General features: G+C 39.1%; 2 protein-coding genes and 1 pseudogene across 6 annotated transcripts; 2 read left to right on the forward strand and 1 right to left on the reverse strand.

Annotated features, from left to right (window-relative positions):
- Positions 1–1043: 1043 nt before the first annotated feature.
- On the forward strand, positions 1044–9989 carry LOC112200372. 5 transcript variants are annotated; one of them, XM_024341398.2, is made up of 8 exons: positions 1075–1106; positions 5961–6120; positions 6227–6289; positions 6391–6588; positions 6701–6913; positions 7115–7357; positions 7459–7671; positions 7863–9989. In XM_024341398.2, exons 3-8 carry the CDS (start codon positions 6247–6249, stop codon positions 9635–9637), a joined length of 2685 nt encoding a protein of 894 aa, XP_024197166.1. In that variant the 5' UTR covers positions 1075–1106; positions 5961–6120; positions 6227–6246; the 3' UTR covers positions 9638–9989. The 5 variants fall into 5 exon arrangements, with proteins under 5 accessions (XP_040375021.1, XP_024197166.1, XP_040375022.1 ...); XM_040519087.1 differs by lacking the exon at positions 5961–6120 and having other exon boundaries at positions 1044–1106; XM_040519088.1 differs by lacking the exons at positions 1075–1106; positions 5961–6120 and adding an exon at positions 1708–1766.
- A 1353-nt stretch (positions 9990–11342) lies between these two features.
- On the reverse strand, positions 11343–39752 carry LOC112200373 (annotated as a pseudogene).
- A 3697-nt stretch (positions 39753–43449) lies between these two features.
- Positions 43450–44940, forward strand: LOC121052761 (F-box protein At5g07610-like). Its single transcript, XM_040518614.1, has 2 exons — positions 43450–43618; positions 44105–44940. The coding sequence occupies exons 1-2, from the start codon at positions 43450–43452 to the stop codon at positions 44938–44940; spliced, it is 1005 nt and encodes a 334-aa protein (XP_040374548.1).
- The last annotated feature ends 18026 nt before the right edge of the window (positions 44941–62966 follow it).

Here is a 62966-nt window from a genome sequence, read left to right on the forward strand (position 1 = left end):
TTGGAATTATAGGAAAATCTTTGGGGTTGTCAAAGTAGTTGACTTGTGATTGTAAGAGAAAAATTTGACCAAGGATAAGTCGACAAGCTTCAAGGTTTTGGAAACATTGGATGAGATATTGTTTTGATTAGTCTTTTGGGAGACTATGAAAAGACGTTCATTCTGGTTGTGGGTTATATCGTTATTTCCACATCTTGGTTTTCTTGACGGGCGAGACGATTATTCCTTATGCAGTATTCAAGATTACAGTGACTGGTCATATTTCTGCTTGAGGACTGTTCCTTTTTATATGTTGATTCCCTTATTTTATTTGGCCACCTCTTGGACTAGATCTAAAGTTAGTTTCTGCATGAGTTGAGCAGACTTGCATATCGATCGTGTGATATCATCCCCACTTTGTTATGATCTGAGTACTAGTACTACCTTCGTTGAGGATGTTGCATTGCAGATTAGTACATGTGTGCTACCTCTACTTTAACAGTATGAAATTTCGAGGACGAAATTGTTATAAGGAGGGGAGATTGTAACGTCCCGAACCTAAATCCACGTGTTTACTAGTCATTTGGACGGTAAACGACCTTTACTTTCACTTTTACTTTCGGTTTAGTACTTTTAGTGGCCCTAAAAGTTGACTTTCTATTCGGGTCAAAATTTGAGAAAATGTTCTTCATGAAAGTTGTAGGGGACGTTAAACCGAGCGCGTGCATATGTGGTTCGTAAAAAGCGGATTTCGTATGCGAGAGTTATGGCCAAAATTGTAAAGTTACTGTTCATGGTAACTTTTGATAAAAAAGGAAATTTACCCAGGTAGGTTTCCATTTCCGGAAACCACCCCAACTCTTTCTCTCTCCTCTCCCCCGATCTCTCTTCCTCCGGTTCGGCCATTTTTCTTCTTCCATCAAATTCCGGCGATTCCGGCCACCAACCGGCGTGCCACCGGTCACCAGAGGAGCGCCTCCTCCCTCCGAGCACCCTAGCAACCGGGGTTTGGGACGATTTGGCCGGAAAACGCAGATCGAAGCAAAAACCTCCTCCGGCTGCAGTTTGATACTTTTGCCGATTCCCGGCGATTCCGGCCACCTCCGGTCCCCATCTTTCTGTCGAAGGTTTGGTTTTTACCACTGATTATTTCCCCTATGGTCTTGTAACACGATTTGAAGTGTAGAGGCCGGATCGAATTAGGGTTCTTGAATTTTCTGGGTTTGTGTTCTTGGATCGTTTTCGACTGTTTGTAGTTGTTATTTGTAAATGTTGTAGTTATGAAGTGGAATCAGTGTGTTGAGTAGGTGTTGCACCTGAAATTTGGTGGCCGGAGGTGGAGGTTGGCACCGGCACGTGAAACCCACGCACCGCCACTGTAGGTGGCGCGTGAGTTGGCGTTTTGGCCGGAAATTTCGACTTGTTGTTACTGTAATTAATCCTTTTTACGTCTAGTTGATTAATCGAAGCTTGGAAATGGATTTGGAGGTGAATTGGATATGAATATTGGTGTTTATTCAAAGAATGGAGAAATTATTAAACGAATTATGAGGAATCCATCCATCGGATTTCCTCGGTTTGGCCTTTGAGCCTATATATTAAGGAGATAATATTATTGAAGAAGATTGGGAGAAATTGGGCAATTAAAGTTGATATTAGGGTTGATTTTAATTAATCCAATTTAGTTTTCCATCCCGAAATTAAAGTTACGAACGTTATATTGTACAGGACGTGAGGAGGATTTCCTCGAGGAGGGTTTGGATCGACGGCAGGCTTAGCCGTACTTAGTGAGTGGACTTTTGTTTTCAACAAGTGATGCATGCGTTTATTTATTAAAGCTTGTTTTATTTTATTAACGTATTTACCGAGCATATAGAGATAATTGTGAATTATCTTATGGAATTACTTTTAAATATTGTTTCTCATGAAGTATTTATGATTTATAACGGTTGTGAGTTTTGGATATAAAGTTATTATGCTCGGATTCGAATTTATATTTGAGACTTTATTTTTTTTTAAATGGAGTTTGGTTGGAATAAATCTCCATGTTTATTTATTGATTACGATTTTGGCATTGGGAATGCCTCATTGATGATTTATTTATTTCTTTAGCGTGTGGGACACGCTGTTAATTTATACGGCTTTTTACGAAAATCATAGTACGGTTGGGAATCGTACCCGTATTTTCTTTATATGTGGGACATGGGGAAGCTTTAAGGATTTATCGTTTTTTTTAAACCGCCATACCCAGGGTCGTTATATATATATTATATTACTGGCTAGCCTATTAGTACTCCTCCCTACTTACTATGTGTTCGTAGGCGAGTAGAGGAGAGCATGGGATGCTCTAGAGTGTGGGACACTCCGACCCGAGCCAATAAGGCTCCCTTCTTTCGTATGGTGAAGGTCCTTCCCCATCTTTTATTATGATTTGACTAGCGGGGCTAGTCCGGTTTCTTTTATCCAGCGGGGCTGGAATGTTTTGCACGAGTTGTGAACTTAAAGAAATACGTTTTATAAACGTTGCATGCATCGAGACTTTATATTGTAAACTTGTGGGAAAGTATAAATTTATCTTTATTGATACTTATTTATTTTGTCCACTCACTCTAACGTTTTTATGTACTTTCCCCCTGGGCCCTTTGGTTTAAATTGCCCAGATCACAGTGCTGTGGACCGGCATAGGAGCGGAGGCTAGTACCACCTTTGTCATCCATTCTCAGTAGGTTATTGATTAACCTACTTATTGTATTATATTCCGAGTCTGTTCCTTAGATTGCTCTGAATACTTGTTGAGAGTGGATTTATACATTTGTATAATTATGTGTGTAAGAGAGTGGTTTATTTTGGGAGATTGTTGAACGATTGAGTTACGGGGTTGTATTTGTTTAAGATGTTTTGGTTGTGAAGTTCGATGTTTTTATTTGGAGAATTTTTGGATTGTTGCTAGGAAGCAGGGCGGCTTCAAGCGTAGAACTTAAATTATTTTGAGGAGTGTTTTCAGCAGGTTTAGGGTTGCCCATTTTTAGGGGAGGTTCTGTCGAATTTTCTCGAAAAGTGGGTCCTGCAGGTCCACCTAGGAGTTAGGAGGGTAATTCCGGGGTGGGTCCTGACAGTTAGCCTGAATTATGGTTCTCGCTACAATTTGAAGCAATGGAGCCGTAAGTATCTAACCAAGAAACGATCGATAGTCGAATGGAGACATGATTTGAGAACGATTCTATCTCCAACAATCCAACTGCACAAAACAGAGAATAAGAATCTGGATGTTATGTAGATGATCAAAAACACTTGGGTAAATAACAACGATATACTTCTACTCGAGGATAGATATATATTTAGGAAAAAACACAATTTTTGACCTTTAGGGGAAAATTTTGGTTGAGAGAAAAGTTGAAAAGAAGTGATAGGTACTTAGATTTGAGCATGATTCAGATCAAATCACCCTTATGGGGCTTATTGTTCACCACAAGATACTAACTCATGGAGAAAATTTAACAAAACGAAGAGAAAAAAGAGGAGAAGGAGAGAATGTTGCCCTCCTCTACTGATGGTGACTAGGTAGGGTTTTTCTTTTTCTTTGAGAGAAGATAAAGCTTTCGTTTGCATGACTTTTCATTCATCTGTTTTTTTTTTTTTTTTGGTGGTCATGAATAATAGTAGATAATAGTATTATGAGAGATTCTTACGTAGGGAAAATATACCACGTAGCTGGTAGGGCTGCCAAATCAGTGAACATGTAAGGGGTGTTTTTAGTATTTCCTCTTAATAAGTAGGATAGTTTCATAACACACTTAAAATTTTCTGAGTTTTAATTGGAATGTCCCACAGTCACGTAGTACGTTTGTCCTATGTTAGAATTTCTCATAATAGTATCATAAAAAGGTTTACCTCCAATGAATGAATATCTATAAACTTTAACTTTTATCTATAGGGGAAAAAAAGGAGAAAACGTGCTAGCTCACGCACCTAAGAGAAACACTGAATTCTTCCTCCTTGTCCGGCTACGAGCCCTTTTACCGACGTCATTAGACGGGACTTTGTTGGCCCTACGTGGGTCCGGAGAGAGCCAGACTCCTCGATCGACATTTGTTTCGGATCGTGGACATTTCGATAGTGGGGTGTGAGGTGTGGTGAGGGGAGATCGAAGCTACTATCGGGTTCTGGGGTGTCCCTCGATGGTCTGGTCGGCGATGTGACTTGGTGGCAAGGGTTTGGAGGCTGTGAGGTGGTGCCTTGGTAGTGGTGGTGTGGCTCGAATCGATCAGATTAGTCTGATCTGGGTTAGGTCTTCTCGATCTGATCTGGGGATGGGTTTTTTTGGCAGAGACGAAGGGTTCCATGGTGGACTGTTGCTGGGTGGGGCCGTGGTCATGGCGGCGAGGCTCGGGTCTGATCAGATCAGTCCAATAGAGGCCAATCTTTCTAGATCTGCTCTGGGGATGATCTGTTTGGCAGGGGCGGCGCGTTTCCATGGTGCGGTAGGGAGGAAAAAATGATGATGGCGACGGTCTGACAGTTCAAGCGGCATGGTGCAGGCAGTGGTTTGTTGGCGGTGGCAGTGGTGGGGTTGGGCCAGACTTAGCTAGCTGCTTGGGTCTCCCTTGGTTCCTGGGTTGAGGTTTGGGCTTAGGCCTCCTTTTGGGCTCTGCCTGGGGCTGGTTTCTTTATATCTGGTTTTATTTACTTTAGTTGGTTAGTGTTGTCTTGCCTTCGGCGTGTAATAAGTCCCTATATGTATTTTGTAGGGCTAATCAGGCTATATGACTGGGTGTGCATTCTAAGTGCCTTGTTTGTCCTAGCGAGGCGACAATCTATTATTAAACGGTCACATACTCCTAGTGGCAGAATGAAACTGAGTGCCGTCAGAATTGTTTTTCGGCAGCAACATAGTAGGAAAGCTGTGATTTTGGTAATTATGCTTCATTGTAATCGAGTTATCTTTCCGTTATGTCACCGCCATGTCAAAGCAAATGGAGTAGCCAATAGTGCACTATTTGCTAATTGGTGCTTGTTAGAATACATGTATTTTGTAGGGACACCTGATATCATTTCAGGATGTGCTATAGAGATTATTGTAATCATGGGTTTAGGCTCAATGTCTTCCCCCCCCCCCCCCTCGTATTTTGTAGAGACTATTTGCTAGGCGAGGCGACAATCTATTATTAAACGGTCACATACTCCTAGTGGCAGAATGAAACTGAGTGCCGTCAGAATTGTTTTTCGGCAGCAACATAGTAGGAAAGCTGTGATTTTGGTAATTATGCTTCATTGTAATCGAGTTATCTTTCCGTTATGTCACCGCCATGTCAAAGCAAATGGAGTAGCCAATAGTGCACTATTTGCTAATTGGTGCTTGTTAGAATACATGTATTTTGTAGGGACACCTGATATCATTTCAGGATGTGCTATAGAGATTATTGTAATCATGGGTTTAGGCTCAATGTCTTCCCCCCCCCCCCCCCCCCCTCGTATTTTGTAGAGACTCCTGATATCATTTTGAGACATTTCTATGAGGCAAAACTTCGCCCCATACTCAAATAAACGAATTTCCCAAGGTTTTCTTTAAGATCAACTTGATTATCATATAGTAACACTGTTGTGTCTCTAGAAAGAACAACACCAAGCCGCATGATGTACCCCATCCATCCTGGATTTCTGCAACCCACTTTCCATATATAATGCCATTCAAACGCCTCATATGTAGTTGTCTGCGCGGCGCATATTATAGAAATGGCTACCTGGTCGAAAAAGCTTGGTTAGAGTGACCTTGACCTAGATATTGCCTAGCCTTTGGAATAGGAATACTAGTAGTTTATACTTTGGCACACAATATAATCATAAGGGCAGGTCACTAAAAGGCAACATACAATTCATCTTGCACAGCAGGCCACGAGCTTTATCTCGTTATCAATGTCCCATGAACTTTTCAAGTATCAAATTGTTAATTCAAGGCACTCATATATCGATTTGGCTGACAGATGAGATGGCCCAAATGTGGCTTTTGCTTCAAGCAAAACCAGTGAGTATCCAACAATACCCTTATAATCAAGTACTGTTACACCCTGTCGTGCAATTAAGTTTCACAGGAAGAAAGCTGGTCTTAAATGTTTATAGCTGCCTCATCTAGTCATCTCCATGGTATTAGAGTTGGATTTTGGATTGAGTACCCTTTTCTTTTATACACTGCTATCAGAAAGACTCAAACTTGTCTTAATAGACTCTTTTATTTTGGTTTCTGCTGCAGGGTTTGGTAATTAATTGAACATGGGAAATGAGATGGGTAACAACAACACATCAGGTCTGAAAGGTATGGCGATTTGAAGTTATTGAACAGTTAAATTAGCTTTGTGTTTTATTTGATTACAAGTATCATAAGCAATTTACATTGTCATACGCAATCCGTTGTAGACGAAGAGAACACTACAGTTGAAGCTTGCAAGACATCTTTGGTAGATACTACTCATGTAAATGATACAAAAGAAGAACATCAATTAGTACCTGAAGTTGAAGGGAAGGATTTTCATGAAAAAGTTGCCAACTTGGCTTGTGGTGATCCAGTGAGAATAGGAGATCGTTGCGTCAAAAACCAGACATCAAGTTTAGAAGGTGAGCATTTTTTTTTTCTAGATTGAGCGAAGTCTATATGTGTTATTGAAATCTCAGATATATTTGTTGACACTGACGCCTTTTGATCTTAATCTTTTGGGCATTTCCATAGAGCACGAAAATACTGAAGTTCATCCTCTTGGTGAAACTCCAAAAGTTATAGTGGTATCAACTGAAGCAGGGGAAAGAGACAGTAAATTGCAATCAGATACTTCACTGAATAATGATCCCGGACACGGGAAGCCTATAGAGAAAAACATGGAGGAAACTGACCTACAAGGAACAATGCAATACCAGCTTGAGAAGCAGGATTCTTTGAAGAAAGGTATGTGTATGCTAACCTTGCTCCATAATTCCATTGTATAACTGTTTCTCAATATAATTATGACCATTATATATCTCACTACAAGTACTAGTCTTTGAACAAACTCTTAGTACGTACTTCATTAAATTCATTCTGTTCGAGTATATTAAAAATATAAAATAGAGAAGAACCCACCATATTTATATGCTATTAACTTCACAGAGGATGAGGAAGATGGGACAATATCCACATCAGATGATCTAGAACCTAAAGAAAATGTTACAGTTGAAGCTTGCCAAACATCTTTGCTAGATAATACTCAGGAAAATGATACAAATGAAGAAAATCAAATAGGAGCTGAAGTTGAAGAAAATGATTTTCATGAAAAAGTTGCATACTTGGCTACTAATGATCAAAAGATGACAGAGGATCCTTGCAATGAAAACCAGACATCAAGCACAAAAGGTTGGCCTTTCTTTAAAATGTGTAAATTAGCCAATATCTGAATTGATTAGTCTATATTTGTGGATCATGGACTACTATCTTAATTTTTGACTTGTCCATAGAGCAAGAAGATACTGAAGTTCATCCTCTTGGTGAACTTCCACAAGTTACAATGGAATCGAATGAAGTAAGGGAAGAAGACGGTGAAGTGCAACCGGTTACTTTATCGAGTGATTCAGGACATGAGGAGCCAATAGAGCAAAAAAAGAAGGGAACTGATATACAAGCAGGAACTATGCAATACCATCTTGATAAGCAGGACTGTTTGAAGAAAGGTATGCTATAAATGTCAATCTTATTCCATATTCCCATTGCACTTGCCAAACTTTTTTCTTGATTATTTTTCCTTTGAATTGTGCTTTATTACATCCTTCAATTTTATTCTGCTTCAGTAAGAGTAATGTGATTGTATATTCATATAAAGAAAACCACCATAATACATTTATATGCTATATATTCTGAACAGAGGATGAGGAAGATGGTTCAATATCTGCATCACATGCTCTAGAAGCTATAGAGTATAAGAGTTTTGAGTCAAATCAACAGGAGTTGGTTACAATTCATGCTGACCAATCTGTAGAAGTTGGAAGTGAATCATTACCAGGGAGTAAGGACTGTCTAGGACCAAGTTTTACTTCTGATTTGGAGGCGAATGGTGATGTCTTAGACACTGAGACGTTCAAAAATATGGAAGAAAGTGCTGATACTGGTACTGATCCAGCATTGGAAAGATGGGATGCCCTGTCACTGGAGCAAAAGGCCTGTGAAGGACTACTGAAGTCCTCAGAAGAGCAGTTTGAAACTAAGGATCTAGAAGAAGTTGAAAATGGATTCACCAACATAACACAAATAGCATCATATGATCTTCTTGGCTTAGAAAATAACTGCAATATGGAGCTTCCAACTGAGGTGAATTTAATTGATAGCTCAAAATCAGAACCAGAAGCCTTTCTAGTGAGTAACTCTCAACTTGAAGTTCCTCAACCTAAGGAGAAATGCATTATTCTTAAAGAAGAAATCAGACTAACAGGAAAAGAGTTGGAAAATGGAGAGAAAAAGCATTATACTAACCAAATCCAACCTAGTCTACAGTCAGGGATGGAATCAGAACCTGACTGTGACAAATCAAGTGAGCCTCAATTTGAATCTACAATGGTTGAGCCTACACATGAGAAGAGTGAAACGGTAAGTGTGATCAGTCCTTTAAGCAACAAGGTTGTTGAGGATGACAACCTAGTTCTCATGCGTCTCAATAACCAACATGAGGCTTCTGAGGACCAGTGCTACCAGGAATCAGAAAGGAAACTTGAGGTGGTTCTGGCGCTTGGAATCATTTCACCAGAGTTAACAATTCCACATTTCAGCCACAAGGAAGAGGAATTAGTAGGGAAGAGAACCGTTCAAGAAAGAGAGGATAACATGGAACCTTTACTTGCCAGTGAAATGGAAGAAACAGAAGGAACAGAACAGGATTGTTTGCCTCCAGAAAAAGATACTGTATTTGGAAATGAGACTGTTCAAAGCATCAATGACTCAATCCCAGAAGTGAAGCAAGAGAATTCAGGTGAGTTTTTGGCTACTGAAAATCCAACTATTGATTTTACAAGCTGGATAGCTGAAGCATTAGTCTCCATGAATAATTTGGAAGCTGAGATGCTTAGTCAGCAAGTTACACAACATAATGAACCACATCAAGCCGAAGCAGCAGCAGCAGCAGAATCTAAAACTTTGGTTGAAGTTGAAACATCATCTGTATCTGTAAGTTCTGGTTCTGAAACACTAGAAAATGTGGGAAGGTCCAGCACAGTGAGCACTGAATCTGATCCGGATAACTTGAATATTGTTCACGCCCAGATACAAAAATCCCCGAGCTTCAGCCTTGATCTCCAAAATGAAGCAAGGACTGAAGAATCAGATAGCACTCCATTGTTGTATCAAGATAAGGCTGAAATAGAAAGCTCAGCAAGTCAAGGTGAGAAAGTGATTACATTGGAAAGAAGTGAGTCAGAGGAGTCAAAGACACCATTTCTAGGATTCTTGAAGGAAGAGGAAGAAACTCATGTTGTTGTTGTTGCACAAAATAAACATGAGAACCACTCTCCTTCTAAGAATTCAAAAAGAAATCTGTGTGACTCAGTTACTGGAAAAGCTGCTCCAACTTCATCTAAAGGTAAAGAGAAGCGCAGAAACCGGGCTTCTCTCTTTTCCAACTGCTTGTGTTGTGCAACTGTGATCAATTGAAGTCCTCTTAATATCTTCGATATTTGTTTGCTCTTTCTTTGGTTTTGGAGTTTTCTGGGAAATGGAGTTTTGATCTATTTTTGCTTGGTTATGATGTTGAGCGAGTATATAAGCTTGTGCAAGTTATGACAATCCATTGTCTGTGTTCATTTCATTTATTCCCTCTCTTTCATTCTTTACTTGTTTGTCAACTTATCTTTTGTGATGTAATTCCATCTACTTATTTGAGTGAGACAATTTGCAAAAAATTTTGTCAGGGATTGTGCCTCTCATTGTAAAATTTGTTCATTTGTATTCATATATTCAACAATAAATTATGATAGTTTAAATCCTAAGCTTGTGATCCTAAATAGGGGATTGTCTCTTATTGTCAGCTAATGTCTTCAACATTTCAAAACTCTCATCATTCCTAATTATTATTCATCATGGTACTTGCTTTAAAATTAGATTATTGATTAGGAAGTATAGTTCTTCATCTGGATAAAACGATGCATTCATGATCGTATGTTGGAATCAGGACAGTTGCCAGAAAAGTCTGAGTTTTTTGGTTATTAACATCCATGAAATTATTGTTCATAGCTGATCTTCTATGATCCACATTTCCATAAAGTCTAGTGCCCTTGGGAAACTATTTAATTCTCACCAATATCGCAGTATATATGTTTCATAAACAACATCAACAACATTAAAAAAATCATATCGAAATAAGAAGTAAACTCACAAAGTCCTGTTATTACCATATATCAAACCCTCATCTAAGTAGCGTGAATCCATTATCCACAATATCTGAGTGACCCATGGAATGAACATAATATGATCATGAAATCTATCCATAGTCAAATCGAGATGATTGGCAATGAAGGGTTGGAATATAGATTCTACATTCCACGCGGTTTCAGGATAGTCTGAAAGGTTGAACTTCTAAGAAAGACATAAGAACTTGGAAAGGTCATTGCAAAGAAATTCAATGTGAAGGTAACAGCTCGCCCTTTTGCAAAATAAAGGTTTCCAACCATTAATCTTGGTCAAAGTCTGACTTCTGAACTAAAAGTTGGAGAAACTTCAAATCAAGATACCCCCATCTGAGTTGGAAGATAAAGTATAATAATTCCCAAGAAAAACTGAAGAAGAAAAAAAATGCAATAGTAGATGTTGGTTGATAAAGTAATCTGGGGTTCACATCCAAAATTAATTGGCAATTGATGGAGTGGCCCAAACCCTTATAAACTCATAGGCAATGTCCCATTTTTTCCATGTGGGATGTATATATATTCTCAACACGCCCCCGCACGTGTGACGAATTTTCAAGCCATACACTTGGACAACTTTGGTGACGTGGAGCCCGTGTAGCCGTTAGGCATGCACACGTGGGTAACCCGCTCTGATACCATGATAAATAGCGACAAGCGTGGCCTGTAGCCCACCATTGTACCGATATTATCCCAACTTAACCACCTGTTAGGTGTTGGGTCTCATCCAATTGTACCGAGGCCTTTTGTGATTAAAACCCAACACCTAACAAGTGGTTAAGTTGGGACAGTATCGGTACAATGGTGGGCTACGGGTCACGCTTGTCGCTATTTAACATTGGTAGCTAGCAGTTGACGTGTATTTTTATTTTATTTTTTTAATTACTACAAAAGAAATCTTTATTAGTAGTATATATGAACAATACAATCAAGAACCACAACCGGCATACTCATAATTTTCGGCACGCCATGAGGCTAAAAAATGGTCATTTAAAGTTTCCATTAAACAAAGACGGATATATATGACATTGGGAGCTTTTGGTTTTGAATCAAAAACACACACAGTGATATATTACTAGAAAGGTGAAGAATACAATGTGGAATTGAATGAATTGAACAGATCAAAAGGGTACTACTAGTCAAGTCCTGCTACACTTTTGGTCATCGACATCTTTTACATCTTTTTATTCCTTATGGAGCAAATGAGGATGGAATTGAATGAATTTGAATGAGAATTTTCTTCACCACGTTTGAGTACTATTGTATCATCATCCAATGGTCATCATCATCTTCACAAATTCGTCATAGTTAACTTGACCATCGCCATCCAAATCGGCCTCCTTGATCATCTGCTCGACCTCTTCGTCCGTCAGTTTTTCTCCTAGATTGATCATTACATGCCTCAGCTGCAGAGAGTAGGCAGCCAAAACAAACATAGGTTTGTAAGGTGTTAGATTCTGTTGGAACTAAAAGACCAATAGGGAAAACAAGATCAAACATTGTCAACTAAGAATGGTTGATGTGCATTGCACTGGAAAGGTTCAGGGAATCGAGATACGGATGGATACTCATGTATATAAAAACTTGCAGGGTTAAAAAGATGAGAGTGACCCTGATTAAATATTGAGAATTATTTCACGACTACCCATGTATAACAATTTTAAACTAAGCAAGCATTAGTATTACTTGAGCTTCATTTGATTCTCTTATTATTTTTCTGTGTGTTATCCTTTGATTCCATGCTGGCAAAAGCCCTGCAATCAATGCTATGATGCTACACATTTAATGTCAGTGCAATGAAACCATCACTAATTCTGAATTGGTGATCTTATCATCTATGTCCAGTGCTCACCAGCTCAAGATAGCTTGTACGTTCTAACTTCTTCATAATAATTTGATTCTTGTGGTCCAAAGAAAAAGAATGTATATATTTTATTTCCTAGCTACCACGATTTTATACAGCAATATGTCTATTTATCTCATTACGTGACTTGGAAATGTGAAACTTTATTAGACTAACATGATTCAAAGAGTTGGTTTATGATACAATATGTTCGGAAAATTACTCTTTATTACAGTTTCCATATAAAACCATGTTGAGGTGGTGAAATGCGATCTGGTGCAACACTATGAACAAGAATTCTATTATTTCAGACAAGAAAAAGAACATGTTCTCTGAACAAAATTGACACATAAATAGAAACACAGGCAAGTGGTGTGTAAACTATTGTTTGGAAACAGAGTGTTTTGGCAAGTGCATCCTAATTAACAAATGCAGCAATTAAATGATAAAAAGTATAATTTTTTTTTTTTCCTATTCTATGGAATTCATGAAGGAAATTGCTTTTCTACCTCATTAGCTGATATATATCCATTCTGATCCTTGTCGAATACCTTGAAGGCCTCTTTAAGCTCCTCCTCTGCATCCGTTTCCTGTTATATATACATAAACAAACATTATATGAACGTCTACATGCAATTAATTAAGCTTAAGTTTCTATTTAATCCCTAAATTACAAGTTGAAAAGCCATGCATACACAAATACCTTCATTTTGTTTGCCATCAAGTTCAAGAACTCTGCAAACTCTATGGTCCCATTTCCATCAGCATCAACTTCACTAATCATATCCTGAAGTTCCTCCTCTGTTGGATTTTGATCCAGAGACCGGATAACTGTCGCCAATTCTTCGACAGTTATGCAACCTGCACATTCAAACATTCAAATTCAATCCCCGTGTCATGAAAATGCATCTAACCAGAAACATATAAGAAACTACTCCTAAATACCATAGTTTCTCCTCTGTTTCTGGGTACACTCCTAAATCTGAGAACCTTAACTATACAAGAAAAACATATACAACAGCTAGAGAATAGTACTAACCAAGAATTGAGGACATATTAGTAGGAAACTCACCGTCTCCATCCTTGTCAAATAGACAAAATGCCTCTTTAAATTCAACAATCTGTTCTTCACTTAGTACCTCTGCCATGTTAAATGTTTAAATAAAAATCCCCTGAATAAAACCTTAAGAACACACAAAACCTTACAAAGTCTCGTGAGAGAGAGAGAGAGAGAGAGAGAGAGAGAGAGAATGTTGAGTTGAGTATAGCTCAATCTTAGCTGGGTTTATGTAGTAGTCCAATAAGGTAATTGGGCAAGTCTAGCATATTTTGTTAATCATCTATTAAACAAACACATTTTTGTTTTTCATCTAGTAAAATAAGAATCAGTCAAACTTCAAGGCTCGTATGCATGACTGGATTTTGTTGTTACAGTCATGGCTTTATTGAAAAGAAAAGAATCATATATTCAAACACGACCTTTCTCCTTTCTCTTTCTAGTTTCTACATGGACTTTAGTTAAAAGGGTTTTGCAGGAAAGAAACAATTCATTATTTTTTCCAAAACCTTCATCTCTATGCTTTACTGTAAATGCCTGAATACTATATAATTGATCGAAAACATTTAAAAAGACAGCTGTGAAGGTTTGATGTTTAGGAGACAAAGGGCATTCAAAGACAGAGTATAGACGTAAAAAGGGTATGGCCGTATGGGGAGGTGTGTAAATTGCTTCCCACATCACATTTTCAACCCCAAAAGCACGCTGCGTTGCTTGCACGAGGGGTGAGAGAGAGAGAGATGACCAAAGAGCAAGCAGAGCTGTCCTATATCTTCTTCTTCTTCAACTTTATTCAAATAATACTTGGTGTTTTCAACGCGCTTATATGGTAGCTGCAGAATATTTTGGCCTTCAGAAAAAAAAAAAAAAGGACCAACAGGACTTTGCAAACTGCAAAGGACAAAACTAACAAGGCATGCTTCAATAGAATAGATAGAATAAAGCATAGCATTTAACAAAGGTACTGGTAATCTGCTCTTACCAGATGTTTGGTTTCGCAAATTCGTTCGCGGATCCATGAATTTTTCTTCTAGGGAGCGAAATGTAGAATACTAACTTGCTTTATTCATTAAACATCTTCCAATCACTTTTAAAGTGTGAACATGTGTGATTGTCTTCTCCTGCACTCCCTTGAATCTGCAAGTGCACACATATGCAAATAAGAACAAATCTCCGAATCGATAATGCAAAACGAGAGTACAAAAAATTACATTTTGGGTTCCTATTTGGGCACCAGTTACTTGCTAATTTGCTATGTGCTTTTTATTTTACATTTTTCTTTTTTTGAGAGACTTAGGTACAATAATAATCAAATGTTATAAGAAGCCAACCACGATATGGAAATAAACCTCAAGTAGTAACAAAAACTCCATCTCCCTGAGTTCACATATACAAAACAATAAATGGGTATGCCTAAGTCAACCACAACCATACTAAAAAGACACGCCCCACTATTATCCCGCATACAAAAGCTAAAAAACTAAAAAGGAAAACCTACACCCAATGTGACAGGCCCGGTTGTCACTACCAAGCCCACCCAAAGAGGAAAATACATAAAATAAACAACTAAAAGTAAAACAACAAGTGGGATACTAAGCCCACATTCAGGCCTCAAAGCTTATCCTAGGGCCGGAATCAAAACGTAGCCCCCTAGAAGCAGACTGACTGGTGAAGAACAAATGCACAATAGATAATTCGTACACAATATCACATGGTATTTGCTAGGATACCTTTGTGGACCTCAGTCCAAATACTAACTCAGTGGGTATATTACTAACTCGCTAATGTAACTGAAGTTACTTGTCACCTACTTCTAATAAAAAAAAAATTATTTAAAAAAAGAAGAAGAAAGAGTTAAAACTAATAAACGGGTTCCTTTTGAACCGCATAATTTGATCACTCGGAGCAACAAAGTCTATAAAGCGAGGGTGAGTCCAAAGGCTAAACTTTTCCTATCCATCCGTAAAGACATAATTTTTGGTTGTGGTTTTTACTTTTTAGATGGGCAATAGCGCAGCAGTTTGACACCGAAATGAACAAGCCAAGGCAAACTCACAAACACACCTCATCGGAATAGGCTCACTCAAACCCAAAGAAGCATTTGGACATTTTGAAGCACACAGCATGAACTAAGACCCTATTTCTAGGCAATATGTTGTTATTGGATGATTCCATTGTGCCAAGAAAACTGAACCGTCCGCAAATCCTTCTTCTGTCAACTGTTGTTGTCAAGGCTGGAGGCAATCACATCATCTTGATTCATGACCGTGCGATCTCTACCTTCTTCTTGTTCATTAAACTTCTAGGAATCGAAAATTTGGCAGCTCCAGTATCATGGCCAATATTTTCTAGAAAATCTCCAACTACTCTAGCCACTTTTTGGATCCATCGGGTCATCTAGATATCAAAATTCATCATATTGTCAAGCTTTCAATGTTTGATTGGTTGGTAAAAGTGTAAAGATATCAAAACTCATTGCTAGAGTTGCTCTAGCTTGTACACCGGCCATCACCAGTACTGTTATAGACTATACATTTAAAATGTCATTGTTATAAAAAGGGTGAGACTCTTTGAACCCAGCATAACTCTTAGTATCCCATAGCAAACATATGCGTTCCATATTTTCCAACTTTTCCCTTGTTGTACCAAATTTGGTCAATAAAAGAAATAAAACAGAATTGCCCTTTTTCTAGTGAATTGAAACTAAACTCTTTGTTACACGCCTTCGATCACGAGCATGAAAAGCTAAAACTCGTTTTTAACTCAAAATTGTTGGCATAATAAATCAGTCATTCTGATTGTAGATTGCAATTCCAATTGTCTGATGCCAAATCCAAATGGTCTCCCGGCCATTGGTGGTTACCATCGAATGGCATGAAGAGAGTGATAGTGAATAAACTGATAAGAGCATATTTATACGATATTAATAGCGTTAATCTCCATACTTTCTTTGTTAGTTTAGTGTATTTTCTAGTTATTTACTTTGTTTATTTGTTTTATAGGTGTCTTGGAGTAAAGAAGAAGAAAAGAAGTAAAAGAGGGATTGAAAAGCAAAATCGGGAAATCTGCCTGTGCAGATCAGTTAACTTCGACAGAGCACTGAGACCATCTCAGAACGATCCAGAGAATGATCTTTATATTGATGGAAAGCCTCGGATGTCTAGTTTCCAAATATTTTTGCAGCTCATCAATATCATTTTTCTAAAGGAAGTTATGGCCGATTTAGTACAAGAAGGTCAGGCTGCGCGTGAATCTGAGGTTGGACGGGAATTTATGTTTCGAGGCCCAAATCACACCAAGAAGCCCGAGGACGAGTTTTGCTTCATATTCCGACTTATGATGGACAAATGGCATGATGTGAATGGTTGGAATGAGTCATCAAGCTCAAACGCCAATAGGAAAACTCCACCTAAGCACGTGAACCCTAAATTCTTTTAGGTTTTGGATTTCCTAACCTCTAAGCATATAAAAGGGATCAATCTGCAGCAGCTCGGGCTCTCTTCTTCTTCCTCCCCTTTTTTAGTTAGTTTTATTTCTTCTATGTTTAGATAGTTTTTATTAGTTAGGGGGCTGCTTGAAGCCCCTAGACATGAACTACAAGATGATTTGATTTTTGATGTTATTTTCTGTTAATCCAAGATGAGACTTTTGTTTACTACTTTTCCATTGATGAATTCTTGCTTGTATGCTTTGAGTGCACGCTTAGTATGCATGTTAGGGTTCTAATGCTTTGATTGTTTGATGCCTGTGTCAATAGTTGGACTCCTCAAACCTTCTAGAGAAGCAATTGTTAGTTTTCACTATCAAGTAAACTAAGTCTTAGGTTTAGCAAGGCGCTAAGTTTATTGCGATGCCTAGTGATGTCTCAAACTCTTTTAGACCTTAATGATCTCTGCATGTTTAATCTAATAAGCGTACCTTTAGGTTGCATTGTTAGGGAATAGTCTAGGTGTAGAGCACTTCCTGCCTAGCGTACGAAGTAAGAAAGGGTAATAGGTTGTGTTCAAGCGTACCGAGCCAACCTGAGCATCTTCATCTAGATTAATTGAATTAGGATTGAACAAATTATCTTGTGTGTGATTGTCGGGGGTGGATGCATCTTCCCTAGCTAGCTTTATTCTCTTGATATCAACCAATCTCAAATCTGTTTCAGTTTCGTTTTTCTTTCTGTTCTCTGTCTTTATGTATTTTATTTTTATAGTAAACGATATCCAAAAATCACCAAATTTTGTGTGCTGGACGCCCTGTGTGTCTAGTACATCCGTGTAAATTTTCGTAATTTTCTGAGTAGTTTAAATTAGGTTTTTAATTAGATTTTCGATTGCTGTTCGCTAGGAACAGTGGTCACTTTTGTGACATTGTTTTGAGTAGTTATAACCTTAGTCCTCTGCGGGAAAGACCCTTGTTTACCCTTGCTACAATTGACAATCTTAAGTGTGAATAAGAAAAATCAATAGCTTATAAATTTAGCTATCAATTTTTGGCGCCGTTGCCGGGGACTATTGTGTTGTAATTACTTGTGTTCTTGTTTTCTGTTTTTGATTGTTTTTGTATATTACTAACTTGGTTTTTTTTTTCTCTGTTTAAGATGTGGCATCGAGCTTATGAAGTATGTTCCATATGCTCCATGGTTGGGCATTCAGCGGAGACATGTCCAAACATGCAATATCGAGGTTACTTTGATCAAAGTAGCATGTTTGGAGGATATCAAGCAAACCAAGGGCATTGGAATGATCACTATGCGCCTGCATACAATCCGGCATGGGATTATCCTCCACACTCTGAGTGGAATGGCTACTCAAATGTCCAACAAGGATCCTTTAATGATGTTGAAGCTTCTTCGTTATCATACCATGATTATCAATCACCAACACCTCAAGGTGAATCTCTTGAAGAATTAGTTGCTTCTATGACTAAAAATGTTTCTTCCTTTTCGCAGATTGTGGATTCTTATATCCAAGACATGAAAACTTATGAGGAAAACATGGAAATTTATGACCAAAGTTTTAATGAATCTGCTAAGAACATTGGGCAACATGTGGAGACAATTTTGGTATGCTTGAATCAAGAGTCAAAGGAGCAAGAACCAAGTCAAGAAACTTCCACGAATGAGGATGATGATTGGCCGGCAGTTGATGAGATTTTAGAGACCATGGTACCGCAAGAGCACCCTCCTACACCTATGACAACTCTATGGGAGCCCCCTACAGCTACAACCTTACTTCAACCTCATGATGCACCACTTGAATTAATATTTGATGAGGATGAAGGCTTGGATTTGGATGAGCCCCATGAAGAGAAACTCAAGGTCGTGACTTGTGAGGATTATGCAGTACGATGCACAACCGAGCTTGAAGCTTGTGCATATAGTGATGATGAGGATTCTTTCAATGAGGAACTTCAAATTGAGTTTAATGACAATGCATTCCACATGCCGGAAGCAATCACAATACATCATGAGGTTCAAGAAAATTACAAGGATGTCATAGGTGATTGCTTAGAGAAGGAGACCATCAAAGCTCCTATGTTTGGGCCTCTACTTCCAGCACATGGAAGACCACCTAATTCTTCCTTCCCACATTCAAGTGCTCCACATGCTCCCTCCATCCAAGCACCATTTGATTTCTTTGAACATGTGGAGATGGTGATAAATGAATATCCAAACTCCGATAAGGCGATTCTTCTAACCATGCTTGGTGGATTTAAGAAGCATAGGAGACAATGGAAGAAGAGAAAGAAAAAGAAGAGCATCAAATCATATCTTTCCATTGATCCTAAGGTACCCAAGTTGCTGTCAAGAGACCATGAAACTTCACTGAAGAGAGTCAAGCATTTGATGGAACCAAGACCTAAACCTCCAGATTACTCTTGATGAAGAGTTGATTTGTCAAGCTGAAGACGTTAAACCAAGCGCTCGTTGGGAGGCAACCCAAACTTTTTGGTTTTTTAATCTTATTCTTTTTAGTTCATTATAATGTGTTTTGTGAGTGTGCAGGGGTACCCATTAAGAAAGGCGAGGAAAACTACTTTCCTGCTCAAAAACAGAGTGTCGGCCGTGCAGTCAGTCAAATTTGGCTGGCTGCCGTTTTTATCTCCGATGGAATCAGCAGACGTGCCATATATGCATAGAAAGATATATGAGTCTAGTTTTTGTATGTTTTTACAGAACTGGATTCGGAGTTCTTATGCGTTCCCAGTTCCACTTTGAGTACAGAAAGGTCAGACCAGCAAAACAGGAACTTGTGCAGTTGGGTCATATAAAAAGCAAAATAGGAAATACTTTCAGGGGTCCAATGAGGACAAACCTTATATGTACTTAAAGATTGAGATGTCTACTTCAAAATTTATCTAGAGCATCATCTCCATTGGAGCACCGTAACCCTTCAGAATTGAGGTTGGCATGGGTAAAGGTCATTTTCTCAGCTTTTCTGTGCAAAATTCTGTTTTTCTTCTAACTTCGCAGGGCTGCCATTTTCAATCTATTTGGAGTTAGGAGACATGCCACATATGCATGGACAGCTTGTAACACCAATTTTCAGCTCCCAGTAGCAGCTCATGCATCAGGCTATCCCTACAGAAGTTATAAGGGCTGGAAGTTGGCCTCATGAAGCAAAATTGCAAAGTTGGAAAGTGCAATTTTCCTTCGTTCTCTCCGTTTCACCCCATCATCACTTATTTTGGAGTCCATATAGCACGGAGCTTACATTTTGGAAGTCAAGGCCTTGTGCTTTGAAGATGGTGTCTAATTTCGGTCTTACCCAAAGGTCGTGAGCAATGGGAGGTCTACAAGGGGGAGCTTTTCTATAACCTTTCTTATCTTTTCACTTGCCCTCTTCTGTCTTTTCTTTCTCTATGCTTTCCTTGTACATTGTGCATTATATTGCCATACATTGAGGACAATGTCTAGTTTAAGTGTGGGGGAGGGAAATACAAGTTTGTCAATTTGTTTTTGAGTCATTCTTTGTTTAAAAAACAAAAAAACAAAACAAAGATTAAAAAAAAAAAAAAAAAAAAGAGTCTTAGTTTTTGGTTTTATTTTTCAATGAGTCTTAGGAGTTTTCCAACTCTATGATGAGCATGAACTTTCGGATTTATATTTTGGTCACAAAAAGATTGCAGGCATGTGTTAGATTCTTGATTTCAAATAATTGTTAATAGATTTTGATGATTATTGTGCTTGATTTATATACATTGATGGTTGGATTAATGTAACACTTGAGAATTGATGGATGCATGCTATGACAGGTTAAACTTGATTTAAACCTTTGTGAGCTTTTGAGCCTGTATATGTGCTATTTCTTTTCTGAGTGCTTAGTATAGAATCATCTTATTTTCTTGACGAGGATTTTGCATGATCTCATCTTTTATTCATCTTGGTTGAGACTCGGATTCGACTTGCATATTTTATAAGGACAAATGCTAGAACTTGCTCCAAAGCCTCTTGAAGCGTATGGTTGAATTGCATGATGGATGGGAAGGGATAAAGGCACTAGGATTACCACCATAGCCAAATTAACCTGTGTCCCTTTTATGTATACAAGATGTGCAATCCCCTAGTTAACCCCGTTGTGCCTACATTAAGCCTTTTTGTTTCATCACCACAAATTCCTTAACCCTAAGCTTAGTATAGATTTATCCTTACCCTATTCTAAGGAATTAGTGGAGCAAATATTTTTAGAGATATATGTATGTTCAAGGTACTTTTGTAAGCAAGTGTGGGGGTAAGACTTGTCCATAAAAAATATATATATATATGTTGCCGAAAAGAAAAAAAAAACATACGGCAAAAGGAAAAAAAAAAATTAGTGTGCATGGATTTTAGTCCCCCTTTGTGAATAAGGAGGTTGCTTTGAATTGAAGGCCTGTTCAAGAAAATTTGGTCTTTGTCCTATTTCACAAGTGTTAAAAGAAAGGTTAGAATGAAGCAAAGGCCCAAAAAGATGACATCTGGCCTTGGAAAAAAAAATTTATTTGCTTCATGTTCGAAGATTGATTACCTTGAAGAGTTTCAAGATTCTTTTATCTCTTATGTTCTTCTAGTGCTCCACTAGGTTCTTTAGGATCTTTGAATTTCCTATCCTTTCTTTCTTCTAACCTTAACCCTTGGCCCCATTACAACCCTGAATAAAGACCTTGTTGATCTTTGAAGTTGTGCATTCGATTTGTGGAGACTTGTGTGGAGGGGTGAGCATATGGTGTCACTGGCCTTTCGTCCGAGTTTTGGCATTCCAATCATGGGATCATATGTAAAAAAAAAATTTTCAGAAAAAAAAGCCTTTCTTTCTTGTTATCATATGTGAGCTATTTGTTTGTGTTATTATATCATTCCTCTCACATATAACTTGAGTGAAATCTATGCTTATACATCAAGTCAGAAAATCATGAGTGAAAAGAAATTGAGAGCATCTTTGTGAGAAATTGAGTTGACGCTTGTTTGACACATGAATAAGTTGGTTCTTCTTTGTTGCACTAGTTTGATTGTTCATGTATTATAACTTTAGCACTATGGTTATCAAAATAAATTAGCTTTTAAGTGAGGTTATGAATTCTGACATGTGGTTGTGTGAATTTTGTTGACCATACTTGTGGGCATTATAAGTTCTCTGAGATGTTTGGAAGATATTAGGTCCGTGTCTTTTGTTCTAATTAGTTCTTTGTTTGCTAGGGACTAGCAAAGTCTAAGTGTGGGGGTATTTGATAAGAGCATATTTATACGATATTAATAGCGTTAATCTCCATACTTTCTTTGTTAGTTTAGTGTATTTTCTAGTTATTTACTTTGTTTATTTGTTTTATAGGTGTCTTGGAGTAAAGAAGAAGAAAAGAAGTAAAAGAGGGATTGAAAAGCAAAATCGGGAAATCTGCCTGTGCAGATCAGTTAACTTCGACAGAGCACTGAGACCATCTCAGAACGATCCAGAGAATGATCTTTATATTGATGGAAAGCCTCGGATGTCTAGTTTCCAAATATTTTTGCAGCTCATCAATATCATTTTTCTAAAGGAAGTTATGGCCGATTTAGTACAAGAAGGTCAGGCTGCGCGTGAATCTGAGGTTGGACGAGAATTTATGTTTCGAGGCCCAAATCACACCAAGAAGCCCGAGGACGAGTTTTGCTTCATATTCCGACTTATGATGGACAAATGGCATGATGTGAATGGTTGGAATGAGTCATCAAGCTCAAACGCCAATAGGAAATCTCCACCTAAGCACGTGAACCCTAAATTCTTTTAGGTTTTGGATTTCCTAACCTCTAAGCATATAAAAGGGATCAATCTGCAGCAGCTCGGGCTCTCTTCTTCTTCCTCCCCTTTTTTAGTTAGTTTTATTTCTTCTATGTTTAGATAGTTTTTATTAGTTAGGGGGCTGCTTGAAGCCCCTAGACATGAACTACAAGATGATTTGATTTTTGATGTTATTTTCTGTTAATCCAAGATGAGACTTTTGTTTACTACTTTTCCATTGATGAATTCTTGCTTGTATGCTTTGAGTGCACGCTTAGTATGCATGTTAGGGTTCTAATGCTTTGATTGTTTGATGCCTGTGTCAATAGTTGGACTCCTCAAACCTTCTAGAGAAGCAATTGTTAGTTTTCACTATCAAGTAAACTAAGTCTTAGGTTTAGCAAGGCGCTAAGTTTATTGCGATGCCTAGTGATGTCTCAAACTCTTTTAGACCTTAATGATCTCTGCATGTTTAATCTAATAAGCGTACCTTTAGGTTGCATTGTTAGGGAATAGTCTAGGTGTAGAGCACTTCCTGCCTAGCGTACGAAGTAAGAAAGGGTAATAGGTTGTGTTCAAGCGTACCGAGCCAACCTGAGCATCTTCATCTAGATTAATTGAATTAGGATTGAACAAATTATCTTGTGTGTGATTGTCGGGGGTGGATGCATCTTCCCTAGCTAGCTTTATTCTCTTGATATCAACCAATCTCAAATCTGTTTCAGTTTCGTTTTTCTTTCTGTTCTCTGTCTTTATGTATTTTATTTTTATAGTAAACGATATCCAAAAATCACCAAATTTTGTGTGCTGGACGCCCTGTGTGTCTAGTACATCCGTGTAAATTTTCGTAATTTTCTGAGTAGTTTAAATTAGGTTTTTAATTAGATTTTCGATTGCTGTTCGCTAGGAACAGTGGTCACTTTTGTGACATTGTTTTGAGTAGTTATAACCTTAGTCCTCTGCGGGAAAGACCCTTGTTTACCCTTGCTACAATTGACAATCTTAAGTGTGAATAAGAAAAATCAATAGCTTATAAATTTAGCTATCATAAACCCATAGTTGAAAACTTCAAAAGCTCTCAGCTTGTGAGATTGTGATATGCGGATCCATTTGTGAGATTGATCGAGGTCTAGCTGTAGCATTGAATTGAGGGAGACGACTAAACAGGGAGGCTTAATTGTTCACCAACGTCATGCAGATTACATATCACCTCCCAATTCAAACTGTTCAACAGGAACTTCTGTCAATCAATCTAGTATTCTAGTGTAGCGGGTTAATTTTTTAAAGAGTTTTGATTACATTGGAAAGTTCTTAGGTTCATTGTTGTCTAGCAACTTGACAAGTCTTAACGATAGTCCCTACTCTTTCGGAGTTAGGGTTGGAGTGGTTCTAGGGTTTCTGCGTAGTAGAGCCGCATAGTGCCACCGTCCCTGTAAACCGCCGACTTCTCCTACGTGCATGTGGGGATTTCTTCGTTGTGTACAGAGGGCGTGGTGGGTGCTGGAAGGAAATCTGTCACGAATGGAGGAAGTAGTAGATGGATTCTCTAGGCGTCTCGCGATCCAGGATGATGACGACCTAGAGGTGATCACAGTGGATGATCCTAAATCACTAATAGCTGAGCGATTTTGGCTCGTGGGGAAGGTTTTGACGGGAAAAAAGATCAACGTGGAATCTTTCAGACGCATCATTAGGAAGATCTGGTTGACTAAGGAGGACTATTCAATTTTGGAATGGGAAGATTCGGAGAGGTTTGTTTTCTCGTTCAAGTCTGAAGGAGATCGTGCGAGGGTTCTCCAGGGAAGCCCTTGGTCTTATGATAATTCTCTGCTGGTACTAGTTCCTATAGATGGGTTGTTGGATCCCGGGATTGTTCCCTTAACCAGTCAGGAGTTTTGGATTAGGGTTAAGGGATTACCCCCAGCGCTGTTGACAGATAATATGGGAAGGAAGATAGGCGGTAGTGTAGGAAGGTTCATAATGACGGATCCGACAGTCTGTGGGGATGGCAGTGGAAGCTTCTTGAGGTTGAGCGTTGAGCTCCGACTTTCGGATCCACTGCGAAAGGGGTTACGACTGCAGCTGGATCCACGGGATGCACAACTGAGTAAATTGGTGTTTGAATACGAACATCTACCCCACTTCTGTCTCTTCTATGGGTTGTTGGACCATGTGGGAAATAGTTGTCCGGCAAGACTCGAAGGGAAGATCATAGAGGAGAAGTATGGCCGATGGCAGACGCTCTCGAAGGATGTCTATTCCATTGACTTACAGAGTCAATTGCATGGTACATCGTTTGGTTGAAATCCGCGCCCTAAATTGTGGTCATTGAAGGCCCCCGAGCTCAGTGTGACTGGATTAGTTCGCGAGCGCGATGAAGAACTTGATTTGGAGGTTAGAGATTTGGAAAGGGCGGCTGTAAGATCGGGGATGGTTGCGCATGTATCGTCTTCGAAACGTCGTAAGCTCACCTGGGAGAAGCCTATGAATGAAGTGTTAATGTCTGACTCAGAAGGTGTTCTGGGTCGGGAAGATGAGGGGGAGCATCAGAATATTGAGAAGAAGGTTGAAAAGCCGCGGCTATTTAATGTCCCTGTTGCAGAATATGGTTTGGGAAGGAACAGGTTAAACTTACTGGTGTCCAATGAGAAGAAAACGAAGGGGAGGGGACAAAGCCTGGTAGTGCAGGTTAATGAAAACTCTCCGAAGAAAAAAGGTCGTGGTAAGGGGAAGAAGGTTGAGGAGATTGGTGATGGCTTGAAAGATATAATCAAGAAGGGGAATTCATCCACAGGGAAGGGTCGTAAAAGCAAGGGCTTTGTGATGACGTGTTCCCCAAGTAAATGTTCTGTGTTTGGCTCTCCGAACAAAATTCTGAGGAAGAAATCTGGTGGTGTAGCTGCTTCGAGTCCTGTGCTGGGGACTAAAGTGGTGGGATCCAAAGTTCGGACCCACCACAACCAATGAGTCTGATAAGCTGGAATGTGCGCGGGCTTGGGAACCCGTCCACATTCAATGCCCTTAAGAAATTATTAAGGGCCCAAGATCCCGACAATACAGACAAAGAAGAAGAAGCAGGTGATGGAAAGGGTATGTAGTAAACTGGGTTATGCTAACTGTAGAGCTGTGGAACGAACTGGGAAGCAGGGTGGTGGTCTGGTTTTCTTTTGGAAGGATAATATGACTGTTTCTGTAATTGATGCTACTACAGGTTTCATTGATGTGATAGCTCTGATAAAAGGCAAGCATATGAGATTGACTGGGTTTTATGGAAGTCCAGAAACTGGAGAGAGGCGTCATTCATTGGAAGCGCTCCGACGTCTCTCACATTTATATCCTCATGTTGCATGGTTCGTGTTTGGAGATTTCAATGAGATCCTTAAAAGTGAGGAGAAATGTGGAGGTAGATTGCGACCAGCTGTTCAAATAGATAACTTCATTCGGGTGATCAACGATTGTTCCTTGCAGGAGATGGAATTCTCCGGTCCGGTGTTCACATGGAGTAATGGAACAGTACATGAACGACTTGATCGGGGATTTATGAATACTATGGCCGCTGATGAATTCCCTCGAGCTCATGAGTTCCATGTGGAGGTGGGAGCGAGTGATCACTTGCCTTTAGTTTTTGATTTGGAAGGGACTGGTCTACAGAGGAAAGTTGGGGGAAATAGACGTTTTATGTTTGAGAATTTTTGGGTCAAGGAGCAGAGATGTGGGGAAATTGTGAAGGAGGTGTGGGAGAATCAATCCATGATGGACAACAACCTGTTGGGTAAAGTCACTAAATGTGCCGAGGACTTATCTCTTTGGAATAAAACGATCATCGGGCATGTCCCTAGAAAAATTGCCGAACTTAAAGCCTCTCTACAGCAATTTCCAATTGATGTGCAAAGTGACCATGATAGAAAGCAACGTGCTGTGATTAAAACAGAACTGGAAAAGTATGTCGAGATGGAGGAAAGTATGTGGAAGCAAAAGTCCAGAATTGATTGGCTACAGGAGGGTGACAAAAACACCAAGTTCTTCCATGCTTACGCAAAAGGACGTGGTAGGCAAAACAAGGTGGTAGGGGTAACTGATGAGAATGGTGTGTGGTGTGAGGAGTTGCATGACGTCCAAAATGCTTTTCTCTCTTTCTTCACGAAGTTATATACCACGGAGGGCTGTAACAATATGGATTTGGTGCTTGACAAAATCCCTCAGCGCGTTTCTGCGGAGGTCAATGCCAGTTTGATGAGGAAATTTGAAAGATGGGAAGTTGAACTTTCTCTGAAGCATATGGCAGCTCAAAAATCACCGGGTTTCGATGGGATGTCGGCCTTATTTTTTAAAACCTATTGGCATGTTGTGGGCGATTCGGTGTGTGATTTTTGTCTAGGGGTGTTGAATGATGGTAAGGATTTTGGCGAGTTTAACCACACTTTAATTTCGCTTATTCCGAAATGCTCCAATCCCAAGTTGGTGACCGAGTTTAGACCTATTAGCTTGTGCTCCATTGTATACAAGCTTATATCGAAGACCATTTGTCACGCCCCTGATTTTTACAACAATAAAAATCGATATATATAATCCCATAATTATACATGCGTGAATATTCAGTCATCAATACAAATACCTGGAACATCTTTCCCTTAAAACAAGTACTTACTGATACACTGAAACATCCAAGATAACATACACTCGCTCCACAGAGTTATATATTATACAAATTTACGAATTTAATTGTCATCACAATAAAACGTAAATGCTCCTCAGAGCTTACTGCATAGCGGAAGTCATATATTGGCAAAGCCAACAAAAATTGCTTCCTACCCGTTCTGCTGCCAACAAGCTCCTTCAGCTTCAGCCACGATTTTCCTGACCTGCAGGATTAACCCCTACACCAAAAGAATGGTGCACCGGGGTTGCCAAACAACAAACCCGGTAAGCTTCTTCAAGCTCGTATGAGTAACTCATGAACATCAATCAACAACTCACATCAATCTACTTAAGGAAACATGCAGCCATGAATCCTTCTAACATTCAATATCCTTTCCACAGAAAGGACAACATGAGTCACCACTATAACCATGCCTTATTTGCTAACTTAACCATCAAGTAGCAATTCAAGTCTCATCTAGACAATTAAAGAAGAATGCCATCGAAACTCTCCTTTAAGCTGCATACCTATGAGTCTCAAGCAACCTCGACCATTACTCCCATAAGCTATCATGGCAGATAAACTAGAACCCTATTGAAATTGTAATCACTCGTCCAATCAAGACGTGATTACCTATTTCCTGCCTTGATCACCGTCTGTGATCTATCACCATCTGTGATCTGTCACCATCTGTGACATATGATTTCAGACTCCATCTAGTTAGGAAATCAACTTCAAGGTCGCCATCTGCAACCTGTCACCATCTGTGACCTATAATCTTTAGACCCCATCTGGTCTCAGCTCAACCATTTATCACCATCTGTGACTCATGATCTTCAGACCCCATCTGGTCATGAAGTCAAACATCAAGGTTACCGTCTGCAACCTGTTGCTATCTATGATCTATCACCATCTGTGAAGTAAGATCTTCCTATTGAGATCAAACATCAAGGTTACCGTCTGCAACCTGTTATTATCTATGATCTATCACCATCTGTGACATAAGATCATTAGACCCATCTGGTCTCAAGGTCAGCCATTGATCACCAATTGTCACCATCTGTGACTAATGATCTTCAGACCCCATCTGGTCATGAAATCAACATCAAGGTTACCGTCTGCAACCTGTCACTATCTATGATCTATCACCATCTGTGACATAAGATCTTCTTAGACCCTATCTGGTCTTAAGGTCAACGTTAAGTAAGTCGCCTCCGACTTAAAAACGTTACAACATCTAGTTTCGGTTTTCCTAATCCCTGCTCACCATCTGTGACCCTTGATTTTAAAACCAATACATCTAAAATGAGTCACGCTTGACTCAAAATGTAACATCAAGCTCAATACTTTCCAAACAATAGAAAACATCTTTTTCTATAATATCGTTTCTTGAAAAGTCGCATTTAACAATAATATGAACACCATCATGCATATTATTATTCATCATAATCATTCACAAGGATATATATATTTCATCTAAACATATATATGTAGTCATTCACTCAGGAATGCCTACTAATACCAACTATAGTTTGCAGTTAAATAATTAACGCCAAAACAATAATGGTACTTCTGTTCATAAAGATCCTTGTGAGATTTACTCACCTTGAACTCCTGCTGCGTCTTCAATACAGAACCGAACCAAAACTATCACTAACCACTCGTCCAAATACTTCGTCAAGTACCTAATCACATATGGTTCCAACTTAGTAATGATTTATATATGATTTAAGTCCGAAACCCCTGTTTTGAACCAAAATCCCCAAAGTGGCGCCAATCGAGGCAAAACCACATCCGAGACCTCCCCAAGTCTTCGGAATACGTCCACGATCGATGTGACCAAACCACAAATCGATCGGACGCTCGAATCCTCACGGATCAAATAAATTGATCGGTATGAAACTGCAAAAATCATAACAAATCCAATCGAACTCCAAAATTTGCATATTATATATCGAAACGCTCGTATCGACGAGTAGAAGACATATAATAGCAGAAACAGTTCCATACATGGCCAGAACACCGCCGGAACGCCGCCACAGACGGTGGCGCACCGCCGCCGGCCAACACTCAATATTTCACAAAACTCCCAACATCAAAAAGCTTCATCTAAGCATGCTTGTGAACTTTCATAACTGGATCGAAGTCAGAAAACAAGCTTAAGGGATCGAAAACTACCTCACAAGCCGTGAACAGTGATCCAATCCGAGTTGATCGAATTTTCACGTGAATCGATCCAAACAACCACCAAGGATCGATCGGCGAGGCAGCTCTGAGCTCAACCAAGAAAACTCGAAGCCGTGCCGACGTCGGAGCTGTGTTTTCCGGCCGGGTCCGAAAACACAAGGCTGCACCGCCTTGCAGCGCCGCCGTGGAGAAGAATCGGCGATAGAGACCACCAGAGGGACGACCAGACGGAAGAGGCGACCCTGCTGGCCAAGTTTCAAGGCCGGAGACCGCCGCAGTTGGCCGGAAAAGTCGGGTCGGATCGGCCGGGTTCGGGTCGGGTCAGTCGAAAATCTTCGATACTGAGGGAGCGGACGAGAGAGAAGAGAGAGAGAGGGTATGGTTTCCGGAAATGGAAAGGGAAATAATGAAATAAAATTCTAATTTTCCCTTTATATACTAAAATGGAAACTTCTTTCCATAGCCATAACTTCCTCATACGAACTCCGATTTACGCGTTCCACATGTCCACGAACTCGTATCGACGCGCTCTACAACTTTCGTGAAGGAAATTTTCCGAGAATCCCAACATATAAAAAGTCAAACTTCACACGACCCCCTAAACTGTGAAATTCAAATATTTATACGTACGAAAATCATTCCACTCCACATACAACCTACGAATAAAGCATAATAACAATTATTCGTACAACTGGTCCATTATTAAATACCAAATTTAAATAACAGAAAACCAGGTCATCACACCATTGCTAATAGACTCAAGACGCATCTACCGGATATTATTTCCTGCACTCAGAGTGCTTTTGTTCCGGGTCGAAATATTCAAGATAATGTGATAGCAGCTTTTGAAAAGGTCCATACCATCCGAACACAGCAAAATACGAGGTCACCCAAGATGGTTCTCAAATTGGACATAAGTAAAGCTTATGACCGAGTAGAGTGGAATTTTTTTAGAGCTGTCATGCTGAAGCTAGGGTTCGGGGAAGAGTGGGTAAATCTAATCATGAAGTGTGTTGTTTCTGTCTCCTTCTCAATACTTTGGAAAGGACAACCTGTTGGTTTCTTCAGACCATCTAGAGGAATATGGCAAGGAGACCCATTATCTCCTTATCTTTTCCTCTTTGTATCAGAAGGTTTGTCTGGCCTACTTCAACATGCTGATGATATGGCTTTTATTAATGGAGTTCGAGTGGCACCTACAGCACCGTCGATTTCTCACCTACTATTTGCAGACGATAGTGTTCTATTCATCAATGCATCGGTACAAGAATGTGTTGCACTAAAACAATGCCTTCTACTTTACGAAAGTGCTACAGGTCAACGTATTAATTTTCAAAAGTCCGCTCTCTCTTTTGGACCCAACGTTGCGGAAGATGTGAAGAATGCTGTGATAGCTATCCTTGATGTCCCGGTTGTTGATTTTCATGAGAAGTATTTGGGGCTACCGACTACAATTGGGAGAAATAAAACAGATGTTTTCAAGAAACTGAATGAGAGATTGGATGTTCATTTACAGGGTTGGCAAGGGAAGTTCCTCTCAAAAGCGGGTAAACTTGTGCTAATCAAAGCAGTGGCTCAAGCTATTCCCACTTATTCTATGAGTGTTTTCCAATTGCCTGTGGGGGTTTGCAAAAAATTCCAATCTAAAGTAAGCAGGTTCTGGTGGGGGAAAGGCGGTGACACAAGAGGAATCCATTGGTGTAGTTGGGATAAATTGTGTAGGAGGAAGGAAGAGGGTGGACTTGGTTTTCGGGACCTAAAAGCTTTCAATCAAGCTATGTTGGCCAAAACGGTTTGGCGGATTTTCTGGGGAAAGCACTCTTTGGTCAGTTCACTTCTCCAAGCTAAGTATTTTCCAAATACATGTTTTTTAAATGCCAGATTAGGACTCACTCCTTCAGCTATTTGGCGGGGTCTCCTTTGGGGAAGACAGGTGCTTGACAGGGGAACAAGGTGGAGAATTGGTGATGGGAAAAGGGTGAGTATTGTCTCGGATAGATGGTTGCCTTCGCCAATCCATTTCAAGGTGGTGAGTCCTATGCGTTTCTTCGGGGAGCAAAAGGTCGAATCGCTGTTTACAGATACAGGCGCTTGGAATGTCCCCTTGATCAGTAATAGGTTCCTACAGCATGAAGCCGAGATGATTCTTAGCATGCCACTGGGTCTCAGAAGCATCCCAGACAAATTAGTTTGGCATTACACCAAAAATGGGGTATATAGTGTGAAGACAGGATATTGGGTAACAAAGAATATGCAAGCTGATAACGATGGCTGGGATGTGTGCTCTAGTTCAAATGGAAGCAAGAATGTTTGGGGGAGAATATGGAGCCTTAATACACAGCATAAAATTAGGGTGTTTATGTGGAGAGCAATGCATGATTTCTTACCATGTGCAGCCAACTTGAAGCGTAGGAAGATTCTAGAAGATTCCTGCTGTTGGCAATGTGGGGATCCAGTGGAGTCAGTGTTGCATGCACTATGGGAGTGTCCGAAAGCAAAAAAGGTTTGGAAGAAAACATTCCTATGTGGAGTGTACAAAGTCTGGCAAGAACCTTCTTTTACTGACCTTGTACACTATGTTGTGGCCACTACAGCCGAAAACGAATTTGCATATTTCTGCTATGTTGCATGATGGCTGTGGAAAAATCGAAACTTATCTACACATGGAGAAAACACGCTGGAGCCTATTGACATCACTAGACTGGCTGGTGAGTGGCAGACTCAATTTATGAGTGTTGGAAGATCAATTAACAATGTCAAAACAAATGGGTGTCCAGATCATGTTGCGTGGGCCGTGCCAAGTTTGGGAAATCTGAAAATGAATTTTGAAGGGGCTTGTGATGTGAAAAAAGGAGTGTGTGGATTGGGAGTGGTGTTCAGGGACCACCTTGGGAGTTTGAAGGGTGCTCTTGCAGTTCCACAATTGGGTAATCTTCCTCCCAGGTCAGTAGAAGCCTTAGCTCTTTTACATGGACTCTGGTTTGCAGCGCATATGGGTTTCTCCAACCTTGAAGTTGAAGGTGATGCTCTCTCTGTCATCAATAATTTGCATGATATTTCGGATGATTTAAGTTTGGAAGGTCACATCATCGATGAAGTTAAGTCTTTAGTCAAGTCTTTTCCTTTTTGTAGTTGTCATTTTGTGAAACGGGACGGCAATAAAGTTGCCCACCGGTTAGCAAAAGAGGCGTTACACATTAGTCAGCCTTTGCTTTGTTTGGAGTCGGGGCCTTATTGGCTTCATCAGTCTGTCAGGATGGATTTCGAGTGCGAAGTCTAGTTGGGTCAATTATCCTGTCATGGTTGCCATGTCGGTGAACTGTTACAGATTATTGTTCCACAACCCGTTGTAATCTTTTCATTATTAATGAAGTTCCCTTTGATCAAAAAAAAAAAGTATTTTATTTTCGAAAATTCTTCTGCCCACCTGCTGACGTGGCAGACTAACAGCCACAAGTTTGAGTCAAGCCCCTTAGTCAAATTATGTGTTGTTGTCTGTTAACATTAAGTTTGACCAAGGGATTGGGGAAAAAAATGTAATTTTGAGAGAGAAATGAGGGGTAAAATCCTCAGTTCATTGAGGTAGAAAGGAGGTAGCAATCCATAGTTCGACCCGAATATTTCCACCCTACCTCATTAAATCCGCATCCTCCTCTTTTTCTCTCTGTTACCCATCTCGATTCTCCGGCCATAATTCTACATCGACCCAACCCTTCAATTTGAACCATAAGGATGAACTGAAATTAAAAAAACAGGGTTACAAAGCCTTATTCGATTAACCAAGGAGATCGAAGTTGAAACATAGATGAAATTGCTTTTTGAAGAGTGCATTTGATAAAAATAGAGTTATAAAGTTTTATTTAGTTTTTTTTTTTTTAAGGAAAGACGACAGACTATATTAAATGATAACAGAAGGTTACATAGAGCGATGCAAAAGCATTAAAATAAAACAATAAAGAAAAACGAGATGCACAGACGCATCTATAATTAAGAAAAAACAATAAAGGATAATAAGATGCACAGACGTATCTAGAGTGAAAGGCAGGGGCGGATCTACATAGTAACTGGGGCGGGCTTGAGCCCGTCCGAGAATTTTGGGCCTAAAAAAAATTAGATGTATACTTTTTTTTTTTTTTTTTGGTTGGGTATTGTCCACGGTCCACCTCAAGCCCGTCCAGGCCGTCCTAATTCCTAAACCCACTCCCGAGTCCGAGTCTCTAGTTCACTCCAATCACTCAACTTCGACTTCTCGATTCTCCAGTTCGTCTCTCACTCTCTCCGGCGTCTCCTCCTCTGCTCCTCCTCCTCTAAACTCCTGCAGGCTGCAGTTCTGCCATTCTCGGCTTCTCCACTTCTCTCAGAGAGGACTTCGACTTCTCGATTCTCCAGTTCGTCTCTCACTCTCTCAGGGGCGGATCTACTTCTCGAGCTCTAGTCCAGTTCGTCTCCAGTTCTCCAGTTCGTCTCTCACTTCTCTCAGGGGCGGATCTACTTCTCTTACTCAGTTACTCTCCCTCTTCAATTTGGGCAATGAATTCAATGTAAGATTTTGTTTAATTGAATCAATCCAATTTGGGGCAAGTTATAGGGTTAAGGAATAAGGATTGATGTGAAATTCATGTTCGTAGGTTGTATTGGATTGAAGATTTCGTGGATTGAACTCATTGAAGAATGAACTAATGAAGGTTGCGGTCAGTCGGTCAAATTCTCTATTTCTCTTGGTCTGGGCATTCTCTTCTTCTGCAATTTATTGTTTAATTGATGTGGGTTTGATTAATTGATTGTTTTCAAAACTTATCAAGGTCCATCAGATTGGATTTCTGCAATTCTGCAATTCTGTTGATTGATGTGTGGGTCTTCTTTGAGTTATTTATGCAATTCTGCTATGCAATTGTTGTGGCCTTGTGGGTTTAAATGTTTAATTGATTATTTGATTTCAATACTTATCAAGTGGGTTTAATTAAAGTACAAGGCAGCAATTGTTGTGCTAATGAGTAATCAAGTTTGGGTTGTTTAATCAAGTTGTATAACGATGCTCACTAAGCAAGTTTGGGTTTAATTAAAGTGTTGTGCTCTAGAATTAGAGTGTGCATATTGTGAGAAAGATATGCGTGTTGTGCTATGAACATCATTAAGAATAGACTTAGAAACAAGATGGAAGATGAGTTTCTTGGTGATTGTATGGTCCTTCACATTGAGAAGGAATATGCTGAATCTATTGACAATGAATCGGTAATCAAAGAGTTTGAAGCTTGTAGAACTCGTAGAGTTAGATTTAGTTAGTTTAGGTTCTTGTATTGCATTGCACGTTTATTTTGTTGTTGATTTTGTTTTCTAGTTTTGTATAGATATGCATTTGAGGGGTAAGGCTCACTACGTCCCCCTTGACTAGGTGTACCTTTTTTTTAAATTAATAAAATTCTATCGCACCGTCGAGATTCTCCATATATATATATATATATATATATATATATATATATATATTTTAATGTAACCAGGATGTGACTTGATGTCAAACGACATCGCTGCACCGCACATGTCACAAAAGCAGTGTAAATGTAACAGTAACCGTAACCGGTGATATGATCACCTAGAAGAGGTGATTCGTCAATCAGGAGTTCGAAAGTAACCGAGGGTGTCAGAAACTCGAAAATTAGCAAACGAACTCCTAAGAACCAAAACCAATACCATATCAATATGAGCAACTAAAGTCTTATTTAGTTAATCAAGGGGATCGAAACTAAAAAAAATTAACTCAATTTTTTTTCCCATTTTTATAAACTAAAAAATATTCTACAAATTTTAACTCTGTTTTGGTTTTCTAAATTACATGTCCAGCTACAATTAAAAGGGTAAACCTTTTTTTTCCCTACTTTTCAACCTTATTTGCACAAAAAATAACTATAAACATGAATACTTAATTCAGTCATCCACAAGACTCAAGTCCCCCAACACATTCTCCCAAAGATTTAAGGTTCAAATTTCAAAGCAGACCAAAATTAAAAAAGGAAAAAAGAACAAAAAAATATTACAGCCAACACAACATCCTAAGACATCAAAGGACACTATTCGACCACCTCCACAAGAATCTCTTACATTGTTCAAGGATTGATTTAAAAAAAAAAAAAAAAACTATAACTCCTCAATTTTTATAGCTAGGAATCCCATAATATTAGTTTAATTATATGGGTTTTTGTCCATTTACCCCATTTCTAGGGATTTTTTTCCCACTAACCCCATTAAGTTTTTTTAATTCTCTCTTACCCAATACACTCTAAGGGAGTCTTCCCTAATACCCCATTAAATTTTTTTAATACTATTTTACCCCTCACCCCTTTGTTACTTAGAGAGAGAGAGAGAGAGAGAAACCATAGGAGATTTCGCCGGAGCCCGTTACCGGCCGCCGGAATCTGGCCACCGATCGCCAGATTCCGATCACCAGTCGCCGGATTTAGGCCAACTTCGCAGGATTCGGGTCACCGGTCACCTGCCGCCACCCACCGGATTTTTCTGAAAACCTCTATTGCCTCCCAATAGAAGTTTATTACCCCTCAATAGGCGTCTATTGCCCCCCAATAGGCGTCTATTGCCCCAATAGTCTATTGCCCTCTAATAGACGTCTATTGCCCCCAATAGACGTCTATCAGCCATGTATTGCCCCCAATAGACGTCTATTGCCCCCAATAGAACTTTCGATTGCCGGAATGAGAACTAATATTCCTAAAATTAGACAAATAAAACTTTGATTAAAGAAAAAAATGAAGAGATTATATCAATTCAAAACGTCTATTGCCCCTCAATGGACATCTATTGTCCCTCAATAGACGTCTATTGCCCCTAATAGAGGAGCAATAAATCTCTATTAAAGGTCCATTAAGGGGCAATAGACAATGAATACTTGATCACTACTCATTGCATAAGCAAATGCATTTCTGATTATTAAACATAACATTTAAGATGGCATATCCCAGTAATTCATTGCCTCCCCACTTTTAACATTGGAGCTAATTTATGATGTCATCCATTTTAACTTTTCCGTCTGCATAAGCACAAGATCGATCAATTCTAGTGCCAGGGCTAAAGAGCATAAACCATGATAGCCATATAATGAATTCGGCATATAAAAAGTCAATAAAGCAACTACCAAATCTCATATTATTAGAGTTTTTGAAGAACTGAAATTGTAATCGTCTTTGAACAGAAGAAACAACCTCGTATTGCCTGATTAAAATCACTAGATATTAAATCCAGTCTATATATAAAATCACCTATTAAGTTGAAAACTTCCAAACAATATTATTCAAAAAATTAACCTCATATTGCATGATTAAGAAAAACTAACCAAACATCCAGGTTCCAAAAAGCTCAGATATGGAAGAACAACATACCAAAACAATGGATCTTCAGGTGTATTTCGACAATAGGAAATCTAAATCAAGACCCAAGAAATTCAAAGGTGCACCTCCAAATCCAATCCCAAAATTGCAGCCAATGTCGAATCCAAATCCAACTCAGCTCTATTTAAGTTGGTAATCACCATTTCGTCGTCTGGAACCTCTCGAAGGACCCAGGGGGATCAGAAACCTTCGTCACCTGTGAGGTCGTTCTGGACCGCCGAGGAGGTCTATCTCGACCATCACTCACATCCTCGCCTTCTTCGTCGCCTCTGGGGTCGGGTAGTAGGCGCAGTCGGCGTCGGGGCTTTGTAGGGTGGGGGAAGAGAGGGAGGGATTTTCATATCGGGAGGAGGGAGAGAGAGAGAGAGAGAGAGAGAGAGAGAGAGAGAGAGAGAGAGAGAGAGAGAGAGAGAGAGAGAGAGAGAGAGGGAGTTTCAGATCGGGAGGAGGGAGATTGATATTGATGGTAGTGATTGTAATTCTTTAATTGATTTGAGGGCAAAATGATCGTTTACTGTTAAATTGTGTATGTGGGAACAAAAATCTGTTGCTGGGATAAGTGGGATAATTTTTGCTCATTTTGGAGCTTTAGGTCAAGGACCCTAATTATATTCCCCTATATTTCTTCCTCTTTTTTTTTTTTGAAGTAAAAACAAAATTATATTACTTGATACGATTGAAATCATACATAAGGGCATTCAGGATAAATTCCGGAGCATTAACAAACCATTCAAGATGGACATTGGAATCAAAACTAAAGTTAGCCAACCTATGTGCTATTGTATTGGCTTAATGAGGAACATAGAGAAGCTTTAAGTCCTCACTTCCAGCTAGAAGGCCTTGAATATCTGTGATTAATGCACTTAAAGAGACAAGTCGGGGGTTATAGAAGCAATAGCCTGCACAGCAACTAGATAATCACTCTCGACGGTGGCATGAGTAATCTGCATGGCCTGCAACAATTCTAGCCCATTTTTCAATGCAAGGAGTTCGACAAGCAGTGGGGAGGTGACAAAATCCACTCTGAAGGAAAAACTAGCTAGGAACTGACCCTGAGAGTTCCTAAGTACCCATCCCATACCACCATACTGAATAGAGGCCAGGAACGCCCCGTCCACATTGAGCTTCAAACTACCTTCCTCTAGAGTAGCCCACACCTTACTAGGTTTTGCCCAGGCCCGTTTTGTAGTAGCTAAAGAACAAGTAGCCTGTGGATATTCCTCATGTGCATGCCAAGCCATAGTCTTGGCCACAATAGTAGCACTGGATTGAGAATGACCATTCCATAATTTATCATTATCATTTCGGTTTCTCCACACACTTTAGAGTAAAATCAATAATTGATCAAACGCTCCTGGAGTCATAGAGAGGGCTCGATCTAACAGCCAATCTTTCCAACACAGAGAGGACGTGGGAATAGAGAATGGGGGAGTTCCAATAACCTCCTGAGTAAAGCTACAGTTGCAGAATACATGCTTCATGGTCTCGACATGTGTAGCACATACCACACACTGTAGTGATCCAGTATATCCCTTCAAGGTCAAAGCCGTCCGGGTGGGAAGTAGGTTGTGAGCTGCTCACCACCCAAAGATAGCTACTTTACTTGGCACTTTGGCCTTCCACAACGCCTTCCATAACGGTCCATACGGATCACCAGTAGAAGCAGAAGCAAATAGATTACCCAATGAGAAGTCACAGGCAACTTGATAAGCTGATTTAATAGAGAAAAAGCCCTTCTTGTCAAGCTTCCACGAAAGCCTATCTCTTCCAAACCGGCTGCTAAGCGGAATCGATAGAACTTGCGAGGCTACATGGGGTTCAAAGCAGGCATGAACCACTGCAATATCCCAAGACAAAGAGTCTGTGTTGAGCAGATCCGAGACTCTTTCAAAAACTGAATCTGTAGGTCGAGTGATCGAAAAGTGAGAGACATTCTCCAATCATCTTCCCAAATGTTGACTGATTAGCCATCCCCAATACGCCAAAGTAAGCCAGCTTATAGCACCAACCTTACCTCCATCAGACTGCGCCAAGAATATGAGGGTCGTTCACCCATATCAGTTGTGAGGAAAGTTCCGAAAGGATAACACAGAACTTTAAAAACTTGTGCCACTAGTGATTCCGGGTGAGAAAGCAACCTCCAACCCTGTTTCGACAACATAGCTAGATTGTGAGAATGTAGATGTTTAAATCCCATACCACCTTTGTCTTTGGGCAGACACATTCTTTCCCAAGACCTCCAATGAATTCTTCTCTTATCATCAGAACTTCCCCAGAAAAATTGGCAACATAATTGTTGAAGCTCATCACACATAGACTTAGGCAAAGCATAGCAATTCATCACATAGTTAGGCAGGATTTGAGCAACCGCCTTAATAAGCAGTTCTTTACCCCCGGAGCTTAGGATTTTTGAACGCCAACTAATGAGCTTCTTGGATAGTCTCTCCTTTAAATAGGCAAAAATAGCCTTCTTGTTATGTCCAACTTGAATAGGTAAGCCCAAGTATAGGCCATGTTCTTTAACACACTGCATGCACACCGAGTATGCCTGCTAGAGTTATCACTTGGTCAAAAATAAAAAGTGATTAACTTGGGTGTGCTGTGAGTTATCACTTAGAAATCATCACCTTGACAAATTATGAGTTTATCACTATCAACATCAACCTTGCGAAGCATCTCATCATCCACTTCCTCATCAGTGAGCTTCTCTCACATGACGCAGCTCAGCGGTGGATATAAAACCATTATAATCCTTGTCAAAAACTCTGAAAGCATATTTTTAACTCCTCCCTCATAGTCAGTGTCCTTGCCATGAGGTTTAAGAATTCAGGAAAATCGATGGTCCCATAACCATCAGCATCCACTTCATTGATGATCATGTCCTGGGTTGGGTTCTGGCCCCAGTGACCTCATTACAGTCCCAAGCTCCTTGGTAGTGATACAACCATCGCCGTCCTTGTTGAAGAGGCTAAAGGCTTCCTTGAACTTAGATCTGATCATCGGTGAGTTGATTGGCCATGCTCCTTTTAAGAATCTGAAATTTGGGTTCAACATTTTTTTTTTCTCTTGAAAACAAATCGAGAAAGAGAGCCCACAAACTTTCAGAGCTGATATCTTGCTCTGCTCTACTCTGGTTTGCAGTTGGACTTCCCCGATTTTTCCCAATTATAAACATCGCACATGTCATGCACGTCCCGCTAAAACCAATCGCACATGTCATGCGTTGTTTTTTTTTTGTTTGACCAACTGTTAGTGTGTGCGTGCACGCGCCGTTGACTCTAAGCAAAGTGGGCAGAAGAATATCTATTTTATTTTTATTTTCTTTATTTTTTTAGAAGAATCATTCTCTTTACGAAATTACCACAAACTCCCACTTTCTTCTCTTTTTTTTTTTTTAATAATGGTAATTCCATTGATAATAGCGCATGCTAAAAAGGTCATTACATACTCACCCGCTGACACATAAAAATGGCCAGAACAAGGCTTCGTGGAGGAGCCACAGTAGTACATAGGATAGACCAACTATATTTGAACTTATCGCTCACTATAAAAGCGAGCCTATAAGCTATAAAAAAACATAGCAAATAGACAAGCCAAAACTACACTCGTTTAGTTCCTAATACAAGGAAATTTATTGTAATTAGACAAAAGCTACAAACATAGGTTTGGGCCAAGAGCCAAAACCCTAGCCCAAATAGAAGCTGATTGACTAAGGTAGAACCTCATCCCAACAATTAAGCCCAATAGGGCATACTGATTACACGCATTTTTATGCATGTAATTGTATCCAAAACACTATAAATATGTTGATACTTGAGCCAATTATAGTGTAGTTAATCCAATTTTATTTGTTGTGTAGGAAATAAGCGGAATTGCGGAAATCGAGAGAAAAATGGTAGAAATTTGCGCAAAATGAAATTTCCGACAAAAAGACGAAATAGTCAAAGCGGGTCAACATGGTCAACTCCATCAAGGAAGCGGAATTTAATTGCGTCCGATAGTATTTGCGGAAATGAATTGAGAAGGGAGATGAAAGAAGAAAAAAGAAAGAAGAAAAGAGAAGAGAAGAAAAGGAAAAGAAAACCAAAATTTAAAAAAAAAAGGTCTTTGCTGACGTCAGCATCAGAATCAACAATTCCCCCCCCCCCCCCCACGTGCTCCTTCACCATTTCTTCCCTTTTCTCTTTATTTTTTTCCTTTTTCCTTTCTTCCTATCACTTGCTGCCACATGTCATTTTCTATCATTTTCTCTTCCTCTTGCAGCCACAAACCGATGGGAATGATCTAATTCCCTCATATACCCATAATTATCCCCATCTCTAGCTCTCTCTCATCAGTAGCCACACCAAACAGAGGCAGCCCCTTTGGGCTGCTCTCTCTCCTCTCCTCCTTCTCTATTTTCTAGATTTTTGTTATTTTTATTTTAGAGAATTAAATAATTACTCACCCAAATCATTAAGGATTCATCAAAGGCCTCAACCTCTACAAGATTCAAGATTTGGGTATTTTGTGGGGTTGTAATTCAAGGCTAGTCATGCTAGCTTCATAGCTATTTGTGACTATCCTTGTTTTCTCCTACACTTCTCTACTCTTTTCCCTTTGAATTTTGTAATTTTGATGTCTATGATTATGGGTTGTGAGTAATTTCCTTGTTGGTGGTTAGGGTTGTGTCCCTAACCCAAATTTTGTGTAAAAGATGTTTAATTTAATATAATGATGCAATTTTCATATGATGGATGCTTATATCTATTTTTGTTGGGTTAAAATGCATGTCTAGGAGCCTAGTCAACTCTAGGGTGTGTATTTTGAGCATGTCTAGGACGGAGTTAGAGGCTTGACCCCCTCTAATTCCTAAGCTAGAAACCTTCAATTTCATATTCGAGGGGTTATAAGCATGGTGATTTACACCCGTTGCGTGATTGCGTGGGCGGGTCGCTTAGTAGTCTAATTCCTCGATCTCTACGCCTCTTGATGTGAATTAGTGACCCTTGAACCGGCTCTAATTCATGCCAAGTGAGTTCCTACGGCCCTTGAACTGGAGTAGGAATACCATGAAAGGGAATTTAGGTCCTTGAGTCTTGAACCGCCTTGGATACGACTACCGCCAAAATAGGAAATATGCATCTACATTAGATTAGCTTCCGACACATGAAATTTGGTAAACGAACCTCCCTAGCACCCGATATTCCCATTTATTTGGTTACACTTTTATTAATTTCTTTGCATTTTTATTAATTGCTTTACATTTCATTACATTTTGTTAATCTAAAATCATCTCTCAAAATATTGAATTTCGACTCATTGTAGATAATCATCACTAGGCTCTTAGTTGTGATTAGGCTTTGGTGAGAACCAAAACCGAGCATTGCTAGGGCTTGGTGCCTTAGATTAACATTTTTATTTATTTTCTTTTTCTTTTCTTTGTTTGCTAAGTGTCTTTATTTCCGATTACCCAAGGATTGTGGGTTAGCCACTAATCCCCGTGGTACAATAAACTTTGGGCATAATACTTCCCTATCTTGACAATGATACGTATGCTTGCGTAAATGTGTATCAAGTCACAAACCAAGGAGATCTCCCGGCCCAGCAGCTTGATTCGGGCCTAGTCTGCCGTCTTCTCCAGCACCCCATCATACGACCCCTTCCGACAGAGTTCAGTCTGATCCATTCCGCATACCCACGTCGTCAAGATCCACACTGCCATGGCAGCGGTCCAATTGCTCCAAGCCATGCCGCCGACCTGCAACAAACTGAACAAAACATCGCCGATCTGGGTTCTCCGACTCCTCTGCCCAACGTCGTCGGTCCAAGATCCAAACCGCCACGACGAAGCTTCATGACGTCATTTGCAAATCAAGTTCCATGAAGCCAGCGATCCGAGAAAACCATCAGCGGGAACGAATATCGGCCCGTACAGCAAACCACCACCGTCTCCACCATCCCAGCCAAACCAAACTAACAAAACACCAGAGAGAATCCCTGACGGTGTCCCATGGGCAATAGTTTTCCTGTCCGGCAACAAACCCCATGACAATGGGCGGCCCGGAGGCCAGACTCAACGTTCAGGCCCCGCCGGACGAGAAGAAATTTGCAACCGGAAGGCCTTAGGGTTTAGGTTGACTTTGGAGTGCATCCACTTTCTTCTCTTAAGATAACGCGATCCCTCTATATAAGTATCTTACATTCTTACGCAGTGTTTTCTTTCAGTGAAAGAAAGCTCATTTCCCAAAAAAAAAAAAAACTGAAAGAAAGCTTGGTATCGAAAGCAAAACAAAACCCTAACCCTAGGGAGAAAGAAAAGAAAGAAAATGTCATCGGTAGAAACGGTAGCAAATATCGAAGAACTCCTGACAAATATCCTTGTGTCGGTGCCACCTCATTCTGTTGCCTGTTTCAAGTGCGTCTCCAAACATTGGCTCTCTCTTTTCTCCAACATCCAAAATCCCAAGATTTCTGCTTTCTTCTCCAGCAAGACCAAAGAAGAGTCCTTCAAGTTCATTCCTCTTCGTAAGCACGAAAGCCCATCTATGAATCCCTTTAAAAGCCTTAATAATTCCGTCCCTGATGGATCTAAGTTGAAGATTATTCAGTCCTGCAATGGCCTCTTTCTCTGCCTTTGCAAGTCGACGAAAGAAAGAAGACATGATCTCGTATACGTTTTCAATCCCACAACCAACCAATTCCGGGCTGTTTCTTCTCCAAGGTTTGGGGAAGACATGGGCGAATTTGCTTTTGAACGTTACGAATTTGGTTTTGTACGTTATGCTTTGGCTTTTGATCCTTCCAAATCGCCTCATTACAAGGTGGTCTGCGTGACTAACTTCAATGATCATGTTAGAATTTGTGGCTTTGATACCACTGTTGGAATTTGGTGCGGAAGCTTTGGTAGTAGTGGGCTAGGAACAATGTGTTTAGGGAAAGATATTTAGGAGCTAGAAGTTGGGAGAAGATGTGATTAGAAAAACTATATTAGGAGGATTTGATTTTGAGGAGAAGTAGAGGAGGGAATGGAACTTTCAATTGTATTGCTTAACTTGCTTCTTGTTCTTTCTTTCTCTCTTACATTCTTGATTACAAGGGTACATCACATATTTATAGACCTCGATGGATCATTCTAGACCTTCCTAGACTTGTTAGATATTCTAGACCTTGATTACACTAATTCCATGATTAATTTAGAACCTTGTCACAATTACATGATAATTCTAGAGACTTCCTACATGCACCTACTTACATGATAACTCTAGAAACTTCTTGCACTAGCTAAAATGTTCATTCTAGATCATATTCTAGATTACTCTAGCAACTCTTGGACTTCTCTTGATTGATGGAGATTATTTTAGATGATCAATGTGCATTAACTTTCAACAGATCATTATGATGGGGGGCACCACGAGATAGACATATATTCATCAGAGACTGGAAAGTGGAAGCATCTTGATACTCCTTTCTTCCCCAGCCCCTCTGACGAGGGCGCAAACCATGATTGCAAGGAGATGGCCATGCACTTTGACTACAGGAGCAGGAAAGGCATTGTATACTGCAATGCCGCAGTTCATTGGATAAGAGGCAGTCGTGAAGCAAGATTGCCATTCTGCACATTTGGGGATGGTAGGAATGAGTTCATAAGAAACGAAAGTGATGTGCTGCACTACTTTGACGTAGGCGAAGAACGTTTGCTGCTAGCCTCCGCTACCCCTCCTGTCCCCTTGGTTGTCAAAAAAATTCCATTAATTTCCTCCCCTAGCCCTCATTATTCCTTTAAGTCTCCCTCTGAGTATCCCAGATTGGCTCGTAGATATTTTGGGGAGTGCTGTGGCCGTTTGTACTTGATTGAGACTTACCAGCATTGTAGCACTGAATTTGAGGTCATGGAGATGGAGAAAGACTACTCTGGCTGGTTTGTCAAGTATAATGTTGATCTGAGCCCAGTATTAACAGCTCTTCCTAGACAGGATTGGAATGCTTTTGTTATCTTGTGCCTTTCTCAGGAGGAGGAAACCTCCCTAGAAAGGCATGATGAGGTTGAGGATTCTTCAACTGTTTTGTTGTTGCATATTCCTAGTAAGGTCATATCTTATAATCTTAGGAATAAGACATTCAAGACATCGGTTGAGTTAGCCAACAAGGAACTTTTTCTAGGTTTTGAAAATCGTAGGGAAGACGATGTTAACTATCCTTACGTGAAGTCTTCAGCTTGTGTATAAAGATGAAATATCTTATGTTTATGCAGCTGTTTATAATTGGCATGTAATCTTTGTTTTCTATTAGAATTTCGATTTTCAATTGTATCATTTCTTTCAAGTTAATGGTATTATTTCTTTCACAAGAGATTTAACAATGATTTAGATAACTTGCTTTCTTAGACATTAATTTACATCAAGTTAGTGGTTTCTGAACATTTGTTGCTGGAAATCTAGAAAAATTTAGCCGGTGGTTACTGCATTTTTTAAACAACTTACTAAAAAATATCTATACTATTTCTAGAACTAACAGGAGGGAATCCTGTGAACTGCAAATTTCTTTAAAAATCTATACATATTTTGTACCCCAGCCAAGAAACTTTGTTCTTCCTGTTATGATGTATGATACCGCCACTATGCCAAAAACTGCATCACACTACACTTTTTAGACAACGAAATTTTTTTTCCGTTGTGTGATCACTGAAACTGCTTCACACAACAGGTTTAATGAGATTGGCATTGTATAAGGAGGTCGTACATCAATTTTTTTGGGTCCAAGATTATTGTACAACAGTTTTAAGGATTTGTCTGTTGTCTGAATGAAAAAAGAAATTCCCTCCCACCTTGCTCAAATTTGGTTCAAAATTTTGACTCAACTTGTACAACAGTATAGTTGTATCCGTTGTATGAGAGTAAATTACAAACTATCATACAACACATTTTTATTTGTGTTGTGCAAGTTTGGAAGAAAAATAGATGTCCCTTAAAATGAGAGTCATTACCCCCAAAACGGTCAATTTTTGGGTGAAATGCTTGTAAGCTCCTACAACAGAATGAGCTATTTCTGTTGTGTGAATGTGAGATGGCAATCCTCGGCGGGAGAATTGAGTTTGTAATTCGCACTAGCTAGGCGGGAGACTTGCTTGTTGGGTCTCTAAATTTTAGGTGTAGACTATCAGACAACCAAAATTCATTTATGCGTTGTCTGAATTGATTATACAATGTAAAAAATTACATTTAATGCGCCTCTATCTATGCACATTGTCTCACACCTAGCCGTTTTCAAGACTTAGCTAGTCTTCCAAAAAAACTACAAAACCCATCTTCTAGCTTCTGAAAGTAGAACCCATCTTCTTCTTCTCTTAAAGAATCGAATCCATCTTCTTCTGGAAGCCCATCTTCTCAAAACACCATCTTCTGAAAACACTCGACTAGGTTCGATCTACTCGGACAAAGAAAAAAAAATTCACACTTCCCCTCTCTCATTTGACTTCTCTCTCTGCGATTCTCTGAGTCGCAAACCCTAACCTCTCTTTTCTTCTATCTTCGATTTTCGGTTTTCAAGATGCGGGAGATTCTCCTGTCTCTACTCTCTCGACTTGAGATTGGGGTTCCATTCGTAAAGGAGGATTTCAGGTTCGATCTGTAAGAGGAGGGTTCTGTGTACTGAAAGAGGAGGTTATTTGCTCTACAGGTTCTCCGTAGTGGGAAGAAGAAGCTCATCAACGGAAATGAAGGCTGGGTCTTCAAAACTCCAACAAATCTCGTAAAGTTCGTGGCCGAGACATCTAAGACGATGAGATCAAAATAGCGGTGCTCAAGCAACAAGATTAGGGTTTGGGAAAAGGAGGAGCTAAACGACTGCGTAAGGTCCTCCACCCATTTCGTCCGCCTACTCTCTGCATTCATATTCAATTTCGGTAACGAAATTTCCTTACATTAGCAATTTTGTAGAAATTGAAAGTTGGGTTTCTAGACTTGAAACAGATCTAGAATTGAAAGTTGGGTTTCTAGACTTGAAACAGATCTAGAATTGAAAGTTGGGTTTCTAGACTTGAAACAAATCTAGAATTGAAAGTTGGGTTTCTGTAGAAACTGGGATTAAAATATTGTGTTCTGGTTAGAGTTGGTTTGTGTATTGGGTATGTGTATCTGTTTCTTGATTGGTGTTTCCTGGTATTGGGTATGTGTTCTGGTTAGGATGCTATTTTGAATGAAGATGAAGGCCTGAAACTAAAAAGGAGAAAAATTCCACCAGCTCTCAACCAGTTCACAAAGACAATTGATAAGAACCTGGGTATGTATTCCATCCTATTCTTTTTGTTTCGCATGTTTCGCACATAATTATTATCTCAGTATAATGGATTAGATTGCATTTTGCTGTTAATTTGTGATTGAGTATTCAATTCATGTGTGTTGTTATGTTGGAAGAGTGAGTTTTCGGTACTGTTGCTTTGCCAAATATCAAATTGTCGGAAGTCTGATCAGTGTTTTGATGCTGGAACCAACTATGCTTGAATTTGCTCTACTATACTTGCATTTTCTTCCCAATACTTGTATAGGCATTTTTGTTTTGTTTTCTGTAGAGTGAATTGTTCAGTGCTGTTGCTAGATAATTCCACTGTTTCGTAATAAGTTTTCTCCCCTGGTAGTTTCTTTTCCAAAGTTCATTGCAATTGTATTTCTATGCCCTTGTTAAAATTCAGGGTTATGGTAAACATGTTCATCACTACTAGAAAACTTGTCTTTTACGACGCGTAAATTACGGCGTGCATTTCTTACACGTCGTAAAAGATTGTCTTTTACGGCGTGTTTCTATGTGCGCTGTAAAAGACTCCTCTTTCTGATCTTTTACTGCGTGTATATGGTGTGTGCCGTAAATGTCACATTATATTTACGGCGCACAATGAATGTGCGCCTTAAAAGACTTTTCTTTCTGATCTTTTACTGCATGTTTTCATATGTGTCGTAAAAGACTTTCTAATTTAATCTTTTATGGCGCTTTTTGATGTGCGTTGTAAATGTCAAAAATTTTGACGAGCCCGCTATTATTTTTCGCTCAAATTCTAATTTCCCTCTATAGTCTATACTGGAAGTTTGCTATGAAAAGTTGAAAACCACGAGATTCGCCCTCCGCTCAGAAAAAAGGGGCGAAAAAAACTCTCCCAAAATGGAGGTGCTCTCTCTCGTCCTCCTTCTCTATCCATCATCGGTAACACCCAAAAATCCAAAATCACCTACCCATGTAATCGTCGGATCTTCCACTCTCTAATTTCCGATGGCGTTTCCCTGATTGATCCTCACGCTCTTTCTCTACCCTCTCCCTCGCCCTCTCTGCCTTCTCTCCTGTCAACAACTACACAGCGGCTCCACCGTGGACTCCACCTTCGATGATGGCCGCCGTTTCATTTCGGACTCGTCCACTTCAGCTCGGTCAATTTCACTCAGAAACAAAAACCCCAATCCCAATTCCCCCTAAATTTACCAAACCGCTAAGATTTTCCGGCGGCCATCCTAGCATGAGTTCCAGATCCGCGACCAGGGGATCCATATGGTACGATTCCATTTCCAGGGCTTCAATTCTTGTAATTTTGATTGGAATAGTTCTCAGTTCCATTTACCAATCTTTCATGGATGTCTGTTTTTGATAACATTGTATCCACGTGCTGTCCGTCTCTTGTTTGTGCACATGCCACAGTGGTGAGGAAAAGTCAAATCATTGATGGTGATTTTATTAGTTTTGTTGCTTCCTGAACGAAAAAGATTGAAAATTTAGGTGCAGAGGAATCCACAGTGCAATTTATATGCTGATTTACGAATTGGGTTGGGAGAATATTAACTTCTCTAAGTGAACCTAAACTCCTGCCTGTCAAAACCAGTGCATAACGTTTTTGTGGCCTTGCAAGATTGGATTTGAAGAGCAATATTACTTTAATCATTGATGAATCTGGGATTGACTATGTATGATTTGTTTATGTTAGGCTCACACTGGAATTTGATGTCAGTCTTGTTTTAATACTAATCAAACTCAGCAGAGACTTTAAAGCCAAATAATCACATATGGTATCTTTGAAGAGAATCTATTTAATTTAAACTAGTTGTTGATAAATGATTTCCACAGGTCTTCTCTTGTCTATGTGACTGTGCTTAACTTGCTTAAACTTGTAGGGAGCTGGTTGAAATCGGAAGCAAGAGTTCATGGCTGACCTTGATGATTATGGACAGCCACAGATTCAGGTTTGTGAACTTTCTCCGGTCCTTGAACTAGAATGAAGTTGCTTTTAGTGTAGCTCACTACCTCTATTTGTTTATCAAGAAGTTTCTGATATGCATTTGTTATGATTATGGAAGGGGAGATTTGCTGCAATGGTCGTCTCTTGGCTTCTGGGAAATGGGTGCCTAGCCTTTTTCCTCGAACAGTGCTTACACTCCAAGATAGTAATGTTGCCTTGTTCCCAGTAACTTTTGTATCCCTGAAAATTTCTTTTAATTAATTAGCAGAGCAAATGATCTCCAAAATCCCAAAAAATTTACCAGTATCCAGTTTAGTATGTTAGCTTAGTGTCTATAAAATTTCATTGATATCTGAGTAGTATAGGTTAGGTTTTTATTTTCGTTTTGGTTACTGGTTAGAGTAGTGAATCTGTTTTGTGTTCATTAGTTTAGTTGTTATTTAATCTTCTGTGTTCATTAAAATTTCATGTTGCTTCTGCGTAGGTGATTTTGGGTTCGCAGCATAGCGTACGTGGACAATGCCAAAGCTCAACATGGTAAGTTAATTGCTTACTTAAGATGCAATTTGTCTAACTTAGACCAACTTCATGACTTGAATGAACCATAATAATTGTCTAGAATTATCTCGCATGTGGGGTTTGAAATAAACATAATTGGTTCTCTACTTTACATCAATATGTGGTTGTCATTGCTGCACTTTTACATTGATTGTTTTGAAGTTCATATTTTGGCTTTCTTCCAATACTCAGATTGAAGCAGGGAAATGATCACTTGAAGGCTCAAATAGAAAGTTTTTTAAGGGGATTTCTGGAACAGATGAGTTGGGATGACTTTTCCCATATTAGAATACAATCACCCCAGGCTTCAGTGATTGCATTTGTACTCGTGTGTATCTTGATTTTGCTAATCTTGTTATAGATTAGTGTAGTCTCAATTGTTGCTATAATCCTCTTTGTGACTTTTGTCCTGTTTTTCAGAGAGGTAAGTTTATTTTCATGATTTGGCATTGTGGTTCTAACCTTTATATGCGTTTGTGGATGGGGCGAATTAGAATTTGATTTGGAGTTTGCTTTTCCAGGTTATTCCACAAGCAATATGCATTAGATATGGATTTGCTGTGGGTTCCAACTTTGTATTGCTTGTCCGAATTTTGATGATTATTTGCTACCCAATGGCTTATTCAATTGGAAAGGTATTCTTAGATGAATAATAGTTGAAAATGTTTCTCTCCTATGCACCTTGTCTTTTAGTTTTTCAATAAATGTATATTGCTGATGCTGTTTGATTTGACATGTAATTGTTGATACTAAGAAACTGTATGTTTCCAGATATTGAACTCTGTTCTGGAACATAATGAAGCATTATTTAGGCGAGCTCAGTTTAAAGCCCTCGTCTCCATCCAAAGCAAAGAGGTAAAGTGAATTCCATGTACAACCAATATGGTATCACTTGGGTGAGACCATTGAATTTATTTCTTTGTAATTGTCAACATAGTTCACACTTTTAACAACTCTATGGATTAATTGTCAATAGATTGCTTCATAAAGACTCAAGCAGAGAGTATTTGAGACATCACTTGTTGATCTTCAGGTGAAAAGCTGATTTGAAACTAGCATTTGAGCCATACTTACAGAAATTCTCTACTTTGTGCACACCAAATTATATCCTCAATTTTACTCTTTTCCTTAAATGCTTTCTTGTATCAAGTTCTCAGTTTGGTACATATGACGTTGTGTTTTGGTATGAAAAGTCTGATTTGAAATACACTCTTGTGTCACGTTCGTTGAGTCAAACTTGGAACCAAAACTTTCATTATTGGGCCTATATTAAAACAAAGTTCTTTTCTTTCTCTTTTCTACACCCTTTTGAATTTTACGACTGCTGATATACATGTTCAACATACTTGCTGACTTCTTTCCTGCCTTGCAAAAAAAAAAAAAAAACTGATTTTTGATTTACCTTGCCCTACGTTTTGAAACAAAGCTTCTCAATTGTGGAATTCACTTGAAGCAAAGCTTCGTTCTTTGACTACAGCTACATTGAAGTTACGAGTTTACGAACGCAAAAATAGATCACTCAATGAAGGTTTGCCTGTATTAATAACTAATAGATGCTCTTGGCTTTTAAGTACTTATGACGTTTTAGACTTGGCCATTTACCAAAAGCCTTGGCAATGACTTTCTGATCTGAACAAAATCTTTTAGCTGTGCACAGTTGGTCATTTTCCTTCTTTTTTTTTTCCTACAAGAGTTTGCTTACAGTAAAGAGACTTTACATGTTAAGTTGATGCCAATTTCAGTTTTTGCTAATGAAAAAGCTGTCTCTCATACTTTCGAATCAAAGTATGGGTAAACTTTTCATTTGTTTTAAGTCTAATTCTTTTATCTGATCACCCTTTTACTCATGGTTTGTGAACTCGAATTTGTATGTTGTCGAAAGTCTAGCTATGCCTATGAAAACCAACCATTACTTCAATGTACAAGGTTTATATATATGTTTACTGATTTGGCTTTTCATTAAATTTTATATGGATATTTACTTGAGATCAAATTTTACTCCCTGATCATGCCCCTTGTTATTCGCAAAATGATTAACTAATCTTTTTGATATAATAAACTGATTTCAGTGGGAGAGGAGAGGCGGCAACTAATGCACCCAAGCGGATATTGATCAAGTGCGAAATGAGTGGGGGAAGTTTGTTGTCAACACATATGTGCATGAGCCATGAAGTAGCGCGCTTGTTGCTGGTCCATTTTTGCTAAGGAAAGCATCTTTTTTTGTGCTCATTGTCATGCACCATGTGTTGCATGTTTTGGAACAATGGATATATATGTATTAGCTTTTTGATGTCCCAAGTAGATGGGCATGCACTAAAATGCTTTTCTTGTTTAAAATGTTGGGTTCAATGATTAGTGGTTTGCAATGTTTATATTTGATGGTTTGCAATGTTTATATTTGGTATGTAAATGGATCAAATGCACAATTTAATTCAGGAATGGGATATGTTCAAATAATCAGACAACAGAACAAATATAATGATAACTGCCTGTTGTCTGAATGACCAAAAATGGGGACATATCACACTGCAATCATTCATATCATACATCGGTTTTTAACAAATCACTATCTTCTAATCTACACTCACACAACAGAAGCAATTAAACTCTGTTGTCGCAAAGTTAATGAGACAACAGAAGAAATTGAATTATGTTGTCCCAAAGTTAATCAGACAACAGATATAGTCCAAGAACTGAAGTTTGAATATCAGTCAGACAACACACAAAATAAAAGTCCGTTGTCTGAGAAGCTCAACATACAACAGCTTCAAAACTAGCACTGTTGTCTGAAGGCAGCGCCGCAACTGCCGCGCAGGTGCGCTTGGCATCTGCCGAGTATCACACAACACGTTTAACACATAAACCTTGTCTGTATGTTTCTCAGACAACTGTGTTCCACCGTTGTCTGAATTTTCAACAGACAACGGCTCGGTCTACAACGGTGGCACTCCAAATCAGACAACAGTTTCTGTCTGTCGTCTGATACGTTTTTTGGCATAGTGCGCTCCTCAAGGGAATCAGAGGGCAACTCTGAGTTTATAACAAGTCATAACGGATGTTTTGCTGCATTGAATAATTTACACACTAAAAAGCACCCAAAATACCTGGAAATGACAGTATGTCGTAGCAAGACTGCGGAGGAAAAATAACAGTATAGGTGAAGACATGAAGTCATGTTTGAATTGTAGGTGTAACCTTGTACGTACTAACTCCACAGATGGATTATATTGCTGCCTCCTACTGAAAATTGTTCTACAGGCCTCTAATGGGAATTACAAGAATTAATATTTATTGGCCTGCAAAAAAGAGGACAATGAGGGCTCGTAATTTGTGCTAGAATTTTAACCATGGTCTAGAGGTAGAAGAAGAAGAAGAAGGAAACGCGAAAAAGAAACTGTATTGGAAACACCAAAGTTGACTGGAGTTTTTTTTTTTTTTTTTTTCGAAAGATAATTGCATACCACTAAGCAATTTAGATGATTACATCAGATATAAATACATTAAATGACCGATGAGGTATGCCCGCTACCCAATCTTGAAATCCAGAAAACAAAAGTGCGATCTAACTAATACATGCGCTGCTCGAATACATTTATAAGAGTATATGTACCTATAACTGTACTGAAGAAGTGAAAAATGTTGTCATTTCCTTCTAAAATACTATCCAATCCACTTGAACAAGATATTTGACGAGGGAAAGTCTTTTGTAAAATTTCAAAATATTAGTCCTCATTTTAAAGGTACTCATTAGAGCACTCCTTTATTTATAGTATAGATATCAAATTCAAAGTTTTTGTTAGTGGGGGAAGAAGGAGATCAAACAAAAGTAATACATCTAAATTTTGAGGTCAAGGCCTCAATCGTTTTGAGGCCCAAATTCAGGTCTTAACCCACTTCCTACAGGCCCTATCAATAAAACCTCGTACTATTCGGCCTTTATTAACTAACCAACGTTGATCACAACGGCTAACTAGCTTCTTGGTGCATGCCCTAGCTATGCAAAAAAAAATATATATATATATATATATAAATATTTTTTTTTTTCAACTCTTCTTTGAGCACTGGAGCTAACGTATGAGGGGCTTGAGGTTCGCCGTTCTTTCTTATCTCTTAAAATTCATTATATGCGTTCATAATCACAATGATTTGTCTATGGAAATTTCTATAATAAACAATGCAGTTTTATATGTGATTGATCCTCAGTGTACTGTGTTGAGATTTGTGTTTTTCTGGGTACTCTTAATTAAGTCGATCAAAATTGTCGTGTTTTGAATTTTTTTTTTTTTTCCTCAAAGTTTCTTTGTAATTTTCAAAAGGCAGTTTGATGCTAAACCACGATTACTGTATGTTGAAATGTCGAATTTGAAATGATAATTATCTGAAAATTTTGGAAACTAACTTCCATGAAATTGCAGAAAAGAGCAGGTAGCATACATACGTTATAAGTATTGCTTTGTACACGTACTCAGTTATAAAGAACTATGAATCTCAAATGTTGAGGGTTTTGTCGTCGGTTGTACTATATAGTATATATTATATATAGTATATATGCTTTGTACGGCATAGTATATATATTATGGCTAAAGCTTGAATTGTGTGGTCTTCTCTTCCAAAATCTTTTTTTGAAGGGAAAGACGACAAAATATATTAGATGAAACTGAGAAGTACATGGAGTGATGTAAAAGCATCTAAAGAAAAAACAATAAAGCATAAAAAGATGCACAAACGCATCTATAAAGTAGGAAAACAATAAAAGATAGCAAGATGCACCTACGCATCCAAAATGAAAAGTAACCATGTGACTTGATGTCGGACGACATCGCTGCACTGCATATGTCACGGGAGCAGTGTAAATATAATAGTAACTGTAACCGATGAGACGATAACCTAGGAGAGGTGATTCACTCCCTAGGAGTTCGAAAGTAACCGAGGGTGTCAGAAACTCGAAAATTAGCAAACAAACTCCTAAGAACCAGAACCAATACCAGATCAATATGAGCAGCTGTCTCGGATCCAAGATCCAGAATTGAATGCTACCCGAGTCCCAAATACGGATCCAAATCCGGCCCAAATACAAAATCAAATCTGTCAAGACAAACTTGACGAGTAATACTGCCCTAATCCACCAACAAAGGCCCAATTGGGTTTGGGCCTTAGAGCTTCCTGCCAAGAGAGTGAACCCTAGCAGCCAAAGAGAGTGAACCCTAGCAGCCAATCCAACAGAGCTCTTATCCATCCCGCCGTCGCTACTCTTACAGTCACTGACGCACCCATCGATGGCAAATCTGTCCTTTATGCCGTAGCTGCGCCTGCTCCACCCATCATGTCGGCGACGCAGGACCAAGTAACAGACCTTAGAGCACGCAAACGGCTGAGCAAGAACGAAGCCGGCGTCATTTGTCCCCGTCGCCATCTCAGTAAGATAGCGCCACCAACCCGTCTGATGATCAGACAGAAGATAGTTCCGCCATGCCTGCTGCCATCCATGATGAAGGAAAACAACTCGATCCGACTGCAGACCTGCCGGAGCCTCTCCTAATTTGAATCCTGACCTCCAAAACATTGGGGTCCCAGGATCCCAGACCTTCCTGCCAATAGCAGCCACCAATCCTGTGCGCCGAACCAGAAGCAATTCCAATCCCCAGTGCGAAGCAGTCTGGGTAGAAGAGAAAACCCTCACCTCAAAACGGGTCAAGGACCTCGGCTTCTTGGAGAAAAAAGGAATATAGGAAGAGATGGCATGGGCCGTACTCGAAGTCTGTGACACCAAAGGAGGCGCCAGAAGTTTACTCCATCGGAGATGGAGGAAGGTGCAGAATCGCCTACCCATGGGAGGTGTTCTCTGAAACCCTAGCAGAGAGAGTTTTTTAATTTGCAAATATGGAATAATCTCTTCCAAAATCTTTAATCTTGGCATTTCTGCTACAATTTATTAAGCGTATCTGTGTTTGGCTGCGAGACAGGTATCGGCCCACTATGCTAAACTCTCTAAGGATATTGCCAAAATTACTTTTGGGCTCAAATAATATGTACTCAATATCATAGCTTAGTTTAGTTGGGGCATGATTATGTGCTTATTTGATTATGGAATTTCTAATAGCCTTTTTTATGCTTTCGTAATAAATTTGCATTTTTTTTATTGCTTTGTGATTTGTTGAATAAAATCTAAAATTCTCCCTTCAATGTTTAAATTCAAAACAATCTCACAGTATTCACTTTGACGGACATAATTAAGTTTCATAATCCTTGAACAAGACACATAAAACTTCAGCCTTTTTTGGTCTCGGTCGAATTTGAGCTCTAAACATTCTATGTTGCCATAGCAATCTTATGTTTAGAAGTTCTGGTTTACCGGAAGTATTGGACTAAAAACTTGTAATCTTAGACTTTAAGGTTGTGTTTGTTTCATAGGACTGTGATGCCCAGCCTTAATTTCTATAGGAGTCCAGGACTACTATAACTTGGCTTAAGCTAGATTAGTACCTGACTCATGGTTGGTGCTGCGCAGGACTAAGAAGCAGACCAGCATGGTGTCCCCAAATGATGGCCTCCAAGCAGCCACCTCTCTCTCTCTCTCTCTCTCTCTCTCTCTCTCTCTCTCTCTCTCTCTCTCTCTCTCTCTCTCTCTCTCTCTCTCAAATGATGACTTTTACATAGCCAGAAATATAATTCTACAGAAATCAAACAACTTGAGCAATAGAATTCCCAACACAATTTCTCACTGCTCCTCCCTAGCTTTTGCTGATCTTAGTAGAAACAACTTGGTTGGGAAATTTCGGAAGTAATCGGAGGCAATTTCTGGTGTTTAGCGACAAACACCCAACCATAGGTCAATTTCTTGTGTTTAGCGACAAACACCCAACCTGAAAACACCTCAAATCAAACAAGGTAATAGGGAAAAAGCCATCCAATTTCTCTCTCAAATTGGGTCTTTTTTATCTAGGTTTTAAGGGCATCTTTATTGGGTTTTAGGCATCTGGTATTCACCTCTAAGTTAAAGTTGGAATCTTTATTGGGAATACAGTAGCTTTGTTTAGGATTTTGAATTGAAATGGCTTTTGTGATGCAAGAGTTCGGCTTTTGTGAGGACCAGTCTTCTGGTTTTGATCTCATCTGCTCCTGTGATTACCTAGGGTTGCAAGTCTGCTTCTTTTTCTACTCTCGAGAGTTTCCACATGTCTAATATGATTAGTTATGAATTGACTAAGCTTAAGGATAAACTTAAATTTCTGACTTGTCCATGCGCGCACTTCATAATTACTAAATCTGATGCAGTAGCATTATTGTTGCTTTGAGCATTGATAGTTCAAGTGGGAGAATGTAAGATTTTTAATGGACTATTAATTCTTAATAAGGAATGCAACAACTTAGCTACATATCTTGCAGATAAGTAATTGGGTAATGTTATGATATTTTAATTTATGTCCTTATTCATGATGGATACAATACATATTTTGGTTGTTACTTGGACTTAGAATATTTTGGGCTTTATATATTCTTCATTCACAGGAAAAAAAAATGCAATCAAATACTGAGGTTGAAAGCTACTCACTATTTTTCCTTTTTATTTTTCTAATGAAAAAAAAAATTGTTAAATATTGTCTATGATGCTGAGATCTTGTTTTGAGGAATTGAGAATTAGCATGTTATCTATACTATTATTAAGAGAAGAATGTTTTGTTGGCCAAAATTGAAAATTTTGACAGATTTAACCCTGAAAGATAAAAAATTTTAAAAATAAATTAAATCATAAGAATAAATAGGACAATAAAATAGATTTTTATTAAGAAAATTAACATTTTTCTTAATAAAAATCTATTAAGTAATGACTAAGGCAGAGACCAAATGAAATCCAAAAGTAGTTCTATTCACTCTTGAACCTAGCGTCTTGAGACGAGAAGAGAACGGCGGCGGCGTGATTACACGCATTTTTATGTGCGTAATTATGTTCTAAACACTAGAATTAAGCTAATCTCCAAAGTAATTATTATATAATTAATTTATTTTTATTTATATTGTAGAAAATAAACGGAGTTGTGGAAACGATATAAAATGAGGCGAAAATGGTGAAGATTGGAGTGTTCGACGAAAAGACGATGAGGTCAATACCGATCAACCATAGTCAATACCAATGAAGAAGTGATCTCATTGCCTCCAAAAATATGTGCCGAAGTACATTGAGAAGAAAAAAAAAATAGAAAGAAATGAAGTTTGATTAATTAAGATAATTAATCAAGTGGTTAATTACTTAATTGATCAAAGGGTAGTAGCACTATGTTAATTAAGCATGATTATTGGCAAGCACGTGCAGCCCCTACCTTCTCATTTTTTTTGTCTTTCTGGTTGCACATGATCCATCCTTCACCATCCATCATGTGACACGTGGCAGCTGATTTTTCTTTCTTCAGAGACAACACCGAGACCACACCACATATTGCCTTATCCATCTCAGGACTCTTGGCAATCAGAATAGCCACCCAACACCTAATATATATATATATATATATACAAAAATGTTCACCTGGTCAGTTATTGACCAAAAAAATAATGTTCAACCACCCTTGGATGTAAATCCAATGGCAAAGAGAATTATTATTAAGTTGAGGTATTTTATTTTTCACCCTTTGATGTAAATCTAAGGGTTATTGAACATAAATTCTTTGGTCATCAACTGACCAGGTGAACACTACTAATATATATATATACATACACAGATACACAATTCCGCCACACACAAAAAAAAATCCCATCAGATTCTCTCTCACCTCCAACCCAATACATCACGCCCAGACACATATATTTTCCAATTATCCCATTTCTTCTTCTCCTTCTCCCACCAAAACCTCACCTCACCACAAATTCTCTCCGCACCAAGATTTTCTTTCCTCCTCACCAAGATTTTCCCACCTCACCAGGATCCACTTTACCTCACCAAAATCCATCCTCACCTCACCAAAATCTCTTCCTTCTCATCTTTTCTTCCCTCCTCACCAAGATCCACTTCACCTCACCAAAATCTATCTCACTAAGATTTCATCTTCTCATCAATTCCACAAATTTCAAAGGGAAAGCCCAAGCATCAAGAACTTCATCACCATTAAATTTGGGTAAAAGTTGGGAGCCATAAATCAAGGCTAGCCATAATTGCTTTATAGCAATTTGTGGCTTGTTTTTGTTACTCTTACTTCTCTTCACTTTGTTCCTCTTTAAATTATGTATATTAATGTTTGTTTAATGATGGGTAGTGAGTAGATTTGTTGTTGGGGGCTAGGGTTGTGTGCCCTAGTTTAAATCTTGTGTAAAAGATGCTTATTTTAATGTAATGATGCAATTTTCATATGATGGATGCTTATATCTATTTTTGTTGGGTTAAAATGCATGTCTAGGAGCCTAGTCAACTCTAGGGTGTGTATTTTGAGCATGTCTAGGATGGAGTTAGAGGCTTGACCATCTCTAATTCCTAAGCTAGAAACCTTCAATTTCGTATTCGAGGGGTTATAAGCATGGTGATTTACACCCGTTGCGTGAATGCGCGGGCGGGTCGCTTAGTAGTCTAATTCCTCGATCTTTAGGCCTCTTGATGCTAATTAGAGACCCGTGAACCGGCTCTAATTCATGCCAAGTGAGTTCCTACGACCCTTGAACTGGAGTAGGAATACCATGAAAGGGAATTTCGGTCCTTGAGCCTTGAACCGCCTTAGATACGACTACCGCCAAAGTAGGAAATTTGCATCTACATTAGATTAGATTCCGATACATGAGATTTGGGTGAAGGAACCTCCCTAGCACCCGACATTCCCATTATATTGTTCACACTTTTCTAGTTTAATTTCCTTGCATTTTTATTAATCGCTTTACATTTTATTACTTTTGTTAAGTTCAAATCCACTCTCAAACATTAAATCCATCGACTCATTTGTGTATACCCATCTTGAGGCTACAAGTTAGTGGCTTTGAATAGGCTTGGTGTGAGCTAAGCTGAGCATTGCTAAGGCTTGGTGCCTTGATTGTTTATAGTCTTATTTTACTTTTTATTTTTTCTTTTGTGCTTTTAGTATCCTACCGCCAATTATCTTGGTTAGGTCCAACACCTAATCCCCGAGGTACGATAAACTAAGGTCCAATTACTTTCCTTACTTGACAACGATTCGTACGCTTGCGAAGAGTTTATGAACCAAGTCACGGCGGAAACTCCTTATAGAGTTTCCTTAGATCCCCGTCTGATCTAGCAAGCGAGGATTCTCCTCTTGGGTGTCAACATACGTGGGTTGAATACTAGTGTTTGCAGTTTGGGTAGACAGATCAGGATCCCAAAGTCGGCGGCAAGGAGGTTATCTTTCTCTCCGACTTGCACCGACTGTGAAGGCTTGCTTGGCGTTGCAGTAAACGTTGGAGCAGCGTGTAGCAAATCGAGGAGGTTGTGTGCAGCTGTAGGGCATCGACGGGTCTAGGAGTATCGGGTTCTCTATCAAATTCACCTGGGCTTGGTGGTGTTTTGATCGACGCATGATGTTAGGGTGGAACGGTAGGCCGCAGGAAGGCTTGGTGGCGGCAGAGACGGCCCGACATCAGAGGGTTAGGCTTCCCTCTATTCAGGTTTGGGCTTGGGTTGTTGGGCCTGGGCTCAACCTTGGAATGAGGGGTGCTTGGGTCTTTGGACCTAGTTTTGAGCTCAATCTTGGGCTGGTTGCTTCTGCTGCAATGGACAAGAAGAGCAAGACCAACCTGTTGCCGAGGTTGTTGGCTCCTGAAGAGGCTGAGGACGGTGTTGGCTCTCTAACCCTAAGGGGAAGGAGCTAGCATTTTCTTAAGTCCCTTTGCTATTAGACATCTAGTTACAAGCCTTCTAAAGTTGGAGTAATCTCTATGGGTTATTCTAAGATGTTTCTAGTTGTTATTTGTACCACAATTGCGTGCTGACAGATTAAACTAGATGATTGATTTTTTCTTAGAGTAGCGAGGTTGTTCTTGCTTGTTTTAGGCTTGCTTTCCAGTGAGCGTCCATTTAGACTTTAATGAGTTTAGTTTTGGCTTAGATAGGATTATCTGGTTTTACCAGATTTCTTGTATAAGTGCATGTTAGACTATGGTCTGTTTTATGGCTTTGATGACTAATAATATCAAATCCTATTCAAAAAAAAAAAAAAAAAGGCAGAGACCAAATGAAGGCGAAAACTCAACAATTTTTCTTTCTCCAAGATTCGTGAGTGAGAAATTTTAAATACACACCCCAAACTACTTAATCCACATCCCTATTATTTTATATTTCAAATCAGATTTTATAGGCAGGTTAAATGACCAAAATAGACATGTATGTATTAAAAGAAAAATAATAATAATAATAATAATCATATGTTCCTTATATTATTCTATAATTATAAACACAATGAATTTCTATACATGGCATCCACATTTAAAACAAGAATAAAGTTAGAAACCATCTAATTAATTTAAATTTTTCCTAGTCTCTAATGCCAAAATATATTTGCTCTCTCTCTCTCTCTCTCTCTCTCTCTCTCTCTCTCTCTCTCTCTCTCTCTCTCTCTCTCTCTCTCTCTCTCTCTCTCTCTCTCTCTCTCTCTCTAAAGTAGAGGGCGGCTAGGGTTTTTGGGTAAACTTGGAGGCTCTCGTCCGGCGGCTCCCGCGCCTTATCAGGCTTTTGCTTGGTCGGTGAGTGGTGAGTGTAGCCGGGCGGGGATCTTTTTTTTGCTGGCCGTATCTCAGCCTGTGTTGCGGCGGCGTAGATCGAACCTTGACGAGCTTGCAAGCCTTGTGGTGGTCCTGCGTTTTCTGATCGCCAAGAGATTCTAGAGGGAGCAACCTGCTGGTACCAGTGTTCTATCCCTTGATTGGCGGTGGCTGGCAGGTTAGTGTGAGGCGGGGTTTCGACAGGCTTCTTCGGATCGAAGTTCTCCGATCTGATGGGTGCTTCGGAACCATGCAGGGAGGTGCTCTTGTCAGCATGCTGGCGATAATGGAGGAGTGGATGGTGGCCGACGGCTACTCGTGGCGGTGGCTAGAGTCTTGTAACCGTGGTGGCTGCTGCAACTTGGAAGTTTGGCTAGGGTTTGAGTGCCTTTGGGTCTGGGCTGTGTTTCGGGCCCAATTTCTTTTTTTGTTGTTATTTCTTTTGTCTAATAATGTTCCATCTCTTACATGTGGGTGTAGTGGGTCTTGACCCTGTATACTTTGTTCTTTAGGAGGTTACAATGTGCCCATGGATCAGTACTGATGTACACCATAAGGGTCTTAGGCAGATGTACTGATATTAATTTTTGGTGTTGTAGCTTCTTATTGTTCAAGGCGTAGTAGTCTAGGCTAGTAGTCATTTTTCATGTGCAGTCAGTGCACTACTTGAGCAACGATTGTAAGATGAGGGGTGTTTGTACCCTTCATGCTTGACCGAGTGAGGTCATATGATTTTATATTAATGGATCAGTCTTCCATTCCCCTCAAAAAAAAAAAATTAAAATTTTTCTTAAATGAATTGTAATTAAATGGGGTGAGATACCGTGTAATTTAGAATTTCGAAATCAAGTGGGAACAACCTTGATCAAATTTATTGTTATAACAATACTTTTCACTAATTGGCATTATCGATGGTGTTCATGTTCAAGCTTCGATATTTACATGTGATCAAGTGCCATACATTAGAAGAAAAGGGATACCCAAATAGTAAAACATAATATGCATATAGAAGGGTTTAAACTAAATCTTTTATTCGGTCCAAGCAAGGGTACAAGGATAATACATGAGAAATTTTTTTGTTTGGTATGGTTACATAATCAAAAAACAAAATTATGTATTTTAGTAGTATATCCATTTTGGTAACATGTATGACCATTTTGGTAATTATATCCAGTCAAAGCACTTTTACCTTGCAACTTACCAAATACCTAGAAATTGTTTTTTATTTTCACAGCACTTTTAAAAACAGTTTACCAAACACCTCAGCTGCTTCTTCTTACAGCAAGTTCGGAAGTACTTCCTCTCACAGCAAATTCGGAAGTGTTTCTTCCCACAGCACAGCAATCCCAAACTAAGCCTAAATATTTTTAAAACATATCGCTTTACTCCCACTTTTTAGTTCTTTTTTTTTTTATCTAAAAGTGATTATTAGACAATTTATTATCTAATATAAAACATCACATGTATAAAACTTTGTAATTGTTAATGTGTTTGACCATCCAATGACAACTTCGTAGTTCCGCCGTTGTGGAGAAATTACTTATACAATTTTGGTTGAATGTTCAACGTCTCAAAATTTTATACTTGATCAAAAGGATGTTTAGTGGATGAGAACTCAAATAATATAAAACCTATTTCTGAGCATCTATTTGAACTTTGAAGGGAGCAATAATGAATCCTTATGGATTTCCCAATAACTAACACAAGTAATTAATATGGTCAATTATATATACTAATCAAATGTTAAATAATAGTGTATTTCATGGTTTTTAAGTTTAAGGATATTTTAGG

Source organism: Rosa chinensis, chromosome 4, assembly GCF_002994745.2.
Source record: "Rosa chinensis cultivar Old Blush chromosome 4, RchiOBHm-V2, whole genome shotgun sequence".
NCBI lineage: Eukaryota > Viridiplantae > Streptophyta > Magnoliopsida > Rosales > Rosaceae > Rosa > Rosa chinensis.

What these genes read in the sequence shown, in the direction of transcription:
- LOC112200372 (XM_040519087.1), top strand. Translation starts at nt 6,247, where the DNA reads ATGGGAAATGAGATGGGTAACAACAACACATCAGGTCTGAAAG. An exon ending in CAACACATCAGGTCTGAAAG is followed by an intron (nt 6,290 to 6,390) that starts GTATGGCGATTT and finishes AATCCGTTGTAG; the next exon opens with ACGAAGAGAACACTACAGTT. An exon ending in GCAGGATTCTTTGAAGAAAG is followed by an intron (nt 6,914 to 7,114) that starts GTATGTGTATGC and finishes TTAACTTCACAG; the next exon opens with AGGATGAGGAAGATGGGACA.
- LOC121052761 (XM_040518614.1), top strand. Translation starts at nt 43,450, where the DNA reads ATGGGCGAATTTGCTTTTGAACGTTACGAATTTGGTTTTGTACGTTAT. An exon ending in AATTTGGTGCGGAAGCTTTG is followed by an intron (nt 43,619 to 44,104) that starts GTAGTAGTGGGC and finishes AACTTTCAACAG; the next exon opens with ATCATTATGATGGGGGGCAC.